The sequence below is a fragment of the Pan troglodytes genome, chromosome 6 (assembly GCF_028858775.2).
Source record: "Pan troglodytes isolate AG18354 chromosome 6, NHGRI_mPanTro3-v2.0_pri, whole genome shotgun sequence".
NCBI classification, from domain to species: domain Eukaryota; kingdom Metazoa; phylum Chordata; class Mammalia; order Primates; family Hominidae; genus Pan; species Pan troglodytes.
The window spans coordinates 63,088,210-63,160,298 of record NC_072404.2 but is presented as its reverse complement, the minus strand read 5'-3'; the positions used below and the strand labels follow the sequence as shown (position 1 = coordinate 63,160,298).

The following is a 72,089-nucleotide window of genomic DNA, read 5'->3' as shown; positions in this document are numbered from 1 at the left end:
AATAAATGCTTAGTATGTATTTCAGTACCTATAAGTGAGATGTTGTTGAAAGAACACCCTAAAATGTAGGAATAACTTTGAATTCCTTAGTGGACTTGGAGGAGAGAATGTGAAAAAACAAAACAAACAAACAAACAAAAAATGCCTGAGGTATGTTAAGTAAATCGTTAATAGAATCCCAATGTTCTTTCGTAAGGTTATTTGTAATGCCTACAGGTGAATGAGGTAAATCTTATTTAAAACTGGAGGAAAGAGGATTTTTGTTATGTAATAGCAGAAGTTTATCAATACTACTGCTTCAATTTTGTGGTGTTTGAGGTTGAATTGTGTCCTACAAAAGATAGAAGTTGAACTCCTAACCCCTAATACCTCAGAATATGACCATATTTGGAGATGGGGCCTTTAAAGTGGTACTTATGGTTAGGATAGGTAATATGGGTGGCCCCTAATTCAATATTACTTGTGTTTTATAAGAAGAAGAGATTAAGATAGAGACAGAGACAGAGGCAGGATTATGTGGAAACAACAGAAGAAGACAGCCATCTACAGGCCAAGGAAAGGGGCCTTGCAAGAAATCAATCTTACCAACACCTTGATCTCAGACTTCTAGGCTTCAGGATTATGAAAAAATAAATTTCTATTGTTTTAAGGCAAAAGATCTGTTATAATTTGCTATGGCAGCCTTAAAATCTAGTACACGTAGAAAATAAAAAATGTACCTAAAATGCTGGATAATTTGCTAAGTAGATTTTCAGCCAGAATATTGAAGGTGACACCTACTTCCTTCTTGTTGCTTATACCAACAGTCAAGGTTAAAGAGAGAAAGTAGGCTGGGCATGGTGGCTCACGCCTGTAATCGCAGCACTTTGGGAGGCCAAGGCGGGCAGATAATCTGAGGTCGGGAGTCCGATACCAGCCTGAGCAACATGGAGAAACCCCATCTCTGCTAAAAATACAAAATTAGCCAGGCGGGGTGGTGCATGCCTATAATCGCAGCTACTTGGGAGGCTGAGGCCAGAGAATTGCTTGAACCCAGGAGGCAGAGGTTACAGTGAGCCAAGACCATGCCACTGCACTCCAGCCTGGGCAACAAGAGCCAAACTCCATCTCAAAAGAAAAAAAAAGAGAGAGAGAGAGATAAAGTAAAAGAAAGACTAATGAAAAAGTTGGAGCCAGAACTCGCTGATTTTGAAAATACTCAGCCTCTCCAGAGGGCAACTGATAATAAAAGTAATAAGAAATGGTTTCTGAGAAAAGATCAAATTTAGAGCAATGCCAGAAACCCTTGATCTAAAGATAAAGCTGACGGTAACTGTAAAATTACTTGTAAAGGTCTCAGAAAGGTGAAATATATGCTGTCTATGAAGGTACAGCAAGGAACTGAGAGAGGCCTCTGGCCAACAGCCAGCAAGGAGCTGTTTTCCTCAGTCCAGCAACCTTCCAGAAACTGAATGATGCTAATAATGTGAGTTAGTTTAGAAATGGATCCTCCCTCAATTGAACCTTCAAATGAAACGGCAGCTTCAATCAACAGGTTTACTGCAACCTTGTAAACCTTGCACCTTGAGGTAAAACCATCCAGTTAAGATTCTCCCAGAGTTCTGAACTCAGAAATTGTGTGAGAGAGTAAATGGTTATTTTAAGCTGCAAAGTTTTGGGATAACAAATTATCCCAGTATAATTTCTTTTACTGCAATAGAGAAATAAAATGGTAAGGTTGCTGTGAATGTAAAACTAGATACTGCAAGAATGCCCTGCCACAGAATAAGCACCCCATCTAATGGCTATTTTATTACTATATCTATTATATTTGATAAGATTCTCCATTTATTAGCATATTATAAAAATATAGAAATAATAGCTTTAATTTTATCGATAGTTCAAGAACTTCTGAATAGATCACAACACAGAAAAATAACTTCTAAGATAACATTAGGCAAGCAATTAATCTATAATTTTTAAAATCATATCATTTGATTTCCTGTATTTATTCCTATGTGTGTCTCTTTGGTAAGTTTACAGTATCTTATTTTATCCAACCATAAAATGAGAAATAGTTTCCACCTACTCACTTTGCAGGATATTGTGAAAATTAATGAGGTAATATGTGTAAAGCTCTAGAAGCCTTTAAATAATGCTATAAACATGAGTATTTTATCCCAGTGGGTGGGTTCTATTTTTGTGAATGGCTTGCAACATAGGGATAGAAGAGATAATGGATAGATAAATAGATAAGTAGGCAAAATAGATAAGTAGCCAGGCAGGAGACAAGGTAGGGAAAGAGAGTGAAAAAAATAGGATAAATAATAGTAGAAATTAATGGCTTTGTAGTTTTTACGGAATTATCTTTTTGGCTTACTGACCACATGGATTTTCAAGGATATTCAAACACCCAGTATTAGGCAGCTATCTGATTTCTTCTTGGAATTTTTGGACTGACCTAAGGGGAAATTAGTTAAAGCTTCGTAATTGAGGCAACACATTATTTTTTCTTCTAATCTATGCACTGTTATTCCTCATAATGAATAAAATCAATTGCAAATAATATAATTTTCTACACTTTATCAGCCCTTCTCCCCTATGCAATCTATATTTTTCAGAATAACAATGCTTTAATATTTCTATTCTATATAACTGCTTCTGTGTATTTAAATATAAGAACATATAGTAGGACATCACAATGAAAGTAATTTCAAGCTGGTGTTCAGTGACACACAAACTACCAAGCAATAGCATAGGTGACAAGTTATAACAAATTTCCAAAAAGAGAAAGAGACCATCTAAGCAAGATTTTCAAATGTACTATGTGACAATCTGTTGTGTGATCTGTAGCTAACTACATCCTCCCCCAAATTCAGTTGAAGAAAGACTTGAGCAATCATAAAAGAGCCTAGAAATTAACAGGGAGTTGTTGGTGAGCTTTGGGTCTTTCCAAAGTCCTTTTAGTGTAGGGATTGAGAAACTTCCTTCTTATATCAAGTCTCATGGGAAAAATAAAGAGTGTTTGTATATGTTCATTGGAATTGGGAGAAAACAGTATTTGGTACGTGATTCACTCCCTATTGTTTCAAAGCATAAGAAACTAGCTTGACTGTCTTGACACAGTGAAATTCAAAACTAACATCGATTGAAAAGTAGCTGCACTCACAATGGTCATGGATTAAGGTTTAATGCTTCTCATTGATGTAATGAACCTGAATTATTTAACCAACATGTTAGAAACACCATCTGGAAAACAAAACAAAACAAAAAACATATCCTTCCAAATATAGAGGAAGAGGAGTACAGTTGAATCCCTAGAAGTTGAGCAAGAACACTTCTAAGTGACCTACAAGAATGTACCAAAGACTGTCACTGCATGTGAGGGACCCCTCAGTGACAAGACAGGTATTGTCCAAAGACCATACAGAAATGCTACAACCAGAATAAAGCCATCTTCTATGGATGCTCTTCATGATATCCATGCATTTATCACCCTCTCTGACCTCACCACTGTGTCCTAGTGGAATCACAGTGAGAGAAGAGAAGAATAATATGGTGGGGAAAATAGGAAAGAAACTTATTTTAGATGCTTTCCTTACAGGCTCTTTAATATCAAAATAGTTCAGTATAGAATGAGAAGCTTTAACTTTTCAAAGTTTTGAACTTCCAAGGAACTGGACATTTTATTAAAATGAGTCTGTGTGTTGACTTTAATTCCTGGGAATACTTTTCAGTACCAGAGAACCAAAAGACAAGTCAAGGTATTTGCCTTGAATTTTATCAAAAGACAAAGAACATGTCTCCAAAGTAGGTTGAGCAGGAAGAGGGAGGAATAAATCAAGTTGTCCTTTGTTGTACCTGAGTCCCCAAAGTATACGTATTATATGCTGTATTTCACATATATCACATATGATATATGTGTTCTATTTTATGACCCATATTATAAATTAGAAAACTAAATACCATCAAATTTAAATCACTTGCAAGGGTTCACATAGCAGGAAACGGGGAAAACCAGATTAAAAATCATTCTGGCTTCAGAATCCATATTATTAACTGATATACTATATACTGTATCTCTTTTGCTTTGGTATTTATATATACATATGCATATATATACATATATGTAGATATTTGTATATATATTATTTGTAATCTTTTAATAAAAAGTACAGTTATTATAGAGAAATACTGAGTGCAGAGTTATTCTATTTATCTTCTAGGTAAGATTTTTCCATAAATTTTATAAATAGGAAATAGAATTATCTTCAAGTATTAATGGGATAATGGAGATAGGTGGAAAAGAACAGAGAAACTACAAGTACTAGAACTTAAGTTTACTTCACAACTCTTGGGTGACATTTTAGATTGATTTATAATTTCAAAATAAATAAAGGCTTTATGAGAATATGTATTATATGCTATATTTCACATATATCACATATGATATATGTGTTCTATTTTATGACCCATATTACAACAAGATATACAACATATACAAACAAGAAGTTTGTAGAGTCCATTCGATGAGGATTCCATTCCGTTCCATTCCATTCAACTCCATTCCATTCCATTCCACTGCATTCCATTACATCCAATTCCATTCCACTCCATTCCACTCTTCTCCACTCCACTCCACTCCAGTCCACTCCATTCCATTCCATTCCATTCCACAGCATTCCATTCAATTCCTTTGTTTCGAGAGCACCTCACTCTGTCACCCAGCCTGGAGTGCAGCGGCACAATCTCAGCTCCCATTCCATTCCATTCCATTCAATTACATTCCAGTCTACTCCACTCCACTCCACTGCACATCACTCCACTCCATTCCATTTCACTCCATTGCATTCCATTCCTTTCTTTCAACAGGATATCACTGTCTCACCCAGGCTGGAATGCAGTGGCACAATCTCAGCTCACATTACATGTCAACTTTCCATTGCATTGCATTCTATTCCATTGCATTCCATTCCATTCCACTGCGTTCCACTCCACTCCACATCACTACATTCCATTACATCTGATTCCATTCCACTCCATTCCACTCCTCTCCACTCCACTGCACTCCACTCCACACCTTTCCATTCCATCCCATTCCATTCCGCTCCACTCTACTGCACTCCGCTCCACTCTACTGCACTCCGCTCCACTCTACTACACTCCACTCCACCCCACTCCACTCCATTTCATTCCATTCCATTCCATCCCATTCCATTCCTCTCCATTCCACTCCACTCCACTTCACTCCACTCCAGTCCACTCCATTCCATTCCACTGCATTCCATTCCATTTCTTTCTTTCAAGAGTATCTCACTCTGTCACCCAGACTGAAGCGCAGTGGCACAATCTCAGCTCCCATTCAATTCCATTCCATTCCATTTGATTCAATTCCATTCCATTCCATTTGATTTTATTCGATTCGATTCGATTCCATTCCACTCCACTCCACTCCATTCCATTCCATTTCACTCAATTGCATTCCATTCCTTTCTTTCAACAGGATATCACTGTGTCACCAAGGCTGGAGTGCAGTGGCACAATCTCAGCTCACATTACATGTCAACTTTCAATTGCACTGCATTGCATTCTATTCCATTGCGTTCCATTCCATTCCATTCCATTCCACTCCACTCCACTTCACTCCACTCCACTCCACTCCATTCCATTCCATTCCATTCTTTTGAGAGTACCTCACTCTGTCACCCAGCCTGCAGCGCAGTGGCACAATCTCAGCTCCCATTCCATTCCATTCCATTAGATGATTCCATTTGATGATTCCATTTGATTCCATTCGATGATTCCATTCGATTCCATTCGATCATTCCATTTGATTCCATTCGATCATTCCATTCGATGATTCCATTTGATTTCATTCGGTGATGATTCCATTCAATTCCATTCGATGATGACTCCATTTGATTCCATTCGATGATGATTCCATTCAATTCCATTCGATGATTCCATTCGATGATTCAATTCGATGATGATTCCCTTTGATTCCATTCGATGCTGATTCCATTTGAATCCATTCGATAATGATTGCACTCGAGTCCATTCGATGATGATTCCATTCGATTCCATTCGATGATGATTCCACTCGGGTCCATTCGATGATGATTCCATTCGAGTCCATTCTATGATGATTCCATTCGAGTCCATTCGATGATTATTCCATTCGATTCCAGTCGATGATTCCATTCGAGTCCATTTGATGAGGATTCCATTCGATTCCATTGGATGTTGATTCCATTCGATTCCATTCAATGACGATTCCATTCGAGTCCATTCGATGAGGATTCCATTCGAGTACATTCCATTCCATTCCATTCGAGTCCATTCCATTCCATTTCATTCCGCTACATTCCATTACATCCGAGTCCATTCCACTCCATTCCACTCCTCACCAATCGACTCCACTCCACTCCACTCCAGTCCTCTCCATTCCATTCCATTCCAAAGCATTCCATTGCATTCCTTTCTTTCGAGAATATCTCATCTGTCACCCAGCCTGCAGTGCAGTGGCACAATCTCAGCTCCCATTCCATTCCATTGGATTCCATTCCATTCCATTCCATTGGATTCCACTCCATTCCATTCCATTCCATTCCACTCCACTCCACTCCACTCCATTCCATTCCATTCCATTCGATTTCACTCCATTGCATTCCATTCCTTTGTTTTGACAGTATATCACTGTGTCACCCAGGCTGGAGTGCAGTGGCACAATCTCAGCTCACATTTCATGTCAACTTTCCATTGCATTGCATTCTATTCCATTGCATTCCATTCCATTCTGTTCCACTCTGTTCCACTCCACTCCACTCCATTCTATTACATCCTATTCCATTCCACTCCATTCCACTCCTCTCCACTCCACTGCAATACGCTCCACTCCTTTCCAATCCAGCCCATTCCATTCCACTCCTTTCCACTGCACTCCACTCCACCCCACTCCACTCCACTCCACTTCATTCCATTCCATTCCATCCCAATCCATCCCTCACCATTCCACTTCACTCCACTCCACTCCAGTCCATTCCATTCCATTCCACTGCATTCCATTCCATTCCTTTCTTTCAAGAGTATCTCTCTCTGTCACCCAGCCTGGAGCGCAGTGGCACAATCTCAGCTCCCATTCATTTCCATTCCATTCGATTCCATTCGATTTCATTCGATGATTCCATTTGATTCCATTTGATGATTCCATTCGATTCCATTCGATTCCATTCGACGATGATTCCATTCGATTCCATTTGATGATGATGCCATTCGATTAAATTCAATGATGATTCCATTCGATTCCATTCGATGATGATTCCTTTCAATTCCATTCGATGATGATTCCATTCAATTCCATTCGATGCTGATTCCATTCAATTCCATTCGATGATGATTCCATTCGGGTCCATTCAATGAGGATTCCATTCGAGTCCATTCCATTCCACTCGAGTCTATTCCATTCCATTCCATGCCATTCCATTTCATTCTATTCCATTCCACTACATTCCATTACATCCGATTCCATTCCACTCCATTCCGCTCCTCTCCACTCCACTCCACTCCACGCCATTCCATTCCATTCCACTGCATTCCATTCCATTCCTTTCTTTCGAGAGTATCTCACTCTGTCACCCAGCCTGGAGCACAATGGCACAATCTCAGCTCCCATTCCATTCCATTCCATTTGATTCCATTCCAAGCCATTCCATTCAATTCGATTCGCTTCCATTCCATTCCACTCCACTCCACTTCATTCCATTCCATTCCGTTTCACTCCATTGAATTCCATTCCTTTCTTTCAACAGGATATCACTGTGTCACCCAGGCTTGAGTGCAGTGGCACCATCTCAGCTCAAATTACATGTCAACTTTCCATTGCATTGCATTCTATTCCATTGCATTCCATGGCATTGCATTCCATTCCATTCCACTGCATTCCACTCCACTTCATTCCATTCCATTCCGTTTCACTCCATTGAATTCCATTCCTTTCTTTCAACAGGATATCACTGTGTCACCCAGGCTTGAGTGCAGTGGCACCATCTCAGCTCAAATTACATGTCAACTTTCCATTGCATTGCATTCTATTCCATTGCATTCCATGGCATTGCATTCCATTCCATTCCACTGCATTCCACTCCACTCCAGTCCACTTCATTCCATTCCATTCCATTCCACTGCATTCCATTTCATTCCTTTCTTTCGAGAGTATCTCACTCTGTCACCCAGCCTGGAGTGCAGTGGCACAATATCAGCTCCCATTCCAATCCATTCCATTCGATTCCATTTGATTCGATTCCATTCGATGATTCCATTTGTTTCCATTCGATGATTCCATTTGATTCCATTCGATGATGATTCTATTCGATTCCGTCCGATGATGATTCCATTCGATTCCATTCCATGATGATTCCATTCAATTCTGTTCGATGATGATTCCATTCAATTCCGTTCAATGATGATTCCATTTGGGTCCGTTCGATGATGATTCCATTCAAGTCAGTTCGACGATGATTCCATTCAATTCCATTCGATGATGATTCCATTCAAGTCCATTCGATGATTATTCCACTGGAGTCCATTCGATGATGATTACATTCGAGTCCATTCCATTCCATTGCATTCCATTCCATTCCATTCCATTCCACTGCATTCCATTCCATTCCTTTCTTTCGAGAGTATCTCACTCTGTCACCCAGCCTGGAGTGCAGTGACAAAATCTCAGCTCCCATTCCATTCCATTCCATTCCATTTGACTCCATTCGATGATTCCATTCGATGGTGATTCCATTAGATGATTCCATTTGATTCCATTCGATGATGATTCCATTCGAGTCCATTTGATGATGATTCCATTCGAGTCCATTCGATGATGATTCCATTCGAGTCCATTCGATGATGATTCCATTCGTGTCCATTCGATGATGATTCCATTCAAGTCCATTCGATGATGATTCCATTCGAGTCCATTCAATGATGATTCCATTTGAGTCCATTCCATTCGAGTCCATTCCATTCCATTCCAATCCACTACATTACATTACCTCCGATTCCATTCCACTCCATTCCACTCCTCTCCACTCCACTCCACTCCAGTCCCCTCCAGTCCCCTCCATTCTATTCCATTCCATTCCATTCCATTCCTTTCTTTCGAGAGTATCTCACTCTGTCACCCAGCCTGGAGCACAGGGGCACAATCTCAGCTCCCATTCCATTCCATTCCATTCTATTCGATTCCATTCAATTCCATTCGATTCAATTCCATTCGATTCAATTCCATTCCATTCCGCTATACTCCACTCCAGTCCACTCCACTCCATTCCATTCCATTTCACTCCATTGCATTCCATTCCTTTCTTTTGACAGGATATCACTGTGTCACCAAGCTGGAGTGCAGTGACACAATCTCAGATCACATTACATGTCAAGTTTCCATTGCATTGAATTCTATTCCATTACATTCCATTGCATTCCATTCCATTCAATTTCCTTCCATTCCATTCCACTGCATTCCACTCCACTGCACTCCACTACATTCCATTAGATCCGATTCCATTCCACTCCATTCCACTCCTCTCCACTCCACTGCACTCCACTCCTTTCCATTCCACCCCATTCCATTCCACTCCATTCCACTGCACTCAACTCCAACCCACTTCACTCCACTTTATTCCATTCCATCCCATTCCATTCCTCTCCATTCCACTCCACTCCACTTCACTTCACTCCACTCCACTCCATTCCATTCCGTTCCACTGCATTCCATTCCATTCCTTTCTTTCAAGAGTATCGCACTCTGTCACCCAGCCTGGAGCACTGTGGCACAATCTCAGCTCCCATTCCATTCCATTCCATTTGATTCCATTTGATTCGACTCCATTTGATGATTCCATTCAATTCCATTTGATGATTCCATTTGTTTCCATTTGATGATTCCATTCGATTCCATTCAATGATTCCATTCGATTCCATTCGATGATGATTCTATTCGATTCCATTCGATGATGATTCCATTCGATTCAACTCCATTTGATGATTCCATTCAATTCCGTTCAATGATTCCATTTGATTCCATTCGATTGATTCCATTTGATGATTATTCCATTCAAGTCCATCCGATGATGATTCCATTCCAGTCCATTCAATGATGATTCCATTCCAGTCCATCCAATGATGATTCCATTCATGTCCATCCGATGATGATTCCATTCGAGTCCATTTGATGATGATTCCATTCGATTCCATTTGATGATGATTCCATTCAATTCCATTCTATTCGACTCCATTTGATGATTCCATTTGATTCCATTCGATGATTCCATTCAATTCCATTTGATGATTCCATTCGATTCCATTTGATGATTCCATTCAATTCCATTCAATGATGAGTCCATACGAGTCCATTTGATGATGATTCCATTCGAGTCCATTCAATGATGATTCCATTCGACTCCATTCGATGAGGATTCCATTCGAGTCCATTCGATGAGGATTCCATTCCATTCAATTCGAGTCCATTCCATTCCATTCCACTACATTCCATTACATCCAATTCCATTCCACACCATTCCATTCCTCTCCACTCCACTTCACTTCAGTCCACTCCATTCCATTCCACTACATTCCATTACATCCAATTCCATTCCACGCCATTCCATTCCTCTCCACTCCACTTCACTTCAGTCCACTCCATTCCATTCCATTCCACTGCATTCCATTCCATTCCTTTCTTTCGAGAGAATCTCACTCTGTCACCCAGCCTGGAGCGCAGTGGCACAACCTCAGTTCCCATTCCATTCCATTTGATTCCATCAGATTTGATTCCATTTGATTCCATTCCATTCCATTCCATTCCACTCCACTCCACTCCACTCCAGTCCACTCCATTTCATTTCACTCCATTGCCTTCCATTCCCTTCTTTTGACAGGGTATCATTGTGTCACCCAGGCTGGAGTGTAGTGGCACAATCTCAGCTCACATTACATGTCAACTTTCCATTGCATTGCATTCTATTCCGCTGCATTCCATTCCATTGCATTCCATTCCATTCAATTCCATTCCATTCAACTGCATTCCACTCCACTCCACTCCACTCCACTACATTCTATTACATCTGATTCCATTCCACTCCATTCCACTCCTCTCCACTCCACTGCACTCCACTCCACTCTTTTCCATTCCATCCCATTCCATTCCACTCCATTCCACTGCACTACACTCCCCCACCACTCCACTCCACTTCATTCCATTCCATTCCATTCCTCTCCATTCCACTCCACTCCACTCCAGTCCACTCCATTCCATTCCACTGCATTCCATTCCATTCCTTTCTTTGAGAGTATCTCACTATGTCACCCAGCCTGGAGCGCAGTGGCAAAATCTCAGCTCCCATTCCATTCGCATCCATTGGATTCCATTAGATTCGATTCCATTCAATTCCATTCGATGATTCCATTCGATTCCATTTGATGATTCCATCTGAGTCCATTCGATGATGATTCCATCTGAGTCCATTCGATGATGATTCCATTTGATTCCATTCGATGATGATTCCATTCGATGATGATTCCATTCGAGTCCATTCGATGATTCCATTCGATTCCATTCGATGATTCCATTCGAGTCCATTCGATGATGATTCCATTCGAGACCATTTGATGATGATTCCATTTGAGTCCATTCGACGATGATTCCATTCGAGTCCATTAGATGACGATTCCATTTGAGTCCATTTGACGATGATTCCATTCGAGTCCATTCGATGACGATTCCATTTGAGTCCATTTGACGATGATTCCATTCGAGTCCATTCGATGATGATTCCATTCGAGTACATTCGATGATGATTCCATTCGAGTCCATTCGATGATGATTCCATTCCAGTCCATTCGATGATGATTCCATACAAGTCCATTCGATGACGATTCCATTCGAGTCCATTCGATGATGATTCCATTCGAGTCCATTCCATTCCATTCAAGTCCATTCCTTTCGAGTCCATTCCATTCCATTCCATTCCTTTCCATTCCACTACATTCCATTACATCCAATTCCATTTCACTCCATTCCATTCCTCTCCACTCCACTCCACTCCTTTCCATTCCATCCCATTCCATTCCGCTCCATTCCACTGCACTTCACTCCACCTCACTCCACTCCACTTCATTGCATTCCATTCCATACCATTCCATTCCTCTCCATTCCACTCCACTCCACTTCACTCCACTCCACTCCACTGCAGTCTACTCCATTCCATTCCACTGCATTCCATTCCATTCCTTTCTTTCCAGAGTATCTCTCTGTCACCCAGCCTGGAGCGCAGTGGCACAATCTCAGCTCCCATTCCATTCCATTCCATTCGTTTCCATTCGATTCAATTCTATGTGATTCCATTCGATGATTTCATTCAATTCCATTCGATGATTCCGTTTGATTCCATTCGATGATTCCATTCGATGATTCCATTCGATGATGAGTCCTTTTGATTCCATTCGATGATTCCATTCGATTCCATTCGATGATGATTCCATTTGATTCCATTCAATGATTCTGTTCGATTCCATTATATGATTTCATTCAATGATTCTGTTCGATTCCATTACATGATTCCATTTGATTACATTCGATGATAATTCCGTTTGATTCCATTCCATGATTCCATTCGATGATTCCATTCGATTCCATTCCATTCCATTCCACTCCACTCCACACCACTCCACTCCACTCCTGTCCACTCCACTCCACTCCATTCCATTCCACTGCATTCCATTCCATGCCTTTGAGAGTATCTCACTCTGTCACTCAGCCTGGAGTGCAGTGGCACAATCTCAGCTCCCATTCCATTCCATTCCATTCCATTTGATTCCATTCCATTTGATTCCATTCCATTCCAATCCATTTGATTTGATTCGATTCGATGCAATTCGATTCCATTCCATTCCATTCCACTCCACTCTACTCCAGTCCACTTCACTCTATTCCATTCCATTGCATTGCATTCCATTCCTTTCTTTCGAGAGGATATCGCTGTGTCACCCAGGCAGGAGTGCCATGACACAATCTCAGCTCACATTACATGTCAACTTTCCATTGCATTGCATTCCATTCCATTGCATTCCATTGCGTTGCATTCCATTCAATTCCATTCCATTCCACTGCATTCCTCTCCACTCCACTCCACTACATTCCATTCCATCCAATTCCATTCCACTCCATTTCGCTCCTCTCCACCCCACCGCACTACACTCCACTACATTCCATTCCATCCAATTCCATTCCACTCCATTTCACTCCTCTCCACCCCACCGCACTCCACTCCACTCCTTTCCATTCCATCCTATTTCATTCTGCTCCATTCCGCTGCACTCCACTCCTCCTCACTCCAATCCACTTCATTCCATTACATTCCATCCCATTCCATTCCTCTCCATTCCACTCCACTCCACTTCACTCCACTCCAGTCCACTCCATTCCATTCCACTGCATTCCATTCCATTCCTTTCTTTCGAGAGTATCTCACTCTGTCACCCTGCCTGGAGTGCAGTGGCAGAATCTCAGCTCCCATTCCATTCCATTCGATTCCATTCGATTCGATTCTATTCGATTCCATTTGATTCCATTCGATGATTCCATTTGATTCCATTTGATGATTCCATTCGATGATTCCATTCGATTCCATTCAATGATGGTTCCATTCAATTCCATTCAATGATTCCATTCGATTCTATTCAATGATGATTCCATTCGATTCCATTCGATGATTCCATTCGATTCCATTTGATGATACCGTTCGATTCCATTCAATGATGATTCCATTCGATTCCATTCAATGATTCCATTCGATTTTATTTGATAATGATTCCATTTGATTCCATTCGATGATGTCTCCATTCGATTCCATTCGATGATGATTCCATTTGATTCCATTCAATGATTATTCCATTCGATTCCATTCAATGATGATTCGTTTCGATTCCATTTGATGATTCCATTCGATTCCATTTGATGATGATTCCACTCGATTCCATTTGATGATGATTCCATTCGATGATTCCATTTGATTTCATTCGATGATGATTCCATTCAATTCCGTTCAATGATTCCATTTGATTGCATTTGATTCCATTCGATGATTCCATTCGATTCCATTTGATGATTATTCCATTCGAGTCCATTGGATGATGATTCCATTCCAGTCCATTCAATGATGATTCCATTCGAGTCCATCCGATGATGATTCCATTCAAGTCCATTCGATGATGACTCCATTCCAGTCCATTCAGTGATGATTCCATTCGAGTCCATTCGATGATGATTCCATTCGAGTCCATTCGATGATGATTCCATTCGAGTCCATTCGATGATGATTCCATTCGAGTCCATCCGATGATGATTCCAGTCGAGTCAATTCCATTCAATTTGAGTCCATTCCATTCAATTCCATTCCATTCCACTCCACTCCACTCCTCTCCACTCCTCTCCAGTCCACTCCACTCCACTCCATTCCATTCCATTCCACTGCATTCCTTTCCATTCTTTTCTCTTGAGAGTATCTCACACTGTCACCCAGCCTGGAGCACAGTGGCACAATCTCAGCTCCCATTCCATTCCATTCCATTCGATTTGATTTGATTCAATTTGATTCCATTCCATTCCACTCCACTCCACTCCACTCCATTCCATTCCATTTCAATCTGTTGCATTCCATTCCTTTCTTTTGACAAAATATCACTGTGTCACCCAGGCTGGAGTGCAGTGGCACAATCTCAGCTCACATTACATATCAACTTTCCATTGCAATGCATTCTATTCCATTGCATTCCATACCATTCCATTCCATTGCATTCCATTCCATTCCATTCCACTGCGTTCCATTCCACTCCACTCCACTACATTCCATTACATCCGATTCCATTCCACTCCATTCCACTCCTCTCCACTGCACTGCACTCCACTCCACTCCTTTCCATTCCATCCCATTTCGTTCCACTCCATTCCATTGCAATCCACTCCACCCCACTCCACTCCACTTCATTGCATTCCATTCCATACCATTCCATTCCTCTCCATTCCACTCCACTCCACTTCACTCCACTCCGCTCCACTGCAGTCCACTCCATTCCATTTCTTTCCTTTCCACTGCATTGCATTCCATTCCGTTCTTTCGATAGTATCTCACTCTGTCACTCAGCCTGGCACGCAGTGGCACAATCTCAGCTCTCATTCCATTCCATTCCATTCGATTTCATTTGATTCCATTTGATTCTATTCGTTTCATTTCCATTCAATTGCATTTGATGATTCCATTCGATTCCATTTGATGATTTCATTCGATTCCATTTGATTCCTTTCCATTCTATTGCATTCGATGATTCAATTCGATTCCAATGATTCATTTTGATTCCGTTTGATGATGATTTGATTCGATTGCATTCGATGATGATTCCATTCGATTCCATTCGATGATGTTTCCATTCGATTCCATTCAATGATTCCATTCGAAGATTCCATTCAATTCCATTCGATGATGATTACATTCAATTCCATTCGATAATTCCGTTCAATTCCATTCGATGATGATTCCGTTCGATTCCATTCGATGATTCCATTCGATTCCATTTGATGATGATTACATTCGATTCAATTCAATGATTCTGTTTGATTCCATTCGACGATTCCACCCGATTCCATTCAATGATTCCGTTCGATTCCATTCGATGATTCCATTCGATTCCATTCGATGATGATTCCATTCGATTCAATTCAATGATTCTGTTTGATTCCATTCGACGATTCCACCCGATTCCATTCAATGATTCCGTTCGATTCCATTCGATGATTCCATTTGATTCCATTCGATGATGATTCTGTTCGATTCCATTCGATGATTCCACTCGATTCCATTCCATGATGATTCCGTTCAATTCCATTCCATGATTCCATTCAATTCCATTCGATGATTCCATTGGATTCCATTTGATGATTCCATTTGGTTCCATTCGATGATGATTCCATTTGATTCCATTCCATGATTCCATTTGATTCCATTTGATGATTCCATTTGATTCCATTCAATGATGATTCCATTTGATTCCATTCAATGATTCCATTTGATGATTCCATTCGAGTCCATTTGATGACGATTCCATTCGAGTCCATTCAATGATGATTCCATTCGAGTCCATTCGATGATGATTCCATTCGAGTCCATTCTATTCCATTCCATTTTTTTCGAGTCCATTCCATTCCACTCAACTCCACTGCACTCCACTCCACTCCTCTCCACTCCAGTCCACTCCACTCCTCTCCATTCCATTCCATTCCATTCCACTGCATTCCATTCCATTCCTTACTTTCGAGAGTATCTCACTCTGTCACCCAGCCTGGAGTGCAGTGGCACAGTGTCAGCTCCCATTCCATTCCATGTGATTCCATTTGATTCTATTCGATTCCATTCCATTCCATTAGATGCAATTCGATTCCATTCCATTCCACTCAACTCCACTCCACTCCACTCCATTCCATTCCATTTCTCTCCATTGCTTCCCATCCCTTTGTTTCGACAGCATATCACTGTGGCACCCAGGCAGGAATGCAGTCACACAATCTCACCCCATATTACATGTCAAGTTTCCATTGCATTGCATTCTATTCCATTGTATTCCATTCCATTCCTTTCCTTTCAATTCCATTCCATTCCACTGCATTCCACTCCACTCTTCTCCACTCCACTACATTCCCTTACATCCGATTCCATTCCACTCCTCTCTACCCCACTGCACTCCACTCCTTTCCATTCCATCCCATTCCATTCTGCTTCATTCCACTGCAATCCACTCCATCCCACTCCACTCCACTTCATTCCATTCCATTCCAGACCATTCCTTTCCTCTCCACTCCACTCCATTCCATTCCATTCCATTCCTTTCTTTCAAGAGTATCTCACTCTGTCATCCAGCCTGGAGCACAGTGGCACAATCTCAGCTCCCATTCCATTCCATTCAATTCCATTCCATTTGATTCCATTCGATTCCATTCGATTCGATTCCATTCGATTCCATTCTATTAGATTCCATTTGATTCCATTCAATGATTCTATTCGATTCCATTCAATGATTCCATTCGATTCCATTAGATGATTCCATTCAATTCCATTCGATGATTCCATTCGATGATTTCATTCAATTCCATTCGATGATTCCATTTGATTCCATTCAATGATGATTCCATTCGAATCCATTTGATGATTCCATTCGATTCCATTCGATGATACCATTCAATTCAATTCGATGATGAATCCATTTGATTCCATTTGATGATTCCATTCGATTCCATTCGATGATGATTCCATTTGATTCCATTCGATGATGATTCCATTCGAGTCCATTCGATGATGATTCCATTCGAGTCCATTCATGATGATATCATTCAAGTCCATTCGATGATGATTCCATTTGAGTCCATTTGATGATGATTCCATTCGATTCCATTCAATGATGATTCCATTCGATTCCATTCGATGATGTTTCCATTCAAGTCCATTCGATGATTCCATTCGATTCCATTCCATGATTCCTTTCTATTCCATTTGATGACTCCATTCGATTCCATTCGATGATGATTCCATTCGACTCCATTCGATGATTCTGTTCGATTTCATTTGATGATGATTCCATTCGATTCCATTCGATGATGATTCCATTGGATTCCATTCGATGATGATTCCATTCAATTTCATTCGATGATGATTCCATTCGAGTCCATTTGATGATGATTCCATTCAAGTCCATTCCATTCCCTTCAAGTCCATTCCTTTCCATTCGAGTCCATTCCATTCCATTCCACTCCACTCCACTCCATTCCATGGTGTTCCTTTCCATTCCATTCCACTCCACTCCACTCCATTACAATCCACACCACTCCACTCCATTCCACTCCACTGCATTCCATTCCGTTCTATCCCATTCCATTCCTCTCCATTCCATTCCACTCCACTTCACTCCACTCCACTTGAGTCCACTCCATTCCATTCCATTCCACTGCATTCCATTCCATTCCTTTCTTTCGAGAGTATCTCACTCTGTTACCCTGCCTGGAGCGCAGTGGCACAATCTCACCTCCCATTCCATTCTGTTCCATTCCAATTGATTTGATTTGATTCCATTCCATTCCATTCCATTGCACGCCACTCCACTCCACTCCAGTCCATTCCATTTCACTCCATTGCATTCCATTCCTTTCTTTCGACAGGATATCACTGTGTCACCCTGGCTGGAGTGCAGTGGCACAATCTTAGCTCACATTACATGTCAACTTTCCATTGCATTGCATTCTACTCCATTGCATTCCTTTGCATTCCATTCCATTCCATTCCATTCCCCTGCGTTCCACTGCACTCCACTCCACTCCACTACATTCCATTACATCCGATTCCATTCCACTCCTCTCCACTCCACTGCACTCCACTCCACTCCTTCCCGTACCATCACAATCCATTCCACTCCACTCCACTCTACCCCACTCCACTTCATTCCATTCTATCCCATTCCATTCCTCTCCATTCCACTCCACTCCACTTCACTCCACTCCACTTGAGTCCACTCCATTCCATTCCATTCCACTGCATTCCATTCCATTCCTTTCTTTCGAGAGTATCTCACTCTGTTACCCTGCCTGGAGCGCAGTGGCACAATCTCACCTCCCATTCCATTCTGTTCCATTCCAATTGATTTGATTTGATTCCATTCCATTCCATTCCATTGCACGCCACTCCACTCCACTCCAGTCCATTCCATTTCACTCCATTGCATTCCATTCCTTTCTTTCGACAGGATATCACTGTGTCACCCTGGCTGGAGTGCAGTGGCACAATCTTAGCTCACATTACATGTCAACTTTCCATTGCATTGCATTCTACTCCATTGCATTCCTTTGCATTCCATTCCATTCCATTCCATTCCCCTGCGTTCCACTGCACTCCACTCCACTCCACTACATTCCATTACATCTGATTCCATTCCACTCCTCTCCACTCCACTGCACTCCACTCCACTCCTTCCCGTACCATCACAATCCATTCCACTCCACTCCACTCTACCCCACTCCACTTCATTCCATTCTATCCCATTCCATTCCTCTCCATTCCACTCCACTCCACTTCACTCCACTCCACTCCAGTTCACTCCATTCCATTCCATTCCACTGCATTCCATTCCATTCCTTTCTTTTGATAGTATCTCACTCTGTCACCCAGCCTGGAGCACAGTGGCACAATCTCAGCTCCCATTCTATTCCATTCCATTCCATTCCATTTCATTCATGTCCATTCGATTCGATTAGATTCCATTCGATGATTCAATTCGATTCCATTCGATGATGATTCGATTCAATTCCATTCGAAGATGATTCCATTTGATTCCATTTGATGATGATTCCATTCAATGATTCCATTTGATTCCATTCGATGATGATTCGATTCGATTCCATTTGATGATGATTCCATTCGATTCCATTCTATGATGATTCCATTCGATTCCATTTGATGATGATTCCATTTGAGTCCATTCGATGATGATTCAATTCGATTCCATTCGATTCCATTTGATGATGATTCCATTTGAGTCCATTCAATGATGATTCCATTCGAGTCCATTCAATGATGATTCCATTCGAGGTCATTCGATGATGATTCCATTCGAGTCAATTCGATGATGTTTCCATTCGAGTCCATTCCATTCCATTCCATTCGAGTCCATTCCTTTCAAGTCCATTCCATTCCACTCCATTCCATTCCTTTCCATTCCATTCCACTACGTTCCATTACATCCGATTCCATTCCACTCCCTTCCACTCCTCTCCACTCCACTCAACTCCACTCCTTTCCATTCCATCCCATTCCGTTCTGCTCCATTCCACTGCACTCCACTCTGCCCCACTCCACTGCACTTTATTCCATTCCATTCCATCCCATTCCACTCTTCTCCATTCCACTCCACTCCACTTCACTCCACTTCACTCCACTCCACTCCATTCCATTCCATTCCATTCCACTGCATTCCATTCCATTCCTTTCTTTCCAGAGTATCTCACTCTGTCACCCATCCTGGGGTGCAGTGGCACAGTCTCAGCTCCCATTCCATTCGAATCTACTCGATTCCATTCGATTTGATTCTACTTGATGCAATTCCATTCGATTCCATTCAATGATTCCATTCTATTCCATTTGATGATTCCATTCGATTCCGTATGATGATTCCATTCGATTCCATTCCATGATTCTGTTCGATTCCATTTGATGATTCCATTCGATTCCATTCGATGATTCCATTCGATTCCATTCGATGATTCCATTCGATTCCATTCGATGATTCCATTCGATAATTCCATTTGAGTCCATTCGATGATGATTCCATTCAAGTCCATTCAATGATGATTCCATTCAAGTCCATTCGATGATGATACCATTCGAGTTCATTTGATGATGATTACATTCCAGTCCATTCGACGATGATTCCATTCGAGTCCATTCCATTCCATTCCAGCCCATTCCATTCCAGTCCATTCCATTCCATTCCACTCCATTCCACTCAACTCCACTCCACTCCTGTCCACTCCATTCCATTCCGTTCCATTCCATTCGACTGCATTCCATTCCATTCTTTTCTTTCCAGAGTATCTCACTCTTTCAACAAGCGTGGAGCACAGTGGCACAATCTCAGATCCTATTCCATTCCATTTGATTCCATTCCATTCGATTCCATTCCATTCAATTCCATTCCATTCCATTCCACTCCACTCCACTCCACTCTATTCCATTCCATTCCATTTCACTCCATTGCATTCCATTCCTTTCTTTCGACAGGATATCACTGTGTCACCCAGGCAAGAGTGCAGTGGCACAATCTCAGCTCACATTACATGTCAACTTTCCATTGCATTGGATTCTATTCCATTGCATTCCATTCAATTCCATTCCATTCCACTGTGTTCCACTCCGCTCCACTCCACTACATTCCACTACATCCGATTCCATTCCACTCCATTCCACTCCTCTCCACCCCACTGCACTCCACTCCACTCCTTTCCATTCCATCCCATTCCATTCTGCTCCATTCCACTGCACTCCACTCCACCTCACTCCACTCCACTTCATTCCATACCTTTCCATCCCATTCCATTCCTCTCCATTCCGCTCCACTCTACTTCACTCCACTCCACTCCACTGCAGTCCACTCCACTCCATTCCATTCCATTCCATGCCACTGCATTCCATTCCATTCCATTCCTTTCTTTCGAGAGTATCTCACTCTGTCACCCAGCCTGGCGTGCAGTGGCACAATCTCAGCTCTCACTCTATTCCATTCCATTTGATTTCATTTGATTCCATTTGATTCCATTCGATTCATTTCCGTTCGACTGCATTCGATGATTCCATTCAATTCCATTCAATTATTTCATTCGATTCCATTCGATTCCTTTCCATTCGATTGCATTCGATGATTCGATTCGATTCCATTCCATGATTCATTTCGATTCCATCCAATGATGATTCGATTCGATTATATTTGATGATGATTCAATTCGATTCCATTCGATGATGATTCCATTCGATTCCATTCGATGATTCCATTCGATGATGATTACATTTGATTCCATTAGATGATTCCGTTCGATTCCATTCAATGATGATGCCATTCGATTCCATTTGATGATTCCATTCGATTCCATTCAATGATGATTACATTCAATTCCACTCGATGATTCCGTTTGATTCCATTCGATGATGATTCCATGCGATTCCATTCGATGATTCCATTCGATTCCATTCAATGATGATTACATTCGATTCCATTCAATGATTCCGTTTGATTCCATTCGATGATTCCATTCAATTCCATTCGATGATGATTATGTTTGATTCCATTCGAGGATTCCACTCGATTCCATTCCATGATGATTCCGTTCAATTCCATTCCATGATTCCATTTGATTCCATTCGATGATTCCATTCGATTCCATTCGAGTCCATTCGATGATGATTCCAATCGAGTCCATTTGATGATTCCATTAGATGATTCCATTCGAGTCCATTCGATGACAATTCCATTCGAGTCCATTCGATGATGATTCCATTCGAGTCCATTCCATTCCATTCCATTTTTTTCGAGTCCATTCCATTCCATTCCACTCAACTCCACTGCACTCCACTCCACTCCTCTCCACTCCACCCCACTCCACTCCTCTCCATTCCATTCCACTGCATTCCATTCCATTCCTTACTTTTGAGAGTATGTCACTCTGTCACCCAGCCTGGAGTGCAGTGGCACAGTGTCAGCCCCCATTCCATTCCATTCAATGTGATTCCATTTGATTCTGTTTGATTCCATTCGATTCCATTCGATTCGATTCGATTCCATTCCATTCCATTAGATGCGATTCAATTCCATTCCAATCCATTCCATTCCACGCCACTCCACTCCACTCCACTCCACTCCATTCCATTTCTCTCCATTGCTTTCCATTCCTTTGTTTCGACAGGATATCACTGTGACACCCAGGCAGGAGTGCAGTCGCAAAATCTCAGCTCACATTACATGTCAAGTATCCATTGCATTGCATTCTATTCCATTGTATTCCATTCCATTCCATTGTCCAGCGAGGATAGTGTTCCAGTGACAGGGATTGCTGCCCACCCATTCCCGGCTTCCTCTTGCAGACCGTATCGTGGTGTGGCTTCATTTCTCAGAGAAGAGCCGTGAAAAGATACAAGCATCTTCTCTGTCGTGGGTCCACTGCTCTCCTGTGGGGCTCTTGTCCTCGGCTGCAGTGTGTTCATCTTGATCCTAGAAAAGAGGCCGCTCAGGATGGGGATGAGATTTCAGTTGCTCCAGGACCGACACATCTCCTCACGTGGGCCAGGTCTTCACACACACAAAGCGGATCCGGGCTGGCGAAAACCATTGACAACCGGCCTCCTGACCCAGGCAGAGACGCAGAAAGAGGCTCACCAAAGACGGGCCACCATGCCAGAAACCGCTTTGTGGCGCACAGGGCACATTCGGCCAAAGACACACATGCACACGGGCACACACACACACAAACCCACAGAGAGAGGGAAAGAAACACACAGAGACCGAGGGACAGAGACAGAAGAGAGAATGGGTGACACACACACACACACACCCCCCACACACAGACATAGACCCACACACAGAGTCATACAGCAGAGGCATTGAAACACACACCCCCAGGCAAGCCCTGAGGCTGTGGGGTTCTGCTCTCGACGAGAACGACCCTCGGGTGAGAGAGCAGCCCGGGGGCACGCAGGCAGACCTGTCCTCCAGATCACGGCGGCACGACTTTTGGGGAGACTCACCCCAACCAACACCGTCTGGGCAGGCCTGAGGCTGGGATGCCGTGCTGCCTCCCCCGGACTCGACCTGGGGTTTCCTCATCCTGTTCGGCCCTTTGCGACTCCTGGCATATGGAGACATCCCCGTCAACCCCGTGGAGAGGTCAGGCTGGAGCCTCAGAGCCCCGACACCCAAGCACTGCCACAGAGGGCTCCTGTTAGCCAAGCCTCGGGGACTGGTTTCTAAGTATAAATATTGCCCCTTTTTATTTATTATCTTGTTTATTTTTTTTCTTGGGTGTTTTTCAGTGTTTTATTGTCTGGATGAGTAGCCAGAAAGGCAGTCTAAAATTACCGTCTATTTATTCTTTGAATATGTCATTATGTGAGAAAACCCTTGTTATTTAATTTTTGAAAAATGTAACTTTTTTGAGAGATGTAAATATTTGTGATTAAAAACATAAAATTACCATTTTAAGTATTTTAATGTTGTATACTTAAACTATATGTTGAGTGCTTTTAAGTATATTTACATTATTTTGAAACAGATCTCTAGATCAATTTTATCTTTAAAAGTACAATTTGGCCAGGTGTGGTGGTTCACACCTGTAATCCCCACAAGTTGGGAGGCCGAGGCAGGTGGATCACCTGAGGAGTTCAGGAGTTCAAGACCAGCCTGGCCAACATAGTGAAACCCTGTCTCTACTAAAAATACAAAAAATTAGCTGGGCATGGTGGCAGGCACCTGTAATCCCAGCCACTCAGGAGGCTGAGTCAGGAGAATCACTTGAACCCGGGAGGCTGAGGTTGCAGTGAGCCAAGATGGCGCCATTACACTCCAGCCTGGGCAACAAGAGCGTTACTCGGTCTCAAAAAAAAAGTACAATTTAATATAAAATAAACTGTCTTCTCCTTCTCTCTTTTCTGTTTCTGAAGAACATCATTTTACTTTCTGTTTTGTCTGTCTCTTTTTGACTATCTTGTTTTAGTCAATATATTTTTCCCACATCTTCAATTTTAACAAATAAGTTATTCTGCTTTCAGTTCAGATTCATCAGGAAATTGAATCATATCCAGAAGAATTAAAACTGAAAGACTAATATGTTTGTTAAAGCAATGCAGATTCCCATTCTAATAAACCCTAAATTTTCTAAGGCTTGGCAAAATAATACATTTTCTCACACATCACCATCCCCTTTGGTTTATTTCTGGTTAAGAAAACTTGGCCGGGCGTGGTGGCTCATGCCTGTAATCCCAGCACTTTGGGAGGCTGAGAAGAGCGGATAACGAGGTCAGGAGATGGAGACCATCCTGGCTAATACATTGAAACCCCGTCTCTACTAATAATACAAAAATTTAGCAGGGCATGGCGGCAGGCACCTGCAGTCCCAGCTACTTGGGAAGCTGAGGCAGGAGAATGGCGTGAACCCAGGAGGCAGAGCTTGCAGTGAGCCGAGATCGCGCCACTGCACTCCAGCCTGGGCGACTGAGTGAGACTCCATCTCAGACAAAAAAAAAAAAAAGAAAACTTCTTTGTGATTATTCAGATATTAGATTTTTTAAAATTTTCTCTCTGCACTCTCTCTTTCTTCAGCCAACAGATGAAAAAAGATTCAAGGAAGACACATTTGCTTTTTATTCACACATCACTTCCCGTCACTATGCTGACCAGAGTCAATGTGAGCAGAGTTGAGAATAGCAATTTTCTGGCAGGAGAGCCACTTCTCAGCAAAAAATGACACAATACTAGTATAAATCTTTCATGGAAGGCTCACGTATTTTCAGCAAATTAAGCATATGCATGAATAAAATTCTTGTGGTAAAAAAGGTTCATTTTGTTGATTCCTATTGAGCTCAGGTAGTGTTGGATGAAAAGCAAGCAAATATAGAGCAAAAAATTACTTGAAATAGAAATATTGTGAAAAAGTTATTCTGTCAAAGTAAAAATATTTTTATCTCACACTAGTCATCTTACCTATAGTTGTACAACATCAAATGCTACCTTTTATTAACAACTGTACTTCAAATAAGTATTCCATTTATATCACACTTCTTCACTGTTTCAATGGCTTCTGCACTTCATATCAGTGAAAAACAGGCCAGCTGGTGCCAGGAAATTGATGTGGTGCTATTGCTACTTTAAGAGTGATGAGGAAGAGCACTTGTCTGAATTGTTCCCATGAGACCAACACTGTTATCTGGCCCAAAGTACACACATTTCTTATTTTCCTCTAAATTTACTGATGAAATAAAATTCTTAGCTAAGAAAGGCTCAATCTCATTCAAAGATGTTTTATGATATTTGGTTGACATTTCAGTGTGTCTGATTTAAATGGAATATTGAAAATTTTTATGAATCCAAGTAGAGTGTTATACATGAACAATCTCTTACTAAAAGCCTTTCTAAGGCACAGTAAAATTCATAAAGTTTCTTTATAATATAGAAGAAATGTGTTAGCTATGCTCCCAGGAATCAACTCTGAACACTGAGCATTCTCAGTTCCCAGTATTCACCCTGAGTCATTCAGGAAAAATTGGTATCTCTGTAAGGAGACAGAAAAAGATGTTTGGGGGAGGGTCACAACATTGCACATAAATATTTTCTACATGCACCTTTTAGGATCTTAATCTAATTGGTCTATTATTTGCATGGCTAGATAGTTACTGAAACTAGTCACACTATTTTGCTTTTTGCAGCTAATGATATCTGTTACCTATAAGTTTCATACAATAGCTTGCTCAGCTGAAACACGAATTTGTTGTTAATTTACCCTAAATGGAGGAACTAGATCTGCAATTTCCAATATTTCAAAGTTAAAGCAAATCAGAGAAGAGTAATGTGTGTATGTAGTATGCATTTTCTTGCCCAGCTATCAAAATTCTTCTCATATTGCCTTTGACACTCCAGGTAGCCACCTAAAATATATGCCATCCTAATTTTTTAGCCAGGATGTTAGATTTCAAAAGGTCAAGGACTTAATAATTGGTCAAAGCCGAAATCTTGTCTTTGCTTCTTGACCATATCAAAGAGCATGGCAATTATGCCAAGCCATTGAAAGATGTGGTTCTGATGACTTTTATTTTATTTCAAATGTTTTCTCTAATTGTTAGTCTTACTGCATTAATCTAAAAGAGAAACTATCTACATAAAAATTTATGTATTCAAGAAATATGTTAAGGTGTTCAAAGTTCAATATTTTATTACAGAATGGTAGAATTCTCTAAAATTAGAAAGTCAGATTATTATTAATAAATTCCTTATTTTTTCAACATTTTCCAATCTTGAAATTAAAAAATTGCATATGCTTTTTCATAAGTTCAGTTCTAGGAAGGTACTCATGGGTCTGCCTGGTACTTTTGTCATAAATTATGTAAAACTGAGTTATCAGAATGGTGCAGAAATGCTAATTTAATCAGAATGAGAATGAATACAGCCTTGCTGGTAGACTACTGGTATCCCAGAGGCTGATCATTTATTTTGGCTGTGTAGACATTGCTTCATAATGCCAGTGAGCCCTTGCAACCAAGTTGATGTGTTTCCCATTGATGTGGTCATGTTCTGGTCTCTGTTTTTCGTAAGCTGTCCCAGATGAGGGGTGATTATTTCTTGCATAAATGAGATTCCTTCTTTTTTCTCTGCCATGAGATCCTCCTATTCTCTCTACTGAAAGCAACATGTTGAAGGCAGAAATAGAGACAATATATAAATATATCCCTTGCCATGTGGCCAGGATAAACAGCTTATGACATCTCTTATCAAGAAGTTTGATTAATTTCAGGGAAGCAGGGGTGTTTTTCTATGATATGCTCTTTCTCTTAAAAGCACCTCTGATTAAGGCTAATAAAGATAATCTCTCTTACGATAAACAATAAGCCAACACATTAGTAATGTAATTACATGAATAATGTCCCACCACAGTCACACATTTTCTCACACTCAAGAGAAAAGGATTACACAGCAGGTGTGCACGGAAGTGGGAACCTGAGGGTCATCTGAGAATTTTGCCTACCCACCTGGATAGATTTCTAAAATCGCCTTTCAGTTGCTTTTGTTGTTTTTCTAAGTAAACAAAGATATCATCTGCAAATAATAATTAATTGAACTGCTTTTCAATTTTATTCATTAAAATAATTATTAACATTTTCTGGTTTACATGAAATAGTTCTCATTTATATTATACATTCACATACATATATATAAAACAATACAAATGTATCCATTTTTAATTTTTGTTAAATTTTTAAGAACGGATGTTAAAGGTAACTTCTTTTCTGTTTGAAATGGTTTTTATTATTGTATTCAAGAGTATTATCTCCGGAGTCAAAGTTGCTTGTGTTTTAATACTGGCTCTGCTATTGTAAGCAGGTTATTTCTCTCTCTGGCTCTGTTTTTTTTCTTTGTAAATTGAGGATAATAATACCTTTGTTATTAAGTTACTGTGTCTATTAGTCCATTCTCACATTTTTGTAGGGATGTACCCAAGGCTAGGTAAATTACAAAGGAAAGAGGTTAATTTGACTCACAATTCAGCATGGCTGGAAAGGCCTCAGGAGATTTACAATCATAATGAAAGGGGAAACAAATATGTCCTTTTTCATATGGTGACAAGAAGAGAAAATGTGCTGAGCAAAAGGGAGAAAAGCCCCTTAGAAAACCATCAGATCTTATGTGAACTCACTATCATGAGAACAGAATGAGGGTAACTGACCACATGATTCAATTACCTGCCACCAGGTGTCTCCCATGACACACAGAGATTATGGGAACTACAATTCACAATGAGATTTGGGTGTGGACACAGCCAGACCATATCACTGTGAAAACAAAATTTATTAACACGTGTATAGTGTTATGGTTATTGCTCAGTACAAATTAGCTATTATTAACTAGATATTTATATGCTGCATTATGTTAATACATGCTTTCACACAAATATTTTTCCATTACATGAGTTTTCCAACCAATAGATGAATATATATTTAAATTACAATTTTATTCTAAATGTGGTGTATACATTTAGAATAATAGCATACACAATGGATCCTATGTAGCCTTAAAAAGGGGGGAAATATTGTCAATTGAAAAAATATGGATACATTTAGAGGATACTTTGCTAAGTACAATAAGCCAGGCACACAAACAAAAGTACTGCATGATTTCATTTATATGTAGAATCTAATAAAGTTTTAATAACAAAGCAGAATGTGGAATAATTGTTTACCAGAGGCAGATGTTGATAAAAGAATGCAGTTTTACAGACAAAATAAAGAGGTTTTGAGATCTATTGCACAGTAGGGTGATTATAGTCAATGATAATGTATGTATGTTTCAAAATAACTAACAGTAAGTTTTAATGTCTCACCACAAAAAATGATTGGTAAGTGAGGTGATAGATGTGTTAGTTAACTTGTCTTATTTCATATTTTATACACATATCAAAACATTACACTGTACCCCATAAATATGCAATTTTGATTTGTCAACCAAATATTATAGTAATACATGGTTTTTTTTTTGTAAAACTTAACTTTAAAAATTGGGCCAGAGAAATAAATGATTCTTCATATCTTATAATTTCAGGAAAGATATGCATTTATTTTTAATTACACACAGCTTGGTTACTTAGTGATGTTGGTAAGTAAACTTTTGATATCATGAATAGTGTGAACCTATCACTCAATAATAAAATATGTTAATTATCATTGTTCAGAATAATATAATTCTTTCTTTTCTTTTCTTTCTTTTTTTTTTTTTTTTTTGAGACGGAGTTTCGCTCTTGTGGCCCCGGTTAGAGTGCAATGGTGCCATATCGGCTCACCGCAACTTCCACCTCCTGGGTTCAAGCGATTCTCCTGCCTCAGCCTCCCGAGTAGCTGGTGGCATGCGCCACCATACCCAGCTAATTTTGTATTTTTAGTATAGATGGGGTTTCTCCTTGTTGGTCAGTCTGGTCTCAAACTCCCGACCTCAGGTAATCTGCCTGCCTCGGCCTCCCAAAGTGCTGGGATTACAGGCATGAGCCACTGCACCTGGCTTTATTTGAAAATAGAATACTTTACAAGATAGACTCTAAAGCAACTGTTTAAAGTAAAATTCTCTCAAGATAAATTATTTTCTTCAATTATAGAGAAAAGTTATTTAAATATACATTTTAAACTACCTTTAAATTTACCAAGTAAACCTAAAAATTAGTTGGCAAAAAATAATTTATTAAGCAAGTAGATCAGAAAACAATTTGTCTCTTTCTCTAATTTTAAAACTGACAAACACTCAGCATTTAAGTGCTTATTATCTAGTGTTACTAGAGTAGTAAAGAGCAGTACAAAATGAGGGATCTTTCTTTAGTATTTATATTCATGCTGTATGAGAATATATGAGAATTTGCCAAGGATAATATTAAAAATATCCATTGACTATTATATTCCCAAACTGACCAATTAAAATGAACGTGGATTACAACCCCCTGGTGTGGCCACCTTGTTGTTCCCAGGCTTAACATTGGTCCTGATCTAAAAAACTATACAAATCACCAGAGCTAATAAATTTTCTGTGCACTTGCTATATGCTGGGCACTCTTCTGACACCTTTATTTGCATTAATTGCTTTAATTTTACCAAAACCATAGGATTTAGGCAGTATTATCCTTACTGTGCAGCTGAAGAATCAAGCACAGAGATATCAAGAAACTGTCTCCAGGTCACACAGCCCATAAGTGACAGAACCAGGATGCAATCAGGGACCACCAGATACTGAGCTTTAATATTAACCATTATGGTCAGCCCCATCTCACTCACGTTTTTTTTTTTCCATTTTTTATTTAACATTTTTGCTTTGCATTTTCTAATTTAGTAGAAATGAAGCAGAATTTTAAAACAACTTTTTTGAACCCTAAATAGTATGGAGAACTTCATTTTGGGTACAAAGTACTCATAACAAGCCTAACACAAATACTTTGGTTGGTAAATGGTTTCTAACAACCCTGCTCCTCTCATTGCTTAAAAGAGTCACTAATGGTACTTTTGAAAAATATCTTTTATATTAAAAGCTAGAATGAAACCGGGTGCAGTGGCTCAAACCTATAATCCTAGCACTGTGGGAGGCCAAAGTGGGCAGGTCGCGAGTTCAGGAGTTTGAGACCAGCCTGACCAACATGGTGAAACCCCATCTCTACTAAAAACACAAAAATTAGCCGAGCGTGGTGGCGCATGCCTGTAATCCCAGCTACTCATCAGGCTGAGACAGAATTGCTTGGACCCAGGAGGTGGAGGTTGCAGTGAGCCAAGGTCACGCCATTGCACTGCAGCCGGGGTGACTAAGCGAGACTCCGTCTCAAAAAAAACCAAAAACATACTTTTTCATATAGAATGAGTAAAGAATATTGTTTTCTCAGTGACTAAAATGAAACAAATTAGAATTACTAACCAGTCACTTACAATGTGGTTTTAAATGTGATTTAATGACCACATGTGTAGTTTCTTTGAACTCATTTTAACAACTTATTTCTATTGCTTCTTCACTTCTCTTAGAAAATAATTAAAATTTATGTTACTGAAAGCCTATGTTTTTTTTATTATTTATTTATTTTATTTTATTTTTGAGACGGAGTCTCTCTCTGTCACCAGGCTGGAGTTCAGTGGTGCAGTCTCTGCTCACTACAACCTCCAGCTCCTGGGTTCAAGCAATTCTCCTGCCTCAGCCTCCTGCGTAGCTGGGACTACAGGCACCCGCCACCCGCCCTGCTAATTTTTTTTTGTATTTTTAGTAGAGATGGGGTTTCATCATGTTGGCCAGGATGGTCTTGATCTCTTGACATTGTTATCCGTCGGCCTCGGCCTCCCAGAGTGCTGGGATTACAGACGAGAGCCACCGCGCCCGGCCCTAAGCCTATGAATTTTATTCTAATCTTAGTGATTATCTTAAAGACCTTGTATGCTTATGATCATAGAAACCCTATTCACTACTTACATTTAGAAGAGAAGTAACTACTTTGCAGTAAACCAAATGGGATAATTCTTGCTATATTATAAGCATTACAATATTAATAACATCATCTAGATAGAACTTATAGATATCTGCATGTTCAAATTGTTTTAACATATAATAATTTAGAAACTATTAAGTTTTATAAACTATAAAGAACTAAAAAATGTATCAATGCATTTTCCTCAGTTTTTCTGTGCTATTTGTTATTTAACTTGTCAGCAATAGCGATAGAAAAATCTAGTATTTACTACTCTGGGTCCAGCAGAGCATGGGAGGAGCCAATGTGCTTTAGGGCTTTTACTTTCAGCTTGGGCACCTTTAGTTTCTGGTGCTGATGGCAATGTAACGGAAGACACTAAAAATCAGGGGTTGCCCTCTGTCGCATGATTGGTCACTGTGTGAACACAATAAACATCTTTGCATGAAAAATAACTGAGTAAATGTTTTAATCCAAAGGCTACCATAATCTCCAAAATTTGCTCAGAGAAAATGACCAAAATGTTGGCTACAGTTAGGTGACTAAGAGTGAAACTGTAGACTGTGAACTTTACCCACTCAAAAATAATCATAAAATAATAGAAAAATCTCTCAAGATTGTAACATTAATATGAAAAAGAAATATTATTCCATATTTTAAATCACAGAGCTCATTTTATTTGCAACATTTAACATTCAAACTCAAAAATACAAGATCCTGCATGAAAACATAAGTTGTGCTATAAATACATCATAAAAATAACATGTAATAATTATCCTTAATATTAACTCTCCTATAAATTTAATTTCTAAGATATATTTTCTAAATAATTTTGTATATGCTACAGTTTGTGTTAGAATCTAAAAAAATTTTTTTTTTTACAAAGACAAATAGCGCTACCTGATTTAATTGTCTCACTTGTGGACAGTGGATACCTCTTATCTCAATTAACTGATCTGGAAGTTACATCGAGAAGCTATAAATAAGCTCAAACTCCCAAGTTTAACACAGTTTTTCACCATATTAAAAAATCCCAGGCCGGGTGTGGTGGCTCACACCTATAATCCCAGCACTTTGGGAGGCTGAGGTGGGCAAATCATGAGGTCAGGAGATCGAGAGCATCCTAGCTAATGAGGTGAAACCCCGTCTCTACTAAAAATACAAAAAAATTAGCCGGGCATGGTGGCATGCACCTGTAATCCCAGCTACTTGGGCTAAGGCAGGAGAATCACTTGAACCCAGGAGGCAGAGGTTGCAGTGAGCTGAGAATGTGCCACTGCACTCCAGCTTGGGCAACAGAGCAAGACTCTGTCTCAATAAAAAAAAAATTTAAAAAATTCCAAACTTCTCATCAGAACCTACAAAGTACTGTGTGAAATGACATGGCACAGAGAGAACAGTGAGAAAACCGTAGCCATAACACAGAAAAAAGGGGAAGGGCTGTGATGGATACATCATTAGGATAAACATAAAAGGTCACAAAAGATAATCAGAAAATTTAAAAGGCAGAATTTTTATGTAAATTCAGAGAGGCCGTTCTGCAGCCTGGGAACAGATGTCCTCTGCACATGCATAATCAATGTTATTTTATCACCATTAATATTTCCCATCTGTGACTGAGAGTTACAGACACTCAAGCAGGAATATTTATGGCTAATTATGAAGCATCTAGTATACAGATAGCCCTATCATATATTTGTGCATTAGTCTCTTTTTATACTGCTATACAGATACTACCCAAGACTGGAAAATTTATATTGAAAGGAAGTTTAATTGACTCATGGTTCCATATGGCTGGGGAAGCCTCAAGAACCTTACGATAATGGGAGAAGGTGAGGGAGAAGCAAGTATCTTCTTCACTGGGTGGCAAGAGAGAGGGAGAGCAGGAAAAATGACCACTTATAAAACCATCCGATCTCATGAGAACTCACTCACTATGAGAACACCATGGGTATCATTCTGCTCCTGGCCCCTTCCAAATCTCATGCCATTTTATATTTCAAAACCAAACATGCTTTCCCAACAGTCCCCCAAAGTCTTAACTCATTTTAGCATTAACCTGAAAGTCTAAGTCCAAAGTCTCATCTGAGACAAGGCAAGTCCCTGCTACTGATGAGCCTGTAAATCAAAAGCAAGTTAGTAACTTCCAAGATACAATGGGGTACAGGCCTTAGGTAAATTCTTCCATTTCAAATGGGAGAAATTTGCCAAAACCAAAGAGCTACAGGCCCCAAGCAAGTTTGAATTCCAACAGGGCAGTCAATAACTCTTAAAGGTCTGAGATGTTCTCATTTGACTCCATGTCTCACATGTGGGCCATGCTGATGCAAAGGGTGGGCCCTCATGGCCTTTGGAAGCTCCTTCATAGACTAGAATTGAATGCCTGTGGCTTTTCCAGATGCACAGTGCAAGATCATGGTGGATCTGTCATTCTGGGGTCTGGAGCATAGTGGCCTTCTCACAACTCCAGCAGGCAACTTCAGTGGGGACTCTGCGTGAGGGCTCCAACCCCACATTTCCCTTCAGCATTGTCCTATCACAGGTATTTTATGAGGGCTCTGCCCCTGTAGAAGACTTCTGACTGAATATCCAGGCATTTTTATACATCATCTGAAATCTAGGCAGAGGTTCCTAGAGCTCAACTCTCGTCTTATGTGCACTCACATGCCCAACACTGCATGGAAGACACCAAGGCTTGAGGATTGCACTTTCTGAAGAAATAACCCAAGCTGTGCCTTGGCCCCTTTTAGCCACAGCTGGATGTGGAGCAGCTGGGATTAGGGCACCAAGTCCCAAGGCTTCACAGAACAGTGGGGCCCTGGCCTCAACCATGAAACCATTGTTTCCTCCTATGGCTCCTGGTCTGTGATGGAAGGACCTGTCTCACATCTTTGACATGACCTGAAGACATTTTCCCCATTGTCTTGGCTATTAACATTGAGCTCCTTTTTGCTTCTGCAAATTTCTGCAGTGGCTTTAATTTCTTTCCAAAAAGTGGGTTTTTACTTTCTACCTCATGGTCAGGCTGCAAATTTTCCAAACTTTTATGTTCTGCTTCCATTTTAAACAGAAGTTTCTCATCTCCATCTGAGACCACCTCAGCTAGGACTTTATCATCCATATCACTATTAGCATTTTGGTCAAAAGCATTCAACAATCTTTAGGAAGTTCCAAACTTTCTCACATCTTCCTATCTTTTTCAGAGCTCTATATTACTCTGTTTTCACACTACTATGAAGATACTACCAGAGACTGGGTAATTTACATTAAAAGGAGGTTTAATTTACTCACAATTCTGCATGGCTGGGGAGGTCTCAAGAAACCTACAATTATGGTGGAAGGCAAAGGAAAACAAGCACCTTCTTCACTAGGCAGCAAGGGAGAGGGAGAACAGGAAAAAAAAGCCACTTATAAAACCATCGGATCTTTTCAGAACTCATTATAATGAGAACAGCATGGGGGAAAATTACCCCCATGTTCCAATCACCTCCCAGCAAGTTCCTCCCTTGACACGTGGGGATTACAATTTGAGATAAGATTTGGGTGGCAAAAGATTTTACAGTAATGAATTCAATACAAGGCACATAATATAGATTTTGTTTTCAGAATATGAGGTTTCCAGGTTTCTAATTAATTATCTACCTTATTAAAATGATCTTTTTGTTTCAATATTGTTCTTTTCTGAAAATACATAAAAACTCACACAAACACAATAACTTGCTACATAACTTTCTTATGCTTAAGGTATACCTTTTATTTATTTATTTATTTTTTTGAGATGGTTTCTCGCTCTTTCACCCAGGCTGGAGTGCAGTAGCACCATCTCAGCTCACTGCTACCGTCACCTCTGAGGTTCAAGCAATTCTCCTGCCTCAGCCACCTGAGTAACTGGGACCATGGGCATGCACCACCATGCCCAGCTAATTTTTTGTATTTTTAGTAGAGATGGGGTTTCACCATGTTGGCCAGGCTGGTCTTGAACTCCTAACCTCAAATGATCCTCCCACCTCAGGCTCCCAAAATGCTGGGAGCCACTGTGCTCGGCTGGTATATCTTTAGAGTAATATATTTGTGTATGTAACTCTATGTAAATTGAAACTAAAAGTCTGTTTTTGTTTGTCAGCAGAGATGCCACATGTGCAAAAAATATATAAAACAAAATTTTAAAAATATTTAATCAAGACTCAGAAATGTATGGGTATTAATTATACTCATGTAATTTTTATGATCATAAAATGACCCTGTGGTTAATAGTAATTCAATTGCACATATTGAAATAACTAAAACTGTATAATGGGATTGTTTGTAATACAAAGGATAAATACATGCTCGAGGTGACGAATGCCTCATTTACTCTGTTGTGATCATTAAATATTATGTGCATGTGTTAAAATATCTCATATATGCCATAAGTGTGTATGCACACTACCCACAAAAATTAAAAAAAAATTAAATAAGGTAAAAAAGTACAAATTTGTCCTATGGGAACAAAATTCTTCAACTTGTTTGCTGTTTAAAACCTCTAGCAGGCCAGGCATGGTGGCTCATGCCTGTAATCCCAGCACTTCGGTACACCGAGGTGGGTGTATCACCTGAGGTCAGGAGTTTGAGACCAGCCTGGCCAACATGGGGAAACCCTGTCTCTACTAAAAATACAAAAATTAGCCAGGAGTGGTGGTGCGTGCCTCTAGTTCCAGCTACTTGTGAGGCTGAAGCAGGAGAATCACTTGGACCCAGGAGGTGGAGGTTGCAGTGAGCTGAGATCGCACCACTGCACCCCAGTCTGGGTGACAGAGTAAGACTTAGTCTCAAAACAAACAAACAAAAACACTGGCAAAAAAAGAGATTACTAGTGATGTCATTCCCCTACATTAACAAATAGTATATTGTCACCATCTTTTACGCAGAACCTTAGGTAAGATGAGACACGATAGAGTCAATGGCAGCTTAATACTTCTTTCAAAGCACAATAGTTTTAGCTCATTAAAAACAACTTTGTTTACATAAAGGTACAATTGATAAAATAATTTACTACTGACATTCAAAGGTTTTCCTCACTAGAATTTTGAATATTACTCTGAACACTCGCCTTATACATCACTAAAACAATGTTATAAGTCAACCACAAAGAACCTCTCCATTTAGATTTTCATTATGCATCTTATAACTTAATGTCCTTACTCATCCATAGAAAAGTTCATGAATAATGGACACCTATAAAAAACAATCTCATATCTCTGATTCAACAATTGGTCCAATACTTTCACATAAACAATGGGAAGAAAGGATCAACATGAAGTAATTTGAAACTTGAGTTACATTACTATTTGCTTTTCAGAAAATCTATATTTTTTTTACAAAGAAAGAAGCATACCTCGAATGTAATTATAAATCTCCAAATAAATCTACTTCTTTAAATTTATATTGTTAGATTTATATCTTTTTTACACTCAACACTCTGATTTAGTGTAATGTCTGAAGTTTCAGCACCTTTATTCTTTCTACTGTGAATCCTCAAATGTTTATGTAGACTTAATTTTTGATTAAATATATTTTCCCCATTTACTGCATCTACAAAAATATTTTTTTAGTATAAACTAGTGTTTTCTAAACTGTAGTTTTTGAACAAATATTTTTTGACATTCATTTACACTTTCTCTCCAATATAAATTCTCCGATGTTCAACAAAGTTTGAGCATCTGTTTCAGGGTTTTCCTTTGATATAAAATGTGTACAATAAAATCCGTAATACAAATAAAGGTACTACACAATCCTCTTTATATTTTAATGTTTGTCTTTAGAATAAATAGTCTTTACTTTAAAGGCCTATATTTTCTGAAAGGTCTTTTTACAGTAATCACATTTACGCTTTTTTTTTTTTTTCTAAGATGGATTCTTGCTCTGTCACCCAGGCTGGAGTATGGTGGGGTGATCTTGACTCACTGCAACCTCCACCACCTGGATTCAAGCAATTCTCCTGCTTCAGCCTCCTGAGTAGCTGGGATTACAGGTGCACACCACCATGCCTGTCTAATTTTTGTGTTTTTAGTAGAGATGGGGATTCACCATGTTAGCCAGGCTGGTCTTGAACTCCTGACCTCATGATCCACCTGCCATGAGCTCCCAAAGTGCTGGGATTACAGGCATGAGCCACCACATCTAGCCTATAATGCTTTTGTTAAGTATAAACTTTCTGATATTGAGTAAGATGTGAACAGATATTAATGGCTTTTCACATTCTTTATATTTTTACAATTTTTCTCTAGTATAAATGCCTTCCTGTGCAATAAGATGGGAAAATTTGTTAAAAGTTTTGCCACATTTTTCATATTTGCCTGAGTTTTCTTCAGTATAAATTATCTTACCTACCATAACATGTAACTACCATTTAAAGGCCTTACCTCATTTAACACATTTCTAGAGTTTTTCACCAGTATGATTTCTCTATTTTAGAAAAATGTCAGGTGTGGTTAAATGCTGTCACATTTTTTATGTATGTAGAGTTTCTCTCCAGTATAAAATATTTTAATTAATAAAGATGGAGAACCAGTTAAAAGCTTTGCCACATTTTTTTTTTTTTTTACAATTGCAGGGGTTCTCTCCAGTATCAATTATTTTACATTTATTCAAACAAAAAGTTTGAGGACTTTTAAAAGACATTTCCATATTCCTTATTGTAGGGTTTTTCTTCAGTATCAATTCTTTTAGTGTATAATAAGGGTTCAAGACTAGGTAAAAGCTTTACCACATTGTTTTTGTAGGGTTTGTCTCTAGAATGAATTATCTGATATTGTGTAAGGCCTGAGATGTACTTAAATGTTTTGTCACATTTTTTACCTTTGTAGAGTCTCTCTAATATAAATTCTCTTAGGCTTTGGGAGGCTGAGGCAGGTGGTTCACCTGAAGTCAGGAGTTTGAGACCAGCCTGGTCAAAATGGTGAAACCCCATCTCTACTAAAAATACAAAACTCAGCCAGTGTGGTTGCACGTGCCTGTAATTCCAGCTACTCAGGAGGCTGAGGCAGGAGAATCGCTTGAACCCAGGAGGCAGAGGTTGCAGTGAGCTGACATCGTGCCACTGCACTCCAGCCTGGGTGACAAAATGAGACTCTGTCTCAAAAAAAATTTTTTAAATAAATTCTCTTTAAGGTTTGAGGGGTGGTTAAAGGCTGTTACTTTTTTTTTTACATTTATAAGATTTTTGTCCAATATGAATTATCTTATGGACAGCAGTGGTTTGGAACTGGTTAAAGAATTGGCCACATTCTCCACACTTGTAGTGATTTTTTCCAGTATAAATTATTTTATGTATTATAAGGCCTGAGGGCTGGACTTTACCACATTATTCATATTTGTAGGGTTTCTCTCCAGTATGCATGTTCTTATGATTAGCAAGACTTGAATGCCACTTAAAAGTTTGGTCACATTCTTCACATTTGTAGGGTTTCTCTCCAGTATGAATCCTCTTATGAGTATTTAGAGTTGAGGAGAAGGTAAAGGCTTTCCCACATTCTTTACATTTGTAGAGTTTCTCTCCAGTATGAATTAACTTATGTTTCTTAAGGGTTGAGGAGCAGTTAAAGGCTTTGCCACATTCTTCACATTTGTAGGGTTTCTCTCCAGTATGAATTCTCTTGTGGTAAGTGAAGGTTGAGGGTAAGCTAAAGGCTTTGCCACATTCTTCACAAGTGTAGGGTTTCTCTCCAGTATGAATCCTCTTATGAGTATTCAGAGTTGAGGAGAAGGTAAAGGCTTTCCCACATTCTTCACATGTGTAGAGTTTCTCCCCAGTATGAACTATCTTATGTTTCTTAAGGGTTGAGGATAAGCTAAAGGCTTTGCCGCATTCTTCACATTTGTAGGGTCTCTCTCCAGTATGAATTCTCTTGTGGTTAGTAAGTGTTGAGGAGCGGCTAAAGGCTTTGCCACATTCTTCACATGTGTAGGGTTTCTCTCCAGTATGAATTCTCTTGTAGTTAGTAAGTGTTGAGCGGCTAAAGGCTTTGCCACGTTCTTCACATGTGTAAGGTTTCTCTCCAGTATGAATTCTCTTATGTTTAGTAAGGGATGCAGACCAGCTAAAAGCTTTGCCGCATTCCTCACATCTGTAGGGTTTCTCTCCAGTATGAATTCTTTTATGTCTAGTAAGGGTTGAAGAGCAGTTAAAGGATTTGCCACATTCTTCACATTTGTAAGACTTCTCCCTAGTATGAATTATCTGCTGTTGATTTAGGTGTGAAAGCATGCAAAATGATTTGCCATCGTTTTTACATTTGAAATGTTTCTTTCCAGTATGTCTTGTCTTGTGTCTATTGGCATTTGAAAATTTACCAAAGACTTTGACACATTTATGAGTCTGAAATGTTTTGTTTTGGGTAGCTGACAAACATTGGTTAACATAATTATAACCTCCTTTGTGCACCTCACACTCACCTACACTTTTACAGCATTTTTTTACTTGTAAATTCTCCTGTCCACATTTTCCATATCTTCTCAGTATCACTTTTTGGAGTGAATCTTTTATGCCCTGCTCTGACTGAAGGTCTTGGGTGAAATGAGAACATGTAACTGAAAGACATAAAAATCACAAGTTTCTCCACTTACTACACTCAGATAAATATATTTTGCAAATCAAATATATAAAATTATACAAAGTACATTAGCAAAATGGCATATCAAAATACCACAAGCCGTAATTCCTTCATAGATGTATAAATGTAACAAAATAGTAGTGATCAAAATACCTTTGTGGGAAATTTATAAGTAAAGTAACTGTGGGCACCAGGTCTGGGGCACAATGCCAAGAGCCATAGAGAGACAAAAGAAAAGTCTGCTACATTTACCCAACACAGCCCTTCCTCATCCCCAATAGAAGAACATGGTGTCTTTAGGAGCAAACTGGCTTTTATCTCAAAAGAAAAATACTGGCACCTATATCTTTACTTTTGGCGTATGGGAGCCTTTCTGTCTTCCATGACAGAAAGTGCTGAATGAAATGCTGGTATACTTTGAAATGACACCTTTAAGTCTTTTGAAATCAAAAGTAAATGTTAACAACAGCAGAAAGACTGCTGTACCATGGACAGAAAATAGGTGTAGAAAGTAGTTACTGACTGCTAAGAGGAAACATGAAGAAGTCTTTTAACTGAAAAATAAATACAAAATTGCAGATAAGACACATCCTGAGAACATGTTTGAAAGACTCCGAGAATCTCTAGCCAAGACAATCGGTTTCAGGCTATGCCAGGAAAGAGCTGCATTATAAAGATCGTGAAAGGTAGTTTTCCATTAATGTCTAAATCTCAACCAAAGATTACTATGTTTATAAAATATTAGGGCAACACGGTCCAATCAAAAAAATCAAAAATTTTGAAAAAGAAAGTATTAAGCTAAAGATTTATATATTAATTTTAAAAATAAGATAATCCATATTATGCTCAGTGAGAGAAATGCAAAACTAGAAACCTAAATAATATCAGAAAAATAAGAATATCAACAAAAGCTTGGAATAATAAAAATAAACAAACGTGTAGGTAAAACAAAATAGCTGAAAACATTTAATGAAGAAGCTAAACAAACAAACTAGGATATACACAGAAAGGTCCATAACACATATTCATGCAAAGTTTCAAAAGTCACAAACTAGAAGATAATCTTGGGAGCTGCAAGATAAACGTGAGGTATTATTAGTAAGCATAGTCCCCTGAGACAACTAGTGAATTTGTCAACAGAAACCTTGCAGATCAGAAAAAAACGTGCAAAATGGTCAAAGTGCTGAAAAAAAATCTTCATGGTGAGAATAATATAACCAGCAAACATGTACTACAAAATAAACAAAAAATAAAGATCTTCCAGAATAAACCAATGCTGGAAAAGCATATAAGCACTGCACATGCCCTAAATAAAATGCTGAAAAGAGGTCCTTCCACTTAAAATTACATGATGAAAAAAATACATAACTTTCTGAAAAACATATGCATCTACAAAAAATAAAATCTGTGGCATTATTGTGATCATGCGGAAAACATTTTTAGTTGTTCTTTAAAATTTGAAAGATATAAGCATAAAAATAATCAAAAACCATAAAAAGATATAATTAGCGACATTAATAAGACATATGGGATAGATATAATGAGAATAAATTTTTCTATGCAACTGAAGTCATTTTTTTACCAGTTTAAAATATACTGTTGTAACATTAAGAGGTTTTCTAAAATCTCCAATGTAGCACAAAGAAAAAATCTTTATAGACACACAAAAGAAAATGAATCAATTACTAGCATGAGACAAATATTGATATTATTGATATTGATATTATATAATGGTAAAATGAGCCCATTTACTAGGAATCTGTAACTATTATGTCTACATATATGTATATGCATATATAATATCAGGGCTTCAAAATATATATTTATATACAGCAAATATTGACAGAAATGAAGCAAGAATTAAAATAGCAGCATAAAATTACAAACATTAAGATCTCATTTTCAATAATAAAAAAATTCAAATAAAAACTCAATTAAAAAAACAGAAAATCAGAAGAACATAATATAGTGTATTAATTCATTCTGCATTGCTATAAAAAATTGCCTGAGACTGGGTAATTTATAAAGAAAAAGATTTCTTTAGTTCACCGTTCAGTAGAGTATACAAGAAGTATATGCCAGCATCTGCTTCTGCTGAGGATATGAGGAAGCTTACAATTATAGTGGAAGGCAAAAAAGAACCAAACATGTCACATAATGAAAGATGATGCGAGTGTGAGGTGGAGGAGCCAGGTTCCTTTAAGCAACCAGCTCTCATGTGAATTAATAGAGTGAGAACTCTATGATTACCAAGGGGATTGTGCCAAGTCATTCATGAGGGATTTGTCTCCATGATGCAAACACCTCTCATTAGGCCCCACATCCAACACTGGAGATTACATTTCAACATGAGATTTGGAGGGAACAACCATCTACACCATATTATAAACCAACTAGGCTAAACAGACATATGCAGAACTCCCGAGTCAATATTGCGGTTGGACACACAATATTCTTTTTTTATATATATTTTCATAATATGTTGTTTTTAATCATTTTTTAAAATTTATTTATTATTATTATACTTTAAGTTTTAGGGCACATGTGCACAATGTGCAGGTTAGTTACACATGTATACATGTGCCATGCTGGTGTGCTGCACCCAGTAACTCGTCATCTAGCATTAGGTATATCTCCCAATGCTATCCCTCCCCCCTCCCCCCACCCCACAACAGTCCCCAGAGTGTGATGTTCCCCTTCCTGTGTCCATGTGTTCTCATTGTTCAATTCCCACCTACGAGTGAGAATATGTGGTGTTTTTGGTTTTTTGTTCTTGCGATAGTTTACTGAGAATGATGATTTCCAATTTCATCCAAGTCCCTACAAAGGACATGAACTCATCATTTTTTATGGCTGCATAGCATTCCATGGTGTATATGTGTCACATTTTCTTAATCCAGTCTACCATTGTTGGACATTTGGGTTAGTTCCAAGTCTTCACTATTGTGAATAGTGCCACAATAAACATACGTGTGCATGTGGACATGCAATATTCTTATTTGCTCCTGGTGCATTCTGTTAGAACTCATAAGTCTTAGTAAATTTCAAAAGCTCAGCCAGGTGCAGTGGCTCACAGGTGTAATCCCAGCACTTTGAGAGGCCGAGGTGGAAGGATCACTTGGGGTAAGAAGTTTGATACCAGCCTTGGAAACACAGTGAGACCCTGTCTTTACAAATAGTTAAAAATTAGCTGGGCATGGTGGGGTATGTCTGTAGTGCCAGCTACTCAGGAGGCCAAGGTGGAATGATTACTTGAGTACAAGAGGTTGAGGCTGCGGTGAGCCAAGATTGTGCTACTGCACTACAGTCTGGGCAACAGAGTGAGAAACGCTGTGTCAAAAAAAAAAATGTAAGAAGAGCAAAATCATACGGTGTATGTTTTCTAACTAAAACTGAATAAAAAGAAAAAAAGTAAAACTGGCAAATCAAAAATATACGGAAATAAACACACTCTTCAATGTATTCTTGCCCAGGGTTAAATATGTCAATTTAATTCAACATTTTTGCTCACGGGTCAAAATATTTAATTGATATCTTAATTTGCTAAGGTGTTAAGATAACCCACAGTGGTGAACAAATTTAATATACTCTGTATCAAAATTCTAAAAGTATATTTATTACTAAAATACTATTTAACATTTTTAAATTTTATTATGAACTATAGCTAGAGAATCACACATGAAAAACACAGAGGCATTATACTTCATAATTTCAAATCATAATAAAAAGCTGCAACAACAATAACTATGTGGTATTCACACAAGGACAGATAAAGACATGATAGAACAAAATAGGGAGGCCAGCAATGAACTCTTCTGTGTATGACCAAATAATCTGCCACAGGGTTGCCATGAGCAGACAATGCAGAAAATAAAATCCCTTCAACAGACAATGTTGAAAACTGGATATCTACATTGAAACAATGAAGTTGGATGTTTTAATTACATCATATAAAAAAATTTTTCAACAAAATACTTAGACTGGGAGAGGAGCCAAGATGGCCGAATAGGAACAGCTCCAGTCTACAGCTCCCAGCGTGAGCGACGCAGAAGACAGGTGATTTCTGCATTTCCATCTGAGGTTCCGGGTGCATCTCACTAGGGAGTGCCAGTGCATCTCACTAGTGGGCGCAGGCCAGTGGGTGCGCGAGCTGAAGCAGGGCGAGGCATTGCCTCACCTGGGAAGCGCAAGGGGTCAGGGAGTTCCCTTTCCGAGTCAAAGAAAGGGGTGACAGACACACCTGGAAAATCGGGTCACTCCCACCCGAATATTGTGCTTTTCAGGCCGGCTTAAAAAACGGCGCAACACGAGACCATATCCCACACCTGGCTCAGAGGGTCCTACGCCCACGGAGTCTCGCTGATCTAGCACAGCAGTCTGAGATCAAACTGCAAGGCGGCAGCGAGGCTGGCGGAGGGGCGCCCGCCATTGCCCAGGCTTGCTTAGGTAAACAAAGCAGCAGGGAAGCTCGAACTGGGTGGAGCCCACCACAGCTCAAGGAGGCCTGCCTGCCTCTGTAGGCTCCACCTCTGGGGGCAGGGCACAGACAAACAAAAAGACAGCAGTAACCTCTGCAGACTTAAATGTCCCTGTCTGACAGCTTTGAAGACAGCAGTGGTTCTCCCAGCACGCAGCTGGAGATCTGAGAACTGGCAGACTGCCTCCTCAAGTGGGTCCCAGACCCCTGACCCCGAGCAGCCTAACTGGGAGGCACCCCCCAGCAGGGGCAGACTGACACCTCACACAGCCGGGTACTCCAACAGACCTGCAGCTGAGGGTCCTGTCTGTTAGAAGGAAAACTAACAAACAGAAAGGACATCCACACCGAAAACCCATCTGTACATCACCATCATCAAAGACCAAAAGTAGATAAAACCAAAAAGATGGGGAAAAAACAGAACAGAAAAACTGGAAACTCTAAAACGCAGAGCGTCTCTCCTCCTCCAAAGGAACGCAGTTCCTCACCAGCAACAGAACAAAGCTGGATGGAGAATGACTTTGACGAACTGAGAGAAGAAGGCTTCAGACGATCAAATTACTCTGAGCTACGGGAGGACATTCAAACCAAACGCAAAGAAGTTGAAAACTTTGAAAAAAATTTAGAAGAATATATAACTAGAATAACCAATACAGAGAAGTGCTTAAAGGAGCTGATGGAGCTGAAAACCAAGGCTCGAGAACTACGTGAAGAATGCAGAAGCCTCAGGAGCCGATGCGATCAACTGGAAGAAAGCGTATCAGCGATGGAAGATGAAATGAATGAAATGAAGCGAGAAGGGAAGTTTAGAGAAAAAAGAATAAAAAGAAATGAGCAAAGCCTCCAAGAAATATGGGACTATGTGAAAAGACCAAATCTACGTCTGATTGGTGTACCTGAAAGTGATGGGGAGAATGGAACCAACTTGGAAAACACTCTGCAGGATATTATCCAGGAGAACTTCCCCAATCTAGCAAGGCAGGCCAACGTTCAGATACAGGAAATACAGAGAACACCACAAAGATATTCCTCGAGAAGAGCAACTCCAAGACACATAATTGTCAGATTCACCAAAGTTGAAATGAAGGAAAAAATGTTAAGGGCAGCCAGAGAGAAAGGTCGGGTTACCCTCAAAGGGAAGCCCATCAGACTAACAGCGGATCTCTCAGCAGAAACCCTACAAGCCAGAAGAGAGTGGGGGCCAATATTCAACATTCTTAAAGAAAAGAATTTTCAACCCAGAATTTCATATCCAGCCAAACTAAGCTTCATAAGTGAAGGAGAAATAAAATACTTTACAGACAAGCAAATGCTGACCGATTTTGTCACCACCAGGCCTGCCCTAAAAGAGCTCCTGAAGGAAGTGCTAAACATGGAAAGGAACAACCGGTACCAGCCGCTGCAAAATCATGCCAAAATGTAAAGACCATCGAGACTAGGAAGAAACTGCATCAACTAACAAGCAAAATAACCAGCTAACATCATAATGACAGGCTCAAATTCACACATAACAATATTAACTTTAAATATAAATGGACTAAATTCTCCAATTAAAAGACACAGACTGGCAAATTGGATAAAGAGTCAAGATCCATCAGTGTGCTGTATTCAGGAAACCCATCTCACGTGCAGAGACACACATAGGCTCAAAATAAAAGGATGGAGGAAGATCTACCAAGCAAATGGAAAACAAAAAAAGGCAGGGGTTGCAATCCTAGTCTCTGATAAAACAGACTTTAAACCAACAAAGATGAAAAGAGACAAAGAAGGCCATTACATAATGGTAAAGGGATCAATTCAACAAGAAGAGCTAACTATCCTAAATATATATGCACCCAATACGGGAGCAAGCAGATTCATAAAGCAAGTCCTGAGTGACCTACAAAGAGACTTAGACTCCCACACATTAATAATGGGAGACTTTAACACCCCACTGTCAACATTAGACAGATCAACGAGACAGAAAGTCAACAAGGATACCCAGGAATTGAACTCAGCTCTGCACCAAGCGGACCTAATAGACATCTACAGAACTCTCCACCCCAAATCAACAGAATATACATTTTTTTCAGCACCACACCACACCTATTCCAAAATTGACCACATACTTGGAAGTAAAGCTCTCCTCAGCAAATGTAAAAGAACAGAGATCGTAACAAACTATCTCTCAGACCACAGTGCAATCAAACTAGAACTCAGGATTAAGAATCCCACTCAAAGCCGCTCAACTACATGGAAACTGAACAACCTGCTCCTGAATGACTACTGGGTACATAACGAAATGAAGGCAGAAATAAAGATGTTCTTTGAAACCAACGAGAACAAAGACACAACATACCAGAATCTCTGGGACGCATTCAAAGCAGTGTGTAGAGGGAAATTTATAGCACTAAATGCCCACAAGAGAAAGCAGGAAAGATCCAAAATTGAAACCCTAACATCACAATTAAAAGAACTAGAAAAGCAAGAGCAAACACATTCAAAAGCTAGCAGAAGGCGAGAAATAACTAAAATCAGAGTAGAACTGAAGGAAATAGAGACACAAAAAACCCTTCAAAAAATCAATGAATCCAGGAGCTGGTTTTTTGAAAGGATCAACAAAATTGATAGACCGCTAGCAAGACTAATAAAGAAAAAGAGAGAGAAGAATGAAATAGACACAATAAAAAATGATAAAGGGGATATCACCACTGATCCCACAGAAATACAAACTACCATCAGAGAATACTACAAACACCTCTATGCAAATAAACTAGAAAATCTAGAAGAAATGGATAAATTCCTCGACACATACACTCTCCCAAGACTAAACCAGGAAGAAGTTGAATCTCTGAATAGACAAATAACAGGAGCTGAAATTGTAGCAATAATCAATAGTTCACCAACCAAAAAGAGTCCAGGACCAGATGGATTCACAGCCGAATTCTACCAGAGGTACAAGGAGGAACTGGTACCATTCCTTCTGAAACTATTCCATTCAACAGAAAAAGAGGGAATCCTCCCTAACTCATTTTATGAGGCCAGCATCATTCTGATACCAAAGCCGGGCAGAGACACAACCAAAAAAGAGAATTTTAGACCAATATCCTTGATGAACATTGATGCAAAAATCCTCAATAAAATACTGGCAAACCGAATCCAGCAGCACATCAAAAAGCTTATCCACCATGATCAAGTGGGCTTCATCCCTGGGATGCAAGGCTGGTTCAATATACGCAAATCAATAAATGTAATCCAGCATATAAACAGAGCCAAAGACAAAAACCACATGATTATCTCAATAGATGCAGAAAAAGCCTTTGACAAAATTCAACAACCCTTCATGCTAAAAACTCTCAATAAATTAGGTATTGATGGGACGTATTTCAAAATAATCAGAGCTATCTATGACAAACCCACAGCCAATATCATACTGAATGGGCAAAAACTGGAAGCATTCCCTTTGAAAACTGGCACAAGACAGGGATGCCCTCTCTCACCACTCCTGTTCAACATAGTGTTGGAAGTTCTGGCCAGGGCAATTAGGCAGGAGAAGGAAATAAAGGGTATTCAATTAGGAAAAGAGGAAGTCAAATTGTCCCTGTTTGCAGACGACATGATTGTATATCTAGAAAACCCCATTGTCTCAGCCCAAAATCTCCTTAAGCTGATAAGCAACTTCAGCAAAGTCTCAGGATACAAAATCAATGTACAAAAATCACAAGCATTCTTATACACCAACAACAGACAAACAGAGAGCCAAATCATGAGTGAACTCCCATTCACAATTGCTTCAAAGAGAATAAAATACCTAGGAATCCAACTTACAAGGGATGTGAAGCACCTCTTCAAGGAGAAATAAAAACCACTGCTCAAGGAAATAAAAGAGGATACAAACAAATGGAAGAACATTCCATGCTCATGGGTAGGAAGAATCAATATCGTGAAAATGGCCATACTGCCCAAGGTAATTTACAGATTCAATGCCATCCCCATCAAGCTACCAATGACTTTCTTCACAGAATTGGAAAAAACTACTTTAAAGTTCATATGGAACCAAAAAAGAGCCCGCATTGCCAAGTCAATCCTAAGCCAAAAGAACAAAGCTGGAGGAATCACACTACCTGACTTCAAACTATACTACAAGGCTACAGTAACCAAAACAGCATGGTACTGGTACCAAAACAGAGATATAGATCAATGGAACAGAACAGAGCCCTCAGAAATAATGCCGCATACCTACAACTATCTGATCTTTGACAAACCTGAGAAAAACAAGCAATGGGGAAAGGATTCCCTATTTAATAAATGGTGCTGGGAAAACCGGCTAGCCATATGTAGGAAGCTGAAACTGGATCCCTTCCTTACACCTTATACAAAAATCAATTCAAGATGGATTAAAGATTTAAACGTTAGACCTAAAACCATAAAAACCCTAGAAGAAAATCTAGGCATTACCATTCAGGACATAGGCATGGGCAAGGACTTCATGTCCAAAACACCAAAAGCAATGGCAACAAAAGCCAAAATTGACAAATGGGATCCAATTAAACTAAAGAGCTTCTGCACAGCAAAAGAAACTACCATCAGAGTGAACAGGCAACCTACAAAATGGGAGAAAATTTTCACAACCTACTCATCTGACAAAGGGCTAATATCCAGAATCTACAATGAACTCAAACAAATTTACAAGAAAAAAACAAACAACCCCATCAAAAAGTGGGTGAAGGACATGAACAGACACTTCTCAAAAGAAGACATTTATGCAGCCAAAAAACACATGAAAAAATGCTCATCATCACTGGCCATCAGAGAAATGCAAATCAAAACCACAATGAGATACCATCTCACACCAGTTAGAATGGCAATCATTAAAATGTCAGGAAACAACAGGTGCTGGAGAGGATGTGGAGAAATAGGAACACTTTTACACTGTTGGTGGGACTGCAAACTAGTTCAACCATTGTGGAAGTCAGTGTGGCGATTCCTCAGGGATCTAGAACTAGAAATACCATTTGACCCAGCCATCCCATTACTGGGTATATACCCAAATGACTATAAATCATGCTGCTATAAAGACACATGCACACGTATGTTTATTGCGGCATTATTCACAATAGCAAAGACTTGGAACCAACCCAAATGTCCAACAATGATAGACTGGATTAAGAAAATGTGGCACATATACACCATGGAATACTATGCAGCCATAAAAAATGATGAGTTCATGTCCTTTGTAGGGACATGGATGAAATTGGAAATCATCATTCTCAGTAAACTATCGCAAGATCAAAAAACCAAACACTGCATATTCTCACTCATAGGTGGGAACTGAACAATGAGATCACATGGACACAGGAAGGGGAATATCACACTCTGGGGACTGTGGTGGGGTGGGGGGAGGGGGGAGGGATAGCATTGGGAGATATACCTAATGCTAGATGACGAGTCAGTGGGTGCAGCGCACCAGCATGGCACATGTATACATATGTAACTAACCTGCACAATGTGCACATGTACCCTAAAACTTAAAGTATAATTAAAAAATAAATAAATAAATAAATAAAATAAAATAATATTAACAAAATAAATAAATAAAACTAATGGCAGAAATAAAAAAAAAAGAAAAAAGAAAAATACTAGGTACTTGTATTAATCATGCCTTTTACTTTCTGTATTCTGATGCTTTGGCATCTGGGGCCTTGCTGACTCTGGAAGGACTGCCCCTCCCTGGATGAGTCAATTCCTAGAGACAGCGAACAACTTGTCCATGAGTATGTCTTGGAAATGCAAACCAATCAATCCAGAGCCCAAGCTCCAGCCACCTCCATGATAAGGCTCTGGGTCACTACTCACCTGCCCTAATCATCCCAGGGCCAGGACCAGACAACAGAGACAGCCCCTATGCACCAGAGCCACTGGAATTATTTAAACCAGTCAATCTGAAGCCCCCTTACCCTGCCTGACCTGTTCCTTCCCATGAAACCACAATAAGAGCTCTTGCCCACAGTTTACCCCTCCTTCTGCCTCCTGATGTTTCCCTGTGGCCCTCTCCCCCCATGGCATGGCATGCACCCTCCTTTTGGGAACTGTAATAAACTATCTCTTAATGGCAAAAAAAAAAAATACTTAGACTGAAAAAAAAAGTAACGAAACTCTTAGAAAAAAAATATAGTGGAAAGACAGGACATTGGTCTTGGCACCATTTTGTTAGATACGCCATCAAATGCTTGAGCAACAAAGAGAAGAACAGAAAAATTTAACTAAATTTCAAACTTTCTGCAATCAAATACAACATTTAATAGAGTGACAGTGCCACCCAAGAAATGGGTGACAATATTTGAAAATCACATGTGATAACACTTAATATTGAGAATACATAACTCCTAGAACTAGACAACAATAATTGAATTACATGATTTAGAAATGGACAAGTGAGCCGGGCGCAGTGGCTCACGCTTTTAATCCCAGAACTTTGGGATGCTGAGCTGGGCAGATCACCAGAGGTCAGGAATTCAAGACCAGCCTGAACAACATGGCGAAACTCCATCTCTACAAAAAATACAAAATTAGCTGCACATGGTGGCACATCCCTGTAAACCCAGTTACTCAGGAGGCTGAGGCAGGCGAATCATTTGGATGTGGGAGGCAGGGGTTGCCATGAGCCAAAATTGCGCCATTGCACTCCAGCCTGAGCAACAAGAGTGAAACTCCGTCTCAAAAAAAAAAAAAAAAAAAAAAAAAGAAATGGACAAATGATTGAACTACATTTTAATTTAAAAAGATATACAAATGGGAAGAACTATTTGAATGGTTGCACAAAATTAATAATTTATAGAAAAATGCAAAACAAAATCACAATACAAAACAAAAAAACAAAATTACCTTACATCAATTAGGATAGCCACTATAAATTTTTTAAAAACACAAACTATGTTGATGATGTAAAGCAACTGAAACCTGTGTAAGCAGTTGATGAGAAAAAAAGACGCAGCCATCATAAAAAATACCATGAATGTTTTTCAAATAATTAAAAATGAAATTATCATACAATAAACAATTCCATTTATCAATCTATGTCTAAAATATGCAACACGGTAACATGAAGACATAAGAGGTACCCTGCTTGCATATTCCCCCACAGCAAGTCTCATAACCCAGCCTCTAAATAAATAAATAAATACATGGATAAAAATTTAAAAATAAAAAAATTGTAAAAAAAATTTATATGTCAAGGCTATAGTAATAAAAACAGAATGGCATGTGCAGAAAAATGGACAACCTCCAATGAAACAGAAACTACTATTCTCACACATTTGAGTCATGATGCAAAAAAGAACTTTAAAAATGGTTTCACATAGAGTTTCTCAAAAATGTGCAGATATTTGTGTGTCCCCAAAAGCAATGGCAAAGCAGTCAGTTTTTGCAGTCCCTTATAAGCCATAAAGAAAACTTTAGCTCGCACTATGAACTTGAAAGAAGAATACTAAACCGAAAGTAGAATCCTTAGAGAATTTAAAAGCATGGAGTAGAAGGTGTCCCTATGTAAGCATAATAGAAAAAAATGACTCTGGCTTCTCAGAAACTCTTCCATCGAAGTACAGCTCCCCAGACCACATTTTAAGGACTGGCTTCCTCCTTGACTTTTGTAACTCTCATCTGTGTCATCTGCTTCATTCGCTCTCACCTACCTGGGTGTTTGGCTACCATCTCATTTCTCTTTATATTCTGGGGCTCTTTATTTTGCTCCAGACAGGTGATCAAGTCTGGCTTAGAGACAGCAATACCTGTTTTATTAAGGAAAAAAAAGTAACATAAATCTGGCTGAATTCTTTAATTACCAAACAAGTATTATGCTTAGTAAGAGGATATGATAGAAAATTCTGGAAAATTAAGATTGATTCGTAACAGATCTTTGTAGCTATTTAGAAAATACTTTAAATTTGTAGGTCCTTAATTTCACTATTCAGTGCTACTGAATCAAAAATTGGTGGTAGGAACTGAATTCTAAATTGTGGGCAATGATATTTTATGCCACGACAGTTTTGGAATTGCCACTAACCAAGAGCAAAAGATACATAAGCGCAAGAAAGGGAAAAGTTCAGGTCAAGATAAAACATCTTGAAGAATTTGCTATATACCAATGAATCCCCAAGATTTTCTTAAAACTGGAGAGCTAAAATTCATTCATGCAAAGCAGAAATTACCAAAATCATCTTAGAAAAGAGAGAAAGGCAATATATTAGGAATTGTGTATTGAAGTTTTCCTCACCCAGGGAGACCAGGTTTCTGTAGTTCTCTAACATCACATCTCTATATAAATTCTGCTGAGCAAGATCCAGGCATTGCCATTCCGCCAGAGAAAATTCTATAGCTATGTCTCTGAATGTCAACAGTCCCTAAAAACAAAAAATAAACAAACAAAAAAACACTCATGAACACACAAACAGTTACCATGTTGCCATAGGCAGAGATTTTTATTTGACTCATGTTAAATAAGAGAGTAAAAAGAAGTGGTTCTGACTTGTAAAACTGACTAAAATTATTCATTAAGATAATGTTTAACATGGAAGTATTCTCTAACTGAGAAAAGAGGATAGCATAAGATCCACAGTACCACTGTAGATGTGATACTTTTCTGGGTGATGAATTATAAAATTAAGGGCATCAATATGGACATGTCTTTTTTTTTTTTTTAAACCGAGGCTCACTCTGTTGCCCAGGCTGGAGTGCAGTGGCGTGATAATTGGCTCACTGCAACCTCCGCCTCCTGGGTTCAAGTGATTTTCCTGTCTCAGCCTCCTGAGTAGCTGGGACTACAGGCATGAGCCACCATGCCTGGCTAATTTTTGTATTTTTAGTAGAGACAGGGTTTCACAATGTTGGCCAGGCTGGTCTTGAACTCCTGATCTCAGGTGATCCACCCACCTCGGCCTCCCAAAATACTGGGATTGCAGGCATGAGCCACTGCACCCAGTAGGACATGTCTATTTTTGAGTGCTATATTTACATCATACAGAATAAGTTATTTATATTTCTCAGGTAGAACATTCATGATGAGTTGGAAGGTTCCTCTTAAGTCTTAATATGTGCAATAAACTAAAGATCTTATACAGATTTTGTTTCAGGAGATTTGGGATAGAGTCTGAGTTTCTGAATTTCTAGCAAGCTCACCAATGTTTCTAGCCTAGTAAGAATAGTTTGTCAAACATCTAGTAAATGGCAGAGTCTGGGTTCTTCCCAGTTTCTCTCATCTGTAAATAAAGCTAAAAGCCTTCATTTTTAAAAGACAAATATAGATGCAAAAATCATCTAAAAAGAAAGGACAGCTTCCAGATTAAATGTGATGGTTTATGCACTTCAGCTAGTAAATGTCCTAAGTGTACTTAATAATTAAGGGAATAATAATTAACTCTATAGTAGAAAAAATGCCATAGAGATCTTGAGCCAAGTGAATAAAATTGTTATCAACTGTACTGGGACACATTTTTATTATGTGCTGATGCACACAGGATGCAACATCACTGCTGTGGTATTTCTCTCCTCCCAGAAAAGTAAATTGTAACTATATATATTTTATGAGACAAAATCTCTTTGTCACCCAGGCTGGAGTGCAATGGTGCTATCTTGGCTTACTGCAAACTCTGCCTCCTGGGTTCAAGCGATTCTCCTGCCTCAGCCCCTGAGTAGCTGGGATCACACGTACACGCTACCATGCCAGGCTAATTTTTGTATTTTTTTTTTTTTTAGCAGAGACAAGGTTTCACCATGTTAGCCAGGTTGGTCTTGAACTCCTGACCTCATGTGATACAGCTGCCCAGGCCTCCCAAAGTGCTGGGATTACAAGCGTGAGCCACTGCACCTGGCCTAAATTTAATTATTAAAAAAAAATCAGTTTTCTGCAAAGTTGAAGATACAGATAACTTCCCTGGCCATAATTTTTAATAGTAATTTTAAGTAGTCTTTCCTTAGAACCCTGGAGAGCAAGTATCTCCTAACAGTTTTTAGAACTTTCTGGGTAATAAATGCCATCCTGTTTAAATGAGCGTTACCTGTTCTGCATGGAACTAATAGAGCACACAGATGAAACCTCAACATGACATATTTCACTTTTCACTAATACCAAAGACAACTGTGTTTCCCCAAAGAAATCTTGAGTATCCACACCTTCTCATGTTCAACAGCTACAATAGGAACATTTTAAATATTGCAGGTCATAAATTTGTGGTGAGAATTCTGCATGGATACAAGAACCCGAGATGAAGAGAATGTATAGAAGGCTATGGTATACAGAAAAAAAATATTTTTTTCAGAACCCCTTGACTATCATAAAAATAAAAAATAATTGAAACAAACTAATTAGGGATAACAACACAAGTAGAGAAGTAAAAATTTGCAAGTTCCAAACACATGGCATTCCAAAAGGCAGAGTGGACGCTGCCTTTTTTTTTTTTTTTTTTTTTTTGAGACACAGTCTCACTCTATCACCCAGGCTGGAGTGTGGTGGTGCAATCTCAGCTCACTGCAACCTCCACCTCTTGGGTTCAAGCGATTCTACTGCCTCAGCCTCCTGAGTAGCTGAGACTACAGGTGCATGCTACCACTCTCAGCCAATTTTTGTATTTTTAATAGAGATGGACTTTCACCATGTTGGTCAGGCTGGTCAGGCTCGTCTCGAACTCCAAACCTCATGATCTGCCCGCCTTGGCCTCCCTAAGTGCTCGGATTACAGGCGTGAGCCACCGCACCCGGCCTGAATGCTGCTCTTGATCTGAGACATGCTCACCTGAGAAAAAGTGATTTTTTTTCTCTTCCTCCTCTTTCCCTGAAATGCATTATCAGATGAGATGCTCTGGACATATCAAAACTGCATCTTGAGAATATGCCTTTAAAGCACAACCTATTCACCTGCTACCACCACACACACCCACGGGCAGAAAGACTGAGACTTGCAGAAAACATTCACCCATTTTTGTTGTTTATAACTGAAAAGATTTAAGAGCAATGAGAGAACAACAAGCTTCTCCATAACTATTAAAATACGTTTCTTTTTCCCCTGCCCTCCCCTATCAGACACCAGCAATGTTCTTTACAGTAATGGGAGCATGAACCGCACTGACCTTTTCCTACCAAACTGAAACAGGGCAGGCAGTGCAGCCTTCCTCTGATGCAAAGGTTGAACTAAACTCTCATGAATGTATCTTGAACCCCTCAAGTTTATAAATCACTTGGTAATCTTGGCCCTGCTTTATGCAATGTGATTCTGCGGGATCCAAAAGGGTCCAGGAATGGGCTTTTTCAACAAGTCCCCTGTAAATGCTGATTGTGCTTTCCCAGACACATTATTAGCATTAGCAAGAGAAAGCAGGCACAGAAGAGTCCCTTGCACATACCACATTTGTCACAATACTAATACTTCTGCTACAAATAAAGACAACTAATCTCCATCACAAAATATTATATTTTTTGTTGGCTTTTTTAAGTTTACAGAGACAACAGAAGACAGCAATGTCTGAGTGAATCTGCACTTGGGAAACCTGTACACATGTACTAATAAAATGTTTATTAAGCAGGTACTGTGTGCTCAGGAGCATGTCACAGAACACTGTGCTGGGAATAACACATTTTGTGATTTAATTTTCACAGCACCCTGGGAGCTGGTACTAAGTGTTGAATAATTTTTAGCATTTAGATTAAGAGCACAGCATTTTCATTTCTTCTTATGTTTATCATTAATTTTAAAAAGAAAATGTATAGAATAATTCAATACAAAAAACATGTGAAATGATACAATTACATAAAAATTGAATAATCAGCTTCCAAATGGCTATTTTGTAAATAATGAAATTAAGCCAGAAATAAAAAAATTTTGAAACTAATTAAACCTGAAATACAACATACCAGAAGCTCTGGGTTACAGCCAGGGCAGTGTTAAGAATAAAAAGTATATCACTAAACATCCACATCAACAAGTTAGAAAGATCTCAATTTAAAAATCTAATGTTAGAATTAAAAGAATTCGAAAAGAGCAAACCAACTTCAAAGATCACAAAAGACAAGAAATAACCAAAATCAGAGCTGAAATGAAGAAGGTTGAAACATAAATATTTATAGTTAAATAACTATTTATAAATAACTATAAAAAGTTCAATGGGCCGGGCACAGTGGCTCATGCCTTTAATCCCAGCACTTTGGGAGGCCGAGGTGGGCGGATCACAAGGTCAGGAGTTCCAGGCCAGCCTGGCCAACATGGTGAAACCCCGTCTGTACTAAAAACACAAAAATTAACCGGGTCTGGTGGTGGGCTCCTGTAATCCCCGCTATTCGGGAGGCTGAGGCAAAAGAATCGCTTTAATCTGGAAGGCAGAGGTTGCAGTGAGCCAAGATCGTGCCACTGTACTCCAGTCTGGACGAAAAGAGTGACACTCCATGTCAGAAAAAAAAAAAAAAAAAAGAAAGAAAAAAAAGTTCAACAAAACCAGAAGTTGATTCTGGTGAAAGATAAAACACTACACTAACAAAGAAAAAAGAAATAATTCAAATAAACACAGTCAGAAACCAGAGGTCTGTGAGGTTGTGAAGAAAGGGAATGCTTATACGCTGCTGGTGAGAGTATAAATTTGTTTAAACATTGAGAAAAGCAGTTTGACAATTTTTCAAAAACCTGATAACAGAATTACCATTTGACCCAGCAACCCCACAATTGGGAATATACCCAATGAATATAAGTTATTCTACCATGAAGACACATGCACACATATTTTTATTACAGCACTATTCACAATAGCAAAAACCAGAAATAAATCTGTATGTCTTCAATGGTAGACTGGATAAAGAAAATGTGGTACGTAAAGACCATGAAATACGATGCAGTTATAAGAAAGAACAACATCATGTCATTTGCAGCAACATGGATGGAGCTGAAGACTGTTATTTTTAGAAAACTAGTGCAGGAGCAGAAAATCAAATACTGTATGTTGTCACTTATAAGTGGGAGCAAAATAATGAGAACATGTGGACAAAGATAAGAGAACAACAGACACTGAGGCCTCGTTCAGGGTGAAGGGTTGGAGGATGAAGAAAATCAGAAAACAAATCTGTTGGGTACTATGCTTACTACCTGAGTGATAAAACAATCTGTACACAAAAACTTTATGATATGATTTTACCTATACAACAAACCTGCACATGTACTCCTGAACCTAAAATAAAAGGTAAAAGAAAAAAAATGTGGCTGGGTGTGGTGGCTCATGACTGTAATCCCAGCACTTTGGAAGGCCGAGGCGGGCAGATCACCTGAGGCCAGGAGTTCGAGACCAGCCTAGCCACCATTGTGAAACCTGTCTCTATTAAAAATACAAAAATTAGCTGGATGTGGTGGCACACACCTGTAATCCCAGCTACTCAAGAGGCTGAGGCAGGAGAATCGCTTGAACCTGGGAGGCAGAAGTTGCAGTGAGCCAAGATCACACCACTGCACTCCAGCCTGGGTGACAGAGCAAGACTTCATCTCAAAATAAAAAAAAAAAAATTCATGGGTGGGAAAGGGTGCAAGGTAAGTGGTAGGACTGGTTTGTGCCACAGACGTGCTACAGACAGTGGTCCATGTGGGGCTATACTCTGATTTAGTCCTGTGTCCATGCAGGCAGATTAGACTATGATCAAGTGGTATAGACCCCTACATTGGTGGAGGAAACAGGTTGCTGCTGCAGATTCAGTGTCTGGGGTTGGGGATATGCCAGGAAACTTGTAGGCACTTTGGTGGGATTTTGGCAAGAAACACTAAAAGCATAAGTGCTGTGGTGGAATTCTTGAAGGTGGTGCCTAGTCCCGGGAGGGGTGTGGATGCATCAATGTCTAGTGGGTCTGTCTGTGAATGCATGAGAATCATGTGGTGGCAGCTCTGAAAGGAGGAGGTCTGTTATCACAATTCCTTTTCTCTAAGTTTTTAGTCCCCTTTCACCCTGAGAGGAGACCTAGAATCACAGGACAGTGTGCAGTGTGACAGCCTGTGTGCAAGAGAACACAGACTCCCCTTACCAGACATGCAGAGTCCCCCTCCAGGCCAGGCCTCTGTAATATCTCTTTTCTGACACCAAATCTGTGGAGTTTGCTAAATACCAAGCAATTTGTTTTTTTTTTTTTTGAAATGCAGTCTCACTCTGTCGCCCAGGCTGGGGTGCAGTGGCACGATCTCGGCTCACTGCAACCTTCACCTCTCGGGTTCAAGTAATTCTCCTGCTTCAGCTTGCTGAGTAGTTGGGATTACAGGCACCCGTCACCATGCTCGGCTAATTTTTGTATTTTTAGTAGAGATGGGGTTTCACCATGTTGGCCAGGCTGGCACCATGCAAATTTTTAACACCAACTTGTTGTCCAACATTTCCATCCTGATACCACCCGGAGTCAGCACAGACCATAATTCAGAGCTCAGTCTCATCATATTGCCCTTACTGCACATGCCTGTCACAAATCCCAGGGACCCATCTATGCTTCTCAGCTACTGTCTGTAAACTGGAGACTCCCACAATCTCCCTTAAGTTCAGTAATTTGATAGAGATACTCACAGAATTGAGCTAAACCCTGTACTTACATTAACCAGTTTACTATAAAACATGCAACCCAGAAGCCGGGCGTGATGGCTCACGCCTGTAATCCCAGCACGTTGGGAAGCCGAGGTGGGTGGATCATGAGGTCAGGAGTTCAAGACCAGCCTGGTCAAGATGGTGAAACCCCATCTCTACTAAAAATACAAAAATTAGCCGGGCATGGTGGTGGGTGCCTGTAATCCTAGCTACTCGGGAGGCTGAGGCAGGAGAATCTCTTGAACCTGGGAGGCGGAGGTTGTGGTGAGCCGATATTGTGCCACTGCATTCCAGCCTGGGTGACAGAGTGAGACTCCATCTCAAAAAACAAAAAACAAACAAACAAACAAAAAAACAAAAAAAACCATGCAACCCAGAAACAGTCAAATAGAAAAGAAAAGATGTACAAAAAAAAGTTTGGGAAAGATGGGGCATATAGATAATCCTGGTAAATAGCTGTGATTAATAAAATTCCCCAGCCAGGCGCGACGGCTCATGTCTGTAATCCCAGCAGTTTGGGAGGCTGAGGCAGGTGGATCACCTGAAGTCAGGAGTTTGAGACCAACCTGGCCAACATGGTGAAATCCCGTCTTTACTAAAAATGCAAAAAATAAGCCAGCTGCAGTGGTGGGCACCTGTAATCCCAGCTATTTGGGAGGCTGAGGCAAGAGAATTGCTTGAATACAGGAGGTGGAGGTTGCAATGAGCTGAGATTGTGCCACTGCACTCCAGCCAGGGTGACAGAGTGAGACTCTGTCTCTAAATAAATAAATAAATAAATAAATAAAATTCTCCATCCTTTGTGGTCTTCACCAACAGCTTAAGAGAAACACTTTTTCCTATTATGACTTAGATGGTTTTGTATTTTCTTAATTATCACATAGCCAGATATAGATTCTGGAAATTTCCACTTCTTTCTTATAAAAGAATCAGCTAAATACTTTTCTTCAGTGGCCAAAATATTTTTTAATCAACTTTGCTTAAATTTTTCTCTTCTCCCAGGGCTCCTGACCTTTGAGTACCTTCAGTCTGAGCCAACATACAACCCCATTTTCTGTCTCTCCTTAAGAACATGCTGACTTCAGGGTAAAACATTCTCTGATCTAGAATCTAATTTTGCCCCCTTCTATCATACCATTCTTACTTCATCCTCTTTCTAAACTTGTTTGCTATTCTCTATAAAAGAAAGTCCTTGTCTGCGTATACATTGATACCCTGAAAAATCTTACAGTTGACACTTTTTTCTGTTGTTGGGATTCAGAACTTTTTTTTTTTTGAGAGGGAGTCTTGCTCTGTCACCCAGGCTGTAGTGCAATGGCGCGATCTCTGCTCACTGCAAGCTCCGCCTCCTGGGTTCATGCCATTCTCCTGCCTCAGCCTCCCAAGTAGCTGGGACTATAGGTGCCCGCCACCACGCCTGGCTAATGTTTCTGTATTTTTTAGTAGAGATGGGGTTTCACCGTGTTAGCTAGGATGGTCTCGATCTCCTGGCCTCATGATCCGCCCGCCTCGGCCTCCCAAAGTGCTAGGATTACAGGCATGAGCCACCACTCCCGGCCGGGATTCAGAATTCTTACCTAAATCTGAATATCTGAATTTGTTTTATTTTACAAAGTCCAGAAACTGCCCCAAAACACCTTTATTTTCAGTAAGATCCTCCCAATTCCCATCCATTCTAACCCTAACTACATCTGCCTGTGGGTCCCCAGGTTTCCCTGGCTCTGTTGCTTATCTCAGTATAAAGGCTTCTTCCGTGGCTGGAGTGAGCAGGCTGGGACATCTGCAGGGAAGGCTCCCTAGAAAGAACTGACTAGGCCTTCAATAATCTCCTTTTGCAGGCTCCATATTGCTCATAGCTTGGAGTCACAGGGCTCAGGCTTTAATTTTCAAGTCGATGTTCACTTAGTTTTAGAAACTAAGTGGTGATAAATCCAGAAAAATTACTGAAATGCAGTGTTTATACAAGGGAAAAATTTTTAAGGTGCTTACATTTTACAGCTCAATAAGAAAAGCAAAAGTATCTATCTCTTTCAGACAATACACATATCATGTACTTATTTCCATAAGAGGACATTCAGTAAACATTAGTAATATGAACAAACTTCTAGAAGGTGCCCAGTCCCATCTCATAAAGTTTAGCATAAAATTCAGAAATCAAGATAACAGGGCCAGGAGCAGTGGCTCATGCCTGTAATCCCAACAATTTGAGAGGCACAGGTGGGCAGACCACCTGAGGTCAGGAGTTCGAGACCAGCCTGGCCAACATGGCAAAACCCCATCTTTACTAAAAATACAAAAATTAGCCGGGTGTGGTGGCGGGTGTCTGTAATCCCAGCTACCTGGGAGGCTGAGTCAGGAGAATCACTTGAACCCGGGAGTCGGAGGTTGCAGTGAGCCAAGATCACACCACTGTACTCCAGCCTGGGTGACAAAGACTCGGTCTCCAAAATAAAAATAAGACAACGGATGTAGAACACAGGTTTTACTGTCACATATTAATTTTGCAAAAAGAGAGACTGATGTTTTGATGAATCTTTCTAATTCCCCAGTTATCTCACACATTTTATTGTGCAAATGTATTCATTTCCTACAGCCATAATGGAAGAGACATTTTTCATATTCTCTCCCTTGGTAATATTCGCAAAGCTAAGCCTTAGAATACTGTTTGAAATCACACAGCCAAAAAATAACACACCTGAGAAAATTTCTACACTTACTCTGAGAAAGAAAAGGGCAAATGTGAATTTTTAACCAATAGAATACATGACTACATTTTTTTTCTGAAACTTCCCTCTTTTATGCCCTTTGTAAATATTTTCTTACATATTGAGCTCTACTGATAAAATGCAATTTACAGTTAACTAACTTAAGTCGAAAGAAGTGAAACTATCTTTTCAAGGTGACAAACCCAGAGAGTGGCAGTGCTGATTGGAACAGACATGTCTGACTCATGTGTCAAGTCAAACCGTCCGATCACTTGAGAGACTCTCCCACGCGCATCCTGCTCACTGAAATGCTCAAGGACAACCATTCCAGGAGACACTGCACTGTGCCCTCATGAGTTCCCCAGGTGCAATTACTTTGAGATTCTTTCACCATCTTATTGGGGTCAGTTTTTTTTGCCTTTAGGGGTAGTTTTCTTCCCTTCACAAATCTGACAGAATCCAGAGGGCAGAAATTACTTCTGTGTTTTTCTCTCAATACCCGCATCTCATTGGCTGACCAGCAATATGTCTCCAGGAAACAAAGATGATTCTAGTGTCCCAAGGGACATTTTACGGGAAGAGTATACCAGGAGATCGCTCTCAGCCCCAGGCATCCATTTGCTCTCTTGGAAGGCTACACTTCATACCGCATGCTATTCTCAAAAAGAAAATAACTCAGGGGATGATATTCACTAGACACTCCAGCAGACACGGCCACGGTGGGTTGATATTCACTAGACACTCCAGCAGACACGGCCACAGTAGGTATCTTGGTTTATCCCCAAGCAGTACTAAGACCCAGAACCAGGAAAAACCTTAAGTGTGGCTGAAGAAACATTACCCTGTAGGGTTTCCCCCCAAAAAACTCAACCCACACATTATGATGTCTGTGCTTGGAGAAGACAAAAGAAGAGGCACAGAGATTTTTTACAATACAGTGTCAGAGGCTTAATCTCTGCTTTCTTTTTTTTTTTCTTTCTGAGACAGAGTCTCAATCTGTTGTCCAGGTTGGAGTGCAGTGGCACCATCTTGGCTCACTGCAACCTCCGTCTCCTGGGTGCAAGCAATTCTCCTGGCTCAGCCTCCTGAGTAGCTGGGATTACAGACACTCACCACCACGCCCGGTTAATTTTTTTTTGCATTTTTAGTAGAGATAGGGTTTCATCATGTTGGCCAGGTTGGTTTCCAACTCCTGACCTCAAGTGATTTGCTCGCCTCAGTCTCCCAAAGTGCTAGGATTACAGGCATGAGCCACCGCGCCCGGCCCCTGCTTTCTTCTTATGTGAAATATTTACAAATGGGAACTTTTTTTTTCCCATTTGACATTGAATGACACTTTTAAAGTGCCATCCAATGCTTTTAAAAAAAATAATTAATATAAGTACTGTGTCTGAAACATACAAGAAAGGACAAATAGATAATAATGTGAGTTAGAAAGAAAAGTTGACATTTGGGAATGTGACAAAAACTGAAAATTTAATATTTTATTGCAAGCCAGAGTTAGTCTGTGAGAACAGAATGGTTGACTTAAGACCCTGCTTAAGACACAGCTGAGGAAGGGCATGGTGGCTCATTCCTGTAATCCCAGCACTTTGGGAGGCCAAGGTGGCCAGATCACCTGAGGTCAGGAATTTGAGACCAGCCTGGCCAACATGGTGAAACCCCATCTCTATTAAAAATACAAAAATTAGCCATGTATGGTGGTGTAGGCCTGTAATCCCAGCTACCTGGGAGGCTGAGGCAGGAGAATCACTTGAACCCAGGAGGTGAAGGTTGTAGTGAGGCAAGATCACGCCACTGCATTCCAGCCTGGGCCACAGAGTGAGACTCCATCTCAAAAAAAAAAAAAAAAAGAAAGAAAGAGTTGAAAAACGCAGGCTGGGTGTGATAGCTTATTCCTGTAATCCCAGCACTTTGAGAGACAAAGGTGGGCAGATCACTTGAGGCCAGGAGTTTGAGACCAGCCTGGCCAACATGGCAACACTCTATCTCTACTAAAAATACAAAAATTAGCCAGGCATGGTGGCGGGTGCATGTAATCCCAGCTACTCAGGAGGCTAAGGCAGGCGAATCACTTGAACCCAGGAGGCGGAAGTTGCAGTGAGCTGAGATCGCACCACTGAACTCCAGCTTGGGCAACATTGCGAGGCTCTATCTCAAAAAAAAAAAAAAAAATCCAAGGGAAAACCAATTTCCTGTGGGGTGTAAAAATATTTAAACAGCAGCCAATTAGACTGAGGTGGATTGATTCTTCTCGGCTCTCACTTAAAAAAAAAAATCTATCTCAAATGTATCTCTTACAGCTGGGCGCGGGGGGATCACGACTGTAATCCCAGCACTTTCGGAGGCCAAGGCAGGCGGATCACTTCAGGTCAGGATTTCGAGAGCACCCTGGCCAACATGGTGAAACCACGTCTCTACTAAAAATACAAAAGCCGGGCGTGGTGGTGGCCGTCTGTAATCCCAGCTACTCCGCAGCCTGAGGCGGGAGAATCGCCTGAACCCGGGAGGGCGGTTGCATTGAGCTGAGATCGTGCCATTGCACTCCAGCCTGGGCAACAGAGCGAGACTCCCTCTCAAAAAAAAAAATGCATTTCTTGGAAATTACTTTCTTGAAGAAAAATATTCAGGCCTAGTCAACCACAGACTGCCAATTAATCTCTGATGACATAACCAAGCCATTTTCACCTGGATCTTACAAACAAGGAAACTACCTAACTGTACCAAACCAATTATTTAATCGGGTTTGCTTCATCATGAAACTTATAACAAACTTTCCTTCAAGTCTCTCCCATGGATCACAACCCACAAACCATAGCTGGGCGCTCTAAGATTCTTGAATCACACTTTGATTCAATTCTCTGATATTTTTACAGCGACTCCCCATACATCTCTAAAAGAAAAAATGAGGAACTAGGGACCCCAGGGAACACAGCTCTTTCCACTCACGAATCCTGCACCCTAAGTCTGGATTCTTCCCTGATGACTTTCCCATCCCTGCACAGTCTGGGTGAGATGAGGCGCTGGGAGTGTAGAGCTGCCCAGAGAGGGCTCCAGTCCAGGGCAAAGCCACTGCAGAGGAAAAAGACAGAACTCCCAGGGTCCCAGCCGCTGGCCCAGGCAGCATCCTAACGCTCGAGGGGACTAAGAGCCGAGCTGGGACAAGAAGGATTTGGGTCCTCAGACTCCGGAGCTGACTGCGAGGAAGTTTGGGTCCTGCTACAGCCACTTTCAGTCAGTTCCAACCAGCCCCCACCCCTCTCTCACGGTGACAGACCCAGCACTCACCATTTCTCGGCTTCCAGGGGGTCCCGGTCTTTTAGCCATAAATCTGCGAATACTTGCAGGACACAAGGCCACAGAGGCTTGGCCTCCAGGAGCAGAGGACGCAGAGCTGTGAAGAGAAGGACTGGAGCTCTGGGCGCAGAGAAGCAAAAAGAACCCGTAACATTACGGAAGCGTCCTGTTCTCTCCCGCTGCATTCCTGATTGGACAGTTTCTATTCCACGGCCCCTGATTGGATAAGGTTTGAGGCCCCACCCTTCACGCCCTCAGTGACGGAAAATTTGATCAGACACTGGGCTGAATAAAGCAAAAGTAACAGGTTAGGCTGCAGCCTTTACAGCCAAGGCTTCTTCCCTGATCTGAGCCAGGCCAACCCCAGAGGATACTTGCATTTAACCTTGTGTATAATGTCATATGCATTTATAAATGATATATAATATAGTTATTCATAAATTGAAAAAATATAAAGAATTATTTTTAAATTTCAGATTTTATGACCTTCCTTGCTGCGGATCCTTTGCAGTGATATGGTTTGGCTCTGTAGCTCCACCCAAATCTCATCTCAAATTTTAATTCCTGGCCAGGCGCGGTGGCTCACGCCTGTAATCCCAGCACTTAGGGAGGCCGAGCGGGGAAGGCGAAGGCGGGAGAGGGGAGGGCGGGGGGCGGGGAGGGATCACTTGAAGTCAGGAGTTCGAGACCAGCCTGGCCAACATGGTGAAACCCCGTCTCTACTAAAAATACAAAAATTAGCCAGGGTGGTGGCGGGCGCCTATAAGGTCAGCTACTCGGGAGGCTAAGGCAGAAAAATCACTTGAACCCAGGAGGCGGAGGTTGCAGTGAGCCGAGATCGCGCCATTGCACTCCAGCCTGGGCGACAGCAGGGAGACTCTGTCTCAAAAAAAAAAAAAAAAAATTGTAATTCCCACATGTCAGGGCAGGCACCGGGTGGGAGGTGACTGGATCTTAAAGAGGGATTATCCTCATGCTATTCTTGTGATAGTAAGGGAGCTCTCAAGATATCTGATGGATTAAAACTGTGGCACATCCCCCTACCCTCCCCATCCCCAGTTCTCTCTCTTTTTCTACCCAGTAAGATGTGCCTTGCTTTCCCTTCACCTTCCGTCATGGTCATGATTGTAATTTTCCTGAGGATTCCTCAGCCATGTAGAACTATGACTTAATTAAACCACTTTTTAAAAACATTACGTGGTCTGAGGTATTTGTTTATAGCAGTGTGAAAATGACCTAATCCATGAAGGCAGCCTGAGATTTCACAAAGGAGGCAGTCCTCTGCAGTAAAATGTGAACCACAAGTAAATTTTGAATTTTCTATTAGGCAAATATTAAAAAGTAAAAAGAAAAAGGTGGGGCCGGGCACAGTGGCTCACATATGTAATTCCAGCATTTTGAGAGGCTGAGGCAGCAGACAACCTGAGGTCAGGAGTTCGAGACCAGCCTGTCTAACATGGCGAAATCCTGTCTCTACTAAAAGTACAAAAATTAGCCAGGCATGGTGACAGCCACTTGTAATCTCAGCTACTCTGGAGGCTGATGCAGGAGAATCGCTTGAACCTGGGAGGCAGAGGTTGCAGTGGGCCAAGATTGCACCACTGCACTCCAGCCTGGTGACAGAGTGACTCTGTCTCCAAATAAAAAAGAAAGAAACAGATGGAATAATGGTAGAATTGATTGTAACAATTTAATCAGCCCAATATATCCAAAATATTACTATTTTAATATGTGATTAGTATGTAATGATTAATAAAGCGTATACATTTTTGAAGCTAAATCTTTCAATGTAACCTTGTATTTTACCTTTCCAGCACATTGCAGTTCAGACCAACCACATTCCAGCACCCTGTGGCCATGTCAGAGGTGTTTGAACCAGAGCAAATGCATCTGGAATAGGTGTTAGGTAAAATGGGGCTGAGACCTACAGGACTGCTTTTCCATGAAGTCAGGCATTCTAAGTCACAGGATAAATAGGAGATTGGTGCAAGATACAGTTCACAAAGACCTTGCTGATAAAACAGTTTGCAGTAAAGAAGCCACAGAAATCCACCAAAACCAAGATGTGAATAAAAGTGACCTCTGATTGTCCTCACGAATCATTACATGCTAATTACAATGCATTAGCACACTAAAGACGTTCCCACCAGTGCCATGACAGTTAACGAATGCCATGGCACATCAGAGAGTTACCTTACACGGTCTAAAAAGAAGATAAACACAGTTCTGGGAATTGCCCACCCCTTTCTTGTAAAACGCATGAATAATCTACCCCTTGTTTAGCATATAATCAAGAAATAACTGTAAGTATTTTTAGTTGAGCAGCCCACACTGTTGCTCTGCCTATGGAGTAGCTATTCTTTTATTCCTTTACTTTCCTAATAAATTTGCTTTTGCTTTGCACTGCAGACTCACCCAAAATTCTTTTTCTTTTTCTTTCTTTCTTTCTTTCTTTCTTTCTTTCTTTCTCTCTTCCTTTCTTCTTTCTCTCTCTCTCTTTCTTTCTTTTTCTTTCTTTCTTTCCTTTTTTCTTTGAGACAGAGTCCGGCTCTGTCACCCAAGCTGGAGTGCAGTGGCACCATCTCAGCTCACTGCAACCTCCACCTCCTGGGTTCAAGAGATTCTCCTGCCTCAGCCTCTGGAGTAGCTGGGATTACAGGCAGGCATCACCATGTCCAGCCAATTTTTGTATTTTTAGTAGAGATGGGAGCCAGGCTGGTCTCGAACTCCTGACCTCAGGTGATCTGCCTGCCTCTGCCTTCCAAACTGCTGGGGTTACAGGCATGAGCCACCACCCCCGGCCCTAAATTCTTTTTTTGTACGAGATCCAAGAACCCACACCTTGGTTCTGGATTGGGACCATTTCTGGAAGCTTCTTTTCAGTGAATCACAAAGGGATGATACTAAGGAAACCCCCAACCCAAAGGAAATACATGGAATCACCAATTGGCTAACCTTTTGTAAGTGGTGGCTTACCCAGATATGGAATGGGATTGGGTTAGTAGCCCAACTTAGAGAAGTTAGAGTGTCTCCTAAGACAGATAAGACAAAAGGTCCCCTTTAATAAAAGGCAAGAACACTTGACAAAACTTGTGTTTGAGGTGCAACTTAGAAAGGTTAGAGTTTTTCCTAAGATGTAGGGGGTTAGAGGCCTCTCTTAGTAAAGCCCCTCTGAGCTAAGATTAGATTTGGCATTATGCAATGTTAACCACTATAGTCTTTGGGTTTGTTTGTTTGTTTGTTTTGAGATGGAGTCTCGCTCTTGTCACCCAGGCCGGAGTCCGATGGCGAGATCTTGGCTCACTGCAACTTCCGCCTCCCAAGTTCAAGCAATTCTCCTGCCTCAGCCTCCCAAGTAGCTGGGATTACAGGTACCCGCCACCACGCGCAGCTAAGTTTTGTATTTTTTGTAGAGACCGGGTTTCACCATGTTGGTCAGGCTGGTCTCAAACTCCTGACCTCGTGATCCGCCCACCTCAGCCTCCCAAAGTGCTGGGATTATAGGCATGAGCCACCGTGCCCATCCCTGTCTTTGGATTAATCTGCCTTGCACTTTTTGCTGATGACTGTGGCTGACAGAATTAGGCGAGTACAGGATCATGAAACATGGGGAGCTTTTTCCTCCCTAAAGTGGGAAACTTGAGAGCTGACAGGACTGCAGAAAAAGATTCTTTCACAACCAACAAGCAGCCACCGAAACTTATTATTCAATGCAATGCATGGGTCTTTCTCTGGCTTATCTGAGCTCCTCACCCTTCCCACCCTGCCATAGGCAATGCTTGTCTCTCTGTCTCTCTCTCTCTCTCTCTCCATCTATATATACACACATATATACACACACATATATATACACATATATATACACACATATATATACACATATATACACACATATACACATATATACACACATATATACACGTATCTATACACACACATATATACACGTATATATACACACATATATACACGTATATATACACATATATACACGTATATATACACATATATATACACATATGTATACACACACATATATATATACACACACACACACACACACATATATATATACATATATATGTGTTGGGATTACAGGCATGAGCCACTTTGCCAAGACTGTTTCAGGGACTTCTGCCAGAAGTTTCAACATGTGGTCTCTGGGAAAGATGGTGACCCAGAGTAACAGAAAAGGTAGGAAAGGGAAATACATATATATATATGTGTGTGTGTGTATATATATGTGTATATATATGTGTGTGTGTGTGTATATATATATATAGAGAGAGAGAGAGAGAGAAAGAGAAGGTAATACTCCAATGGGAGATGGGCTAATTTTCTCTTTTTGGGATCCAGGTTCTAGAATAAAAATAGTAGTCTTAATTTGGAGAGGGATCAGTTTTGCCTATATACATATTTATGTATATATCCCTATATATGTGTATATATATTTATATATATATCCCTATATACGTGTATATATATTTATATATATCCCTATATATATCCTTACATACGTATATATATTTATATATATACATATATATGTGTATATATATCCCTATATATGTGTATATTTATATATATCCCTATATATGTATATATTTATATATCCCTATATATGTATATATTTATATATATCCTTATATATGTATATATATATTTATATATATCCCTATATATAGCCTGTATATATTCATATATAAATACATATAAATATATTTAAATATATTTATATATTTACTACATATATTTATATATAATATATATATAGGCTAAATATATATTGATATATAGGCTATATAGCCTATATATATTTATATAGGCTATATATATATTTATATATATAAATATATACAGCCTATATATATTTTTATATATTGTATATAAATATATACAGCCTATATATATTTATATATCATATATAAAAATATATAAAATATATAAAAAATATAAAAAGTATATACATAGTTATATAACTATATAAATCTATATAGCCTATATATATTCATGTATATAGGCTATATATATTTCTATATATAGGCTATATATATATTTCTATATATAGGCTATATATATTTTTATATATATAGGCCATATATATATAGCCTATATATATGTTTATATATAGGCTAAATATATATAAATATATATATAAGCTAAATATATATTGATATATAGGCTATATATATATTTATATATAGCCTATATATATAGATATATAGGCTATATATATATTTATATACATAAATATATACAGCCTATATATTTATATATATTACAGATAAATATATTAAATATATTAAAAATATAAAATATATATACATAGTTATATAATATATAAATATATACAGGCTATATATAAATATATAACCTATATACAAATGTATATATAGCCTATATATATAGGCTATATATATAAGTATATATGTAGCCTATATATAAATATATGTAGTCTATATATAAATATACATATAGCCTATATATATAAATATATATAGCCTATATATAAATATATATATAGAAATATATATATTTATATATAGGCTATATATATTTATATATATAGGCTATATGTATATATATGTATAGGATGTATATATTTTTATATATAGGCTACATATATTTATATATAGCCTATATATATTTATATATAGCCTATATATTTATATATAGGCTATATTTATATATATAGCCTATATATTTATATATAGGCTATATTTATATATATAGCCTATATATTTATATATAGGCTATATATATATTTATATAGGCTATATTTATATATATAGCCTATATATTTATATATAGGCTATATTTATATATATAGCCTATATTTATATATATAGGCTATATATGTATATATAGGTTATATATATTTATATATAGCCTATATATATTTATATATTTATATAAATATGTATATTTTTTTATATTTTTCATATATTTTATATATTTATATATAGGCTATATTTATATATTATATATAATAGTTATTATATATAATATAATATATAATAGTTATTATATATTATATTATATATAATAGTTATTATATATTATATGATCTATAATAGTTATTACATATCATATAATATATATAATAGTTATTATATATAATATATAATATATATAATAGTTATTATATATAATATATAATATATATAATAGTTATTATATATAATATATAATATATATAATAGTTATTATATATAATATATAATATATAATAAAATATATTTTATTATATATAAAATATTATTTTATATATATGTAATATATATATATTTTATTATTATATATTATTATATATATATTATATATTTATATATATTATATATAAAATATATTTTATATATTTATATATAGGCTATATTTATATATTATATATAATAGTTATTATATATAATATATAGTATATAATAGTTATTATATATTATATGATATATAATAGTTATTACATATCATATAATATATATAATAGTTATTATATATAATAAATAATATATATAATAGTTATATATAATATATAATATATAATAGTTATTATATATAATATATAACATATATAATAGTTATTATATATAATATATAATATATAATAGTTATTATATATAATAGTTATTATATATAATAGTTATTATATATAATATATAATATATATAATAGTTATATATAATATGTAATATATATAATAGTTATTATATATAATATATACTATATATAATAGTTATTATATATAATATATACTATATATAATAGTTATTATATATAATATATACTATATATAATATATATAATAGTTATTAATAGTAATACTTGTTATGTAAAATTATTGTATGCAACAGAAGTAACAAAAAATCTCCCTGTCAGTTGTGGCTTTAATAATGGCTGTCCTAAGACTTCTTTGTCATCCACAGACAATTGTTGTCTTGTTTTAATCCTCTTTGAAAGGTGATTGATAATCAGCTATAGGATGTTGACAGGTGCTATTAAATGCAGGTTTCCGATAACTTTGGAAATATTTGGCATTAGAATAAAGAAAAAACTTTCAGGACTCTCAAAGAGAGGTGAAATGTTCATCAATATCAAGCAGAACAGGAGATAACTGCATGGAGTAAACTAATATAAGACTGAAGTAACCTTTTTGACTCTGCTTAA

General features: G+C 39.2%; 1 protein-coding gene and 1 pseudogene across 1 annotated transcript; both read right to left on the bottom strand.

Moving 5' to 3' along the window:
• PANTROV1R-PS222 (vomeronasal 1 receptor panTroV1R-ps222 pseudogene) lies at positions 31,093–31,969 on the bottom strand (annotated as a pseudogene).
• ZNF716 (zinc finger protein 716) lies at positions 35,030–65,094 on the bottom strand. Its single transcript, XM_016945788.3, has 4 exons — positions 64,920–65,094; positions 52,614–52,740; positions 52,033–52,128; positions 35,030–39,862 (listed from the first exon to the last, which is right to left on the bottom strand). The coding sequence occupies exons 1-4, from the start codon at positions 64,956–64,958 to the stop codon at positions 38,637–38,639; spliced, it is 1,488 nt and encodes a 495-aa protein (XP_016801277.1). The 5' UTR covers positions 64,959–65,094; the 3' UTR covers positions 35,030–38,636.
• Positions 65,095–72,089: the final 6,995 nt, after the last annotated feature.

Excerpts from the sequence above, each read along its gene's own strand:
- ZNF716 (XM_016945788.3), bottom strand. The coding sequence starts at position 64,958 with ATGGCTAAAAGACCGGGACCCCCTGGAAGCCGAGAAATG. Across the intron at positions 52,129-52,613 it reads CAGAAACCTGGTCTCCCTGG|GTATTGCTGTCTCTAAGCCA; the intron begins GTGAGGAAAACT and ends TTAATAAAACAG. Across the intron at positions 39,863-52,032 it reads GATGGTAGCCAAACACCCAG|TTACATGTTCTCATTTCACC; the intron begins GTAGGTGAGAGC and ends TATGTCTTTCAG.